This window comes from Miscanthus floridulus, chromosome 3 (genome assembly GCF_019320115.1).
Source record: "Miscanthus floridulus cultivar M001 chromosome 3, ASM1932011v1, whole genome shotgun sequence".
Classification (NCBI taxonomy): domain Eukaryota; kingdom Viridiplantae; phylum Streptophyta; class Magnoliopsida; order Poales; family Poaceae; genus Miscanthus; species Miscanthus floridulus.
The window spans coordinates 12,417,126-12,480,713 of record NC_089582.1 but is presented as its reverse complement, the minus strand read 5'-3'; the positions used below and the strand labels follow the sequence as shown (position 1 = coordinate 12,480,713).

The following is a 63,588-nucleotide window of genomic DNA, read 5'->3' as shown; positions in this document are numbered from 1 at the left end:
GTCATCATGTGGACGGACGATGAGATCTCCACTATTGATCCTCCCCTCTCCCCTCCCGAAACCCGATGCTCCATGCCGCCCCATACCAGGTCAGCACCGCACACTCCGTATGTTGACTTCGAGGGGAGGGGTCAGGACTCGCGTCGCCGCACCCAGGGAGCGATGCGGGGGGCAGTTTTTTTATGAGGAACACGCTATCCCAGTACCTGAGCATCTGCAACGGTGTCTTAAAAAAATACTCCCTAAATACAGGTTTTTTAACCTTTGCAAAATACATTGGAAGACGTAAAAAAGCTACAACTCCAACAATTTTTAAAATCTCACACCTAAAAGATAGAAGGTAATTTTACATCAGGAATTCTAAATTATTTCTAAATTACACTAATCACTTTTATACTTTATTTCTCTACTGTACATTTGCATCAGAAACCCTATCCTACTTTTTTTTTTCTTCCCCACGTCCTTCCACCTCCAGATTGGCACGACGATACGCGCGTGTAACTATACGCGCATATGGGTGGTTTTTTCGAAGTGCCAAAAGTTTGGGAGGTGGGTTTGGAAGTTGTTTTAAAATAAGTTTTTTCCAATCTTGCCAAAATTCCTGGATTGAGAGATTATTTTGGGTACTCTTCTCAATAATTTCTTCCCAAAAGCATGGAGTTTTTCAACTCGTCAAAAAGTATTGGGAGGAATAAATAAGACCATCTCCAACAGTTTCCAATAACCCACTCCTAAAATATAGAAGATAATTTTACATCAGGAATCCTATACTATATCTAAATTATCGTAACCACCTTTATATATTATTTGTCTCTTGTACATTTGCATCAGGAACATTTTTTCTACTCTTTATTCTTTCCCGTCCTTCCACCTTTAGCTTGGCCGAAGTATACGGGCGTTTGGATCGCCGCGGGAGAAGATACGTGCGACCTAGAGTCCGCGCATCTTTACGCGCAAGGGGTGGTTTTCTCCCAAGTACCAAAAGATTGGGAGGTGAGTTTGGGAGTTGTTGAAGATGGATTTTTTTTATTCTTCCTAAAAATCATGAATTGAGAAGGATTACTGGGTACTCTTGGAGATGCTCTCATCTCCAACAGTATCTAAAAAAATACTCCCAAAAAACCTGTTTTCCAACCTTTGCAAGATATATTGGGAGGCATAAGAAAGCTACAACTCTAATAGTTTCTAAAATCTCACGCCTAAAAGATAGAAGGTAATTTTACATCAGGAATCATAAACTATTTCTAAATCACACCGACCACTTTTATACTTTCTTTTCTTTTGTACATTTACATCAGGAACCCTGTCCTACCTTTTTTTTCTTTCCCACGTCCTTCCACCAAGATTGGCGCGGCGATACGTGCGCGTATATATCTGCGCGTGGGGGTGGTTTTTTCCAAGTGCCAAAAGATTGGAGGTGAGCTTGGGAGTTATTGGAGATGAGTTTTTTTTTCAATCTTGCCAAAATTCCTAGATTGGGAGATTGTTTCGGGTACTCTTGGAGATGCTCTACTCCCTTGTTACTTGCTGCCCAATGATCCGCAGATACCATCGGTCTTTGATCTCGTTGCACAACACCATTTAGAAAAGAGTAAAATTCGTTGGTGGTCCCTAAACTTGCACGTTAGTGTCATCTAGGTCCCCATCTCTCTAATTCGATTTATGGGTCCCTATGCTTGTATGACAGTGTTACCTAGCTCCCTAACTCTCAAATTTTGATATTTGAGTCATATAACTTTTATGAAGGTGTTAGCAAAGGTCCTCAAACTTACACATCAACACACAGATGACACTAATGCGGCATGCTAGTTATGTGTTGCCATGCAAGTTTAGGGACCTAGATGACACCGTTATACAAGTTTTGGAATTCAAAAATCAAAATTTGAGAGTTAGGGACCTAGATGACACCGCCGTACAGGTTCATGGACCCGTAAATCAAGTTTTGAGAGTTAGGAACCCAAATGGCAACGTCATACAAGTATAGGGACCGCTGATGCATTTTACCTTTTTAAAAGAAACACAGATGCCAAATATATCGCTACAATGTTCAAATATACAATAGATTCATGTTTTGATCTCAACATTTGTGGGCGCAAAAGACGACCACACACCGACGCTAGATCGCACATACAGCAGATCGCAAAAACACACACTGGACGGTCCGACATTTCTGAGATTGCAAGCATCATGCGATCTACGTCGTGGCTGGAGATCGACGTTAACTGTAGATGGCGAAAACGTGAGCATCGGACGATCCGACAGTTGGCGAGATGTGAACACCAGATGATCTCACTATAGCTTTTCGCCACCCGCGGTTTTGAGCATAGGATGGTCCGGCTGCGTTGGGATGTGAGCGTCGGACTGTCCGGCCAGTTGTTTTGGCCGATGTAACAACAGATGCACATTGGGGTTTAGAAGAGTTTAGAGTAAAAACTAATGGCAAGAAGATAACAATAGTATTGCTGGATCGATTGGATAACCCAATCTTTCATGACGGTTCGACAACATCTATCCCAGAGGTAAAGTTCGAATACATTATGAGAAAACAACTTGAAACAAATATGGAAACAAAAGGGCCTATTTAGATTTCAGCCGCTAAAAATTAGCACTATGTTTGGATGCTAATTAGAAGGACTAAACGAGAACTAATATTAAAACTAATTGCATAAGCGGTGACTAATTGGCGAGACGAATCTATTAATCCTAATTAGGCCTTGATTAGCCTATGTTTACTGTAGCATCATATAAGCTAATCATGGCCTAATAAGGATTAATAAATTCGTCTTGTTAATTAGTCACCGCTTATGCAATTAGTTTGAAATTAGTTCACGTTTGATCCTTGTAATTACTATCTAAACATAGTGCTAATTTTTAGTACTAGCCCAAAGTCTATCTCAGACCTGTTGTGGACGACGCACGCACCAGATAGGTCGACGCTCGCTGTGTGGCTTGCGCATCAGACTGTTCGGTGCTTGCCCTTTTGTGTGGGCCTGCCCTTTTTTGGTGCGAAACAGCATTGAAACACAATGGCTAGGAAAATAGAAAGAGGATGTAGGAGCACAAGGGTTCCTACTAGCATATGCATATGCATATGCATGCACACTACACCACAACCCCAGAATAACGACGCTCCATCGGTATGTATAGGTCGATATAGCGACGTACCATCGGTCGGTATAGATCTATGCCGACATTTACTTGAAGTCGCTAAAAGTGATGTCGGTATAGACCTATGCCGACTGACATGTTTATAGCGACCGACAGCCTGACGCCTTAGGAGCTATAAATACCGACAAATAGTTTGAGGCTATAAATACTTTTAGCAACCAACAGTCCAACTCGACATTTACATAGAGACAATATATATGTTGGTAATCAGCAGTACATAATAACCCAAAAATAATCTGTTATCAATGCGCACACATTCATTACAACATATATTAACCATACATACATGGAACATCAAAAAATATTAGCACAGACCATTGACCATTGATTCATTCCTATATGAGTAGCCCAATGTAAGGTCGGTCAGATTCAACATCATAAGTACAGAATATATTAGAAGCTCGCAAACATGAAGTTTGTGCATGAGCAAGCCATCGACGTCCCTACATCTACCTCATGTGACCAAAAGTCATACATCCACCACTCGTGACCAAAAGCTTAGCTCACTAACACCTAAAGCCACTGCTCAAATTTCAGTAACGGTGAGCTCATACTCATATCTCTAATAGGTTCAAAACAAAACATAGCTTCGATGGGCACTTTTAACTTGTGGACACCATCAGGTGTGCTGCCTAGGACCTTGCAGGACGGCCTGAAATGTAGTATGAATATCCAATTAGCGACATCTTTTACCAAAGTTGGAGAAAGACATCCAATAATATTATTCTAACTAATTGCTAACCCATAATAATACTTAGATGTTTCATTTTTCAATTTTCAGTGCATTATATATATATATAACACCTGGGTGCATTCTATATAGAGAATGCACCCAGGCCAAACCGACTGACGCGCACGCCCATCTGGTCCAGCCCGCACGCGCCCGAGGCCGCCTCGCCCGCACCACCTGGTCCGCACGCGGCACGCTCTAGCAAACCGCCTCCACTCCCTCTGTTCAGTTTCCGTTGCTCTTTTCCTCGCGAGGAACCGCCATCGCTCGCGCTGCGCCGCCGCTCCGCCGAGAGAAAACCGCCCCCATTGCTCCGCCGAGAAAACCGCCCCCACTCGCCCTTCATTTTTGTCGCTGCTCCCCCACCCCGTACTCCCCCCCACCCCCGCGCTCTCCATTTGCCGCTTCACGTGCTGCGGTTTTCCGCTCTCCATTTGCCGCTCTTCGGATTTCTGGACCTAGGGTTCGAGCGTCGCCGTGTTGAGGCGCTCAAATTCGAATCCGCCGCTTTTTATCCCGATGTAAGTCATCCCCCATTCCCTATCCCTACTTAATTTTGAATTGAATTCATTTTAACTGGCTATTACGCTCGTTTGTAATCGGCTTTTTTATGGTTTGTTTGCAATTTAGAGGATCCATGGGGCAATTGCAATTGTAACCATATTAGTACTTAATTTTGTAATTTTTGCGATGACTTGTGTAACTAGCCTATTTGTCCTTATGTTTGCAACTGGTAGGGTGTTGTAGTTGTAAATGGTCGACAATTCATTTGAAATTCAACTAATTTTGTAACTGTTGCTGCAACTCACTTAATCTAAAGGTGCATCTCTAATGTTTTATCGGTTGCAATTGGTTGACAATGCTGGTTTGTTCATTTCTGGGTTCTAATATGTAGAGGATACTATTCGATTTTTGTTTTGTTTTGATCTATGGCTCATGGGCTCAAAATGACACCATTTTTTCATGGGTTCTAATATATGCATGAATTGGGACTTTTTTGTTTTCGATAACCTATAAGTGTTGATGGACATAGTACATACGTCGGACTCAAAACCTTTCATGTTTTGCTCTTGATGACTTGTGTAACTAGCTTCTAACCTTAGTTGTAACTGGGAGGGTGTTCTAGTTGTAATTTGTTGACAATTCATCTGAAACTAAACTAAAATTGTAACTGTTGCTACATCCGGCTTTTTCAATCTTTTTTGAAGGTGCAAGTGTAGTGTTTTATTGGTTGCAAATGGTTAACAGTGCAATTTTATGTTTTATTCTCTTTTTTTTGTGCAACTGGCTTTTTTCTGATGTGTATTTTTTTTCAATGGCAGTGGTTATAATGAATTCGGAAGGGAATGTATCAGGTTCCCAGGGCAGTGACCCTCCCCGGCGTTCCTCCCATGTTGCTTCGCATGAGCAGAATGTATCAGGTGCTCAGGGCAGTGACCCCCCCAATGTTCCCCCCGTTTTGCTCCGCCGGAGCCGAAAAGGATGAATGTATACAAGTCGAAGGGTAGGAAGAAGAGATTAAGGCTCCCCAGTCCACCCCGACCTGATGTTGAGAGTGAAGTGCATGAATGACAGGAAAGAGAGCAAGATCCAGATTTTGATCCTGGCACTGATGGTGACGTAGGGAGTGAACAACATGGAGAGGATGATGCCGAGGCTGGCGGCGATGGTGACACTGGTGCTAATGGTGATGGGGATGCAGTGAATGTAGCCAATAAGAAGAGGCCCCGCAAGCAGCCTCCTACAATTCGTTGCTCTCCTTCAAAATTTCATGAACTTCTCAAAGCTCTCCCTGCTGACCTCAAAGATATAGTAAAGGCAAGGGGTTTTGGTGGATTGTTGGGATTCAAACCAACCTGCCTAGATAGGAAGTTGCTCACCTGGCTTATGTTGAGGCTTAACCCAGAAACAATGAAATTAGAGCTTGGTGGTGGTAAAGTGATTGATGTTAATGGGCACACTGTTTGGTGTCTGTTCCAGATACCCAAAGTTGGCGGTGACCCACCTTATATGTCTGACGCTGAAGCTCGTGTTAGGCGGAATGAGTTGGGAGAACAAATCTGTCCCAGTACATACAAAAGGCTGTGTATCAGGATTGCGGATATTGTGGATGGACTGAAGAGCAAGAAGCTCACGGGGGATTTGGGTCTCAGGGCATTTTTTATGGCTGTATTCCAGTCTCTACTTTTCTCAAACACTGATAGTTGCATCAGGCTTGAGGATGTTATATATACTGAGGATCTGGACAACATTGGCAAGATTAATTGGTGCAAAGCAGTAGTGGACAACCTTAGCAAAGCTGCATGTTTGTATAAAAAGGATTTCGCGGCGAAGGGCGTCCATGCACCTCTCATAGGATGCGGTGTTTTTCTTATGGTAAGTTTTTGTTGCATTTACTGGCTTTTGTGACACTAGTAGTTTTCCCCTGGTTGTGTAGTAGTTTCTCCAAAAACACACATTTTGTTCATGGCAAGAGTTGCAAATGGGGTCATGGCACAGTAGTAATTGTGTTGTAGTTTTGTTGCAATTGGGTCATGTTTCCAGTAGCAATTGGTCTCCTGTTGATCTTTTCTTATCTAGCATTCTTTATATTTTTGACTTGTAATTTTCTGTAGTAGTTTTTGTTGCATTTACTGGCTTGTTACACTAGTAGTATTTTTTTTCTGGCTGTGCATTTAGTTTCTCAAGAGTTGCTAGTGGGGGTCATGGCACCATAGCAACTGTGTAGTAGTTTTTGTTGCAATTGGGTCATGTCTCCAGTAGCATTTGGTCTACTGTTGTTTTATTTTTGTCTATCATCCCTTGTATTTTTTACTAGTATTTTTCTGTAGTAGTTTCTGTTGCATTTTTACTGGCTTGTTACACTAGTAGTAATTCTCTGGCTGTGTAGTAGTTTCTCCAAAACACACATTTTGTTCACGGGGCAAGAATTTGGAACTGGGGTCATGGCACCAGTATCAACGATTTAGTAGTTTTCTGTTGCAATTGGTTCATGTCTCCAGTAGTAATTGAATTGTTCATGTCATCAATAGCAATTGTGTAGTAGTTTTCTGTTGCAATTGGATCATGTCTTCAGTAGTAATTGGTGTCCTGTGTGTGTTTTTGTTTTATCTTTTTTATACATGCAGATGCTATACGTCGATCACTTGTAGCACGGGCTACAGGTAGACTCGTTCGCGCTCCCCCGATGTGCTATTTTGGATAGCAAAATTATCGACAGAATTACAACATTGGATCACAGGGGAGATGTTCCAGAAGATGCTATTGAATATGGCAACCTCAGGGTAAGATGTTGATAATCTGTTTTTTCTTTTTTTTGATTTTTTTCTTTTTTGCATGTTTTTTTTATCCAGTATGTGATTTTACGTTTCGGATAACCAGTTTCATTTTTTTGTTTTTTAAAAACCTGCAGTTGAGAAGCATCACCACCACATGTTATACACCCCCCGCTTTTGTCCTAGCTGCTCCTGCTATTGCTGCCCCTCGCCCTGTTCTTGCTCTTGAGGGAGCTTCTTATGCTACTGGTACCTCAGCGGACGTGGCTGGCACACATCATCCCCCTGGCGGGCATGCTGCCATGGAGCTTCAGCCTCCTGTTCTACACCAATACCCGAGCTTCCATACTGCTTTTGGCCAGAGCATTGCTGATGTAGTTGGAAGAAGTAGGAAGTCAGAGGCGCTTAAGATATTGAAGGCTTTTGATGACAGTACTACCCAGGCCCAGACCTACGCGACCAAGGCTGCTCAGTACATTACTATGGCCAACGATCTAATGGCAAAAAGTCATCACGAGTGCTTCAGTGCTATTCAGAAGCTTCTTGCTGATTCCCATGCTGGTAGGGAAGCTGCTATTGAGCGTAGGAGGGGAAAGAGGAGGAAGATGAGTAAATCTGGAGCATCAGGTAGTTTGTTGCAGTTTTCAACGTATTCACATTGCAATTACTAACATATATATGTGTTGCAATTGTGTGTCATACCATTTTGAAATTTTTATTATCAGTTTGTTTGCAAGACTAAGAAATTTTTGGGTATGCTGCAGCAGCTAAATCAGCTGTTGATGAAGATCAACACAAAGCAGTAGGTGATGAAGATGTTCTAGAAGAAGAAAATGTTGGAGCAAATTCTGGAGGAGGTACTTTTGTTGCATTTTGTCTTTGTTTCATTTTTCAATTACCACATTATCTATGTTGCAATTGGGGGGCAGGGGGGCCAACAAGCTTACGTGGGGTGTCTATTTGTTTGGTATGCAGGAGGAGAGACTAGCGGAGGACATATTCCAGATGTTGAACCACCACTAGGTTCTCTTTTTTTTTGTTGCATTTTTGTCCTTTTGTTTTCATGTTGCAATTACAGCCATTATTTGTGTTGCAATTGGGGTGCAGGTGGGCCAACAAGCTTACATTGGGTGTCTAATTTTTTTGGTATGCAGGAGGAGAAACTAGTGGAGCTGGATTTGGCCAAGATGATTTTCATGAAGAATTCGATGGAGATGGATTTGGCCAAGGATGTGATTCAGACCATGATATTGGCCAAGGACCTGAAGGCGGAGATGGAGATGGTCAAGAAGGTGCTGGAAAAGGACCTGAAGGCGGAGACCGAGATGGCCAAGAAGGTGCTGAAAAAGAATCTGAGAAAGGACCTGAAGGCGGAGACCGAGATGACCAAGAAGGTGCTGACAAAGAATCTGGTGCAGGAGGAGAGGGCAAAAAAGATGCTGGAGAAGGTGGAAATATTGGAGGTAATCCTCGAATACTTATGTTGGAATGGACGAAATCACCATGTAATTTTTTTGTTATTCTTTTTCATATTTTTTTGTAATCACCACTAGTATTTTTCATCCTATGTAGTACTGGGTCATGGCACCAGTAGCAACTGTGCCGTAGTTTCTGTTGCAATTGGGTCATGTCTCCAGTAGCAATTTTTGGTCTCCTGTGTTTTGTCTTTTTGTTTTTTATACATGTAGATGCTATACGTCGATCTCTAGCAGCATGGGTACAGTTATAAGTGTTTTTATCTAGCATCCTTTGTATTTTTGACTAGTATTTTTTCTGTAGTAGTTTTTTGTTGCATTTTTTATTGGCTTTTTTGTTACACTAGTAGTATTTCTTCAAACACACATTTGTTGATGGCAAGAGTTGCAAATGTGGGTCATGGCACCAGTAGCAACTTTTGTAGTAGTTCCTGTTGCAATTGGGGTCATGGCACCAGTAGCAACTGTGCAATAGTTTCTGTTGCAATTGGGGTCATGTCTCCAGTAGAATATGCATTTGCAATGTGGTAGGGTCCTACAACCTTAATTATTCCAGCTTATATTTTTCTTTTTTTCAAAGTTACAGAACCTCATTCTCGAATTCGTGAACCAGTTAACACTGAGTCAAGCAGCGGCAATGTTGATGCCCAGTCATCTCAGATTAGCCCCCCACACACGTCGCCAACACCTAGCAGCAATGTTGATGACCAGGAGAAAGGCATATCAAGTAATTCTTTTATATGAATCTCCCTCTTTTTTTGGCTGTATTCATTATGAGTTTTTTTTCTTTTGTTTTGCCATGTTAATTCTTATATACTTTTCTTTTTCATTTACCCCTAGCACCACTTCCATTGCGTGGTCCTTCGAAGGGGTTGGAGTCCATAATTAATCAGCTGAAAACATCTATGCTTGGTGATCCCTCCACTGACCAGGTGACATGATGATCACTTCATAGTGTAGTAATTCTTGTAGCATCAATATTGTGATTGGATTGTCTTATTGGTTGCAATTTGTATTCCACAGAACATAACCAGTGAGATTGGAGGTGCATCCAGGCAACCACAACCACAGCCTGCCAATCCTGAAGTTGAGACATCGAGAAAGGAGGCATCTAATCACATGGAGGATCCCTTGACAACCTCAAGCACCGGCCGCAAAGTTAGCAAATCTGCTGTAAGCTATTTATGACACAAACACACACAATTATTTTTTATGCAGGCAGCTTTTTTTTTCTCGTGTCTGTTTGCATATATATAGCCTTTTTTCTAATAGTTTGCAGCTCACTATAATTTTCCATTTTTTTCCAAGCCTCTTCGTGGTGGTCATAAGAAAGCGAAAGCTGTTCGGGCACCTGCCGGGAACAAGAGGTCTCTTGCTCGTATGAAGAAAGAGGAGGAAGCGTGCCGCGCTCAACATGAGAAATATATGTGTCAGAAGCGCGATGAAGCAAATGTAGAGATTGCCATGTTGAAGAGCAGTGTCGTTGGTGAGGAAGGGCCCAGCGGAGCTGCATCTGATGCAACTTTTCCAGATGATCCAATTGAAGACATAAATTGCTTAACCCCACCTATCCGGTTGTCTCAAGAGGAACGTGAACAAGGATCATAAGACTTCAATCAGTTCCAAAAGATAATCTTCAAACATGTGGGAGAGCGGTTGAAGAAGAAGCCAAGGAAGTACATATCTCCTTTCCTAATTCCCAACAACCGCCCGAAAGTACCATTGGCAAAGGCTCTAGCTCTGAGGATCAAGATCGCGTCTGATGAGAAGCTAAGAGAGTAATCACCCACATATCATTGTTGCAAACGACTTCCTATCTTCTGATTTTTTGATTTTTTTTGTAACATATTCTGTTTCTGCCCACTACACAGGATGGCTCTGATTGATTTCAGCATCTTTTGCTCTTTTGACGGCAATGATCTACTTACCAGTTTTGCGGATGACAAAGATGGTGACTCTTCTGTTCTAGATTTCACTGTTCATTGTCTCCGTTATGATGATATTGTCCACAAGGAAAATTCAATCGGATATAGGCTGTTCCTCACCATCGGCTTCTATGTGAGTTTTTACTGAACCCCCATACACACTTTTCTTTTTTGCACATTAGCTGCTGTTTTAATCTTCGCATATTTTGTTTTCTCCAGCACCTGGTAAATGGCATTAACAGCGTCTACACAGATGATGGAAAAACTGAGACTCAAGAATTCACTGTATTAAGACAACACCTTGAGAATGAAGTCGAGCATTCTCCTGATTTAACCAGAGCAAAGCTGGTTAGTATCTGATTATTTGATTGGTTTTGCTTTTCTCTCTCTTTTTTAATGATTTTTGGAACTGGCCACAACTGATGCATCATACTCAACTGATGTGTAATTAACCAGCAAAGTAGTCCCACTGCAAATGTTAATTAACCAGGTTGCAATTGTGTCACATCCCATGTTGCAAACGGTGTACAGTAGGTGTAGACAGCAACTATTTTTTGTTTACTCAACTGATGCATCATACTCAACATACGCATCCAGATATTTATTCTAGTATGTGTTGGGAATCATTATTTTGTTTACTGCATCAATCAAATTCACAATCGGATCGATATCCTGGACTCAATTGACTATTTTTGGGCGGACACTAGCCCTGCATCACGCCACGAGCCCATTTTTGAGAAGATCCCCATCATAAGTGCTATATTCCAGAAGGTCAGCAAGAAAAAATTCCCTTAAATTGAGAAATGGAGCAGGCCATTTGTTGAGGTCCCAAAACAAGGCGGGCCAAGTGATTGCATGTTTTTCCTTTGGAAATATATGGAATTTTGGGATGGCGAGAAGCTAAACATTGACATCAATCTAGTGAGCATTTCCTTCTTTTTTTGCCCCCACATTTTCTTTTGTGTTCAAATGTATATATGATCTGCATGTTCTACTATCATTTTCAGCAGTCTCAAATGTTTTTTTTCTTTCTTCTTCACTGTGTTTTTAGTTCAAGGGCATGATATACAGGGTAGAGCTCATGCACTACTTGGTGTTTCATCCACTGAACCAGGCTGACCTACCTGACAAACTGGATGTTTATAGGATTGGCGGAAGGAATATACTTTGGGATGCTGAGCAATGATGAACTTTCACGACATGTTGTTTTTGTTTTGTGTGTCATTGATGTTTATCAGCATCATGCACATTGTGTTTTTTCAGTACGATGATATCTGTGTATGGTTACACTGTTTGAAAACTATGTGTCATAACTTGCAACTCCTCGAGCACTCGTGTTGTAACTGGTTCAAAGACTTGTTGTAAATTGCAACTCCTTGATGACATCTAAATGATGCAGCAAATTTGTTATTAATAACAAGGTTGCATATGTGTCATAACTTGCAATGCTTTTGTGCATATGTTGTACATAATCGTTATATTTCTTCTTATTTATTTAAGCTGTACTATACCGTGTCCCATCGTTTTGCTTACGAATGCATACAACTCGATCAATTAACCAGAAAACTTAGTGGAGGCTAGAATTGGTTGTCATACTAAGATAATTAACCAGGTTGCAATTAACCATGTTGCAATTCGTAATTAACCAGGTTGCAATTGCGTCACATATCATGTTGCAAATGGTGTACAATAGGTGTGCAATTTTGTATTAACCTGAGACTTTTTGCCATCATTCTCATTCTATTTTTTGCTTTTCCCAGAATTGGTTCTTAAACTAAGAATTAACCAGGTTTGTAGTTAATCAGGTTGCAAATGGTAATTAACTAGATTGCAACTGCGTCACACCCATGTTGCAAACGGTGTACAATAGGTGTAGAGAGCAACTATTTTTTGCCAGCATTCTCATTATATTTGATGTTTTCCAGAAACAACAACTAGCAAGTATTCAAAAACAAACAAGCATGTGTTTCAAAGATGTAATCATATAGTTTTTAATTTATACACATGTAACCTATAATTTGTAGAGGTTATAATCTACACATGCCACACTATGTGTTTTTACAGCAAGAAAACACAAAGGACTTTTTTGTTTTTTTTTGGTTCAGCACTTTTTACTCGTTGCAGTTCACACGCGGAGCTCTCCCACCACGGCCTCTGGTTGCTGAACCTCTTCCTCTTCCAGCCCCTCTGCGCGTAGAGCTACTTGGTTGTGTTTTAGCAACTTCAGCAACATCTACATCACTTTCTTCATGCAGATCCCTCACTATCTTTGGCCGCCCTCTTTTCCTTGGAGGCCCAGCATTTGGTTTAGCACTCTTTTCGTGGAGATGCATTTCTGTTGCCTTGCTTCGATCGGGGTTTATCGGACATGTCGTGATGTAATGTGAACCCCGGACCCCACACCCGCTGCATTCCTTGTTACCATAGTTTTTTTGTCATATGTGCTGAACAGGATACCATCACGTGGAGGCTCAACTTCATTTTTCCTTTTCTTCCCTCTGCCTTTTGTGCGTGCTACAGGGGGCTCAATCAGCAACAATCCATCATGCTACAGCGCTGATGATGGCTGCGATCTAGCGCTACCATTATCAGGTTGTGTTGTTGTCACCACTGATCCAATTGCCGACAGTCCACTGCCAAGCGACCCATTAGCTATGGTGTCATCATTAGCAGGGTGTGCTGTTGTCGCCACTGATTCAGTTGCTGACGACCCACTACCTGGTGACCCATTCTCCATGCTTCTTGGAAACATTTCAATTCCTGGGATGATCTTGTCCAGCTGCCTATTTGTCTCTTGACAAGCACGATCTGACCTACTTCCTGCCCTTTCGAGCTTCATCAACTTAGGTAGCAAGTTGGACATCCGGGTCTGTTCATGGCTTGCTGCTGGACCAATTAGCACGCCGTCATGCCTATCCCACGTAACTTCTTGCCTCGCACTACGAGTGTACCTTTTCCGGATGTACTTCTCTGGGATTTTCCTGACCTGCAGGTGGGTGAAGGCTCTTATAATATGCATGCAGAATAGCCCTGTAATTTTTTTTAAAAACAACAGATGCACATGTCAGAAGTTGCAATCATTTGTATGATACATGTTGCAAATGTGTGCCCACAAAGTTGCAGTTGGAGCTTTTAACAAATATTTTTTCAGATCCGCGCATACCTGTGTGTTCCCATTGTTTGCATTCGCATCTATATTCACCATTGTCCTTATCAGCAACCACCCTGAATTCATGTTGTGCCCAGTAGAAGCTCCCTCCCCCTTGTTCAAGCTTCGCCAACCACCCATTACTCATCTGTGGGTCTGGATCAGGGCGAATGACAAATGCTGTGCTGTTATTGTACTGCTTTTTGTACTCTTGGTATACAGGTCTAGTGTACACTCTGCATAGCTGCTCATCAAATTTTGCTTTGCAAGCCCGCACCACCTCAGCCTGCATTTAGCAATCTTTATTTTTTTAGTATGTTTGTCTTTTTTTGCAATTAGAATATGGATTGTGTTGTAACTGGGGAACAATAACCATTGCAAATGCCATGTGATTTTTTTGGTTTTTCTTTTACCTGTGCATAATGTGTCTCTCCTGCGTCCATGTGGTCAGCGTGCTAGAGTGAGTCTAGCATCCTTCTAGCGAACATGTGCAGGCTAGTGCTCTCACTAACATAGCCATCTTTGAGCACCCTGTTCTGGCTCTCCGATCGTTGCGTCGATGTCATCCTACCACAATACATCCCCTTGGAATAAGCAGCTATCCACCTCTCCCTCTTATCCCACAGGGCTCTAATGGCAGGATGATCAGCAATGCCACACTCATCAACTAGCTTCTCCCATTCAACCTCAAATTGCGTCGGGCCCAATGGATAGTTTATCAACGATTCAAGCCTTTCCTTCAAGTTTTTATCCTTGTGCTCGGTGTACAGCTGGTCCAACTCAAACTCCCAAGGCCTTATTATGTGCCAGCGACAGTTTCTGTGTTGAGACTTGAAAAACACCAACTCAATTGCAACTTTCATTGTTGGATCTTCGTCTGATAAAAGACAGAAAACAGGGGGGAAACATGATCAGCAACACACACAGCGGCATTTTGCTGCAGCAACTATACAATTTTTTAAGGTTGCAATCAGTGTTTTTAGAAAAGAAGATAAGGCTCACCCGTCAGGATAACATGAGGTTCCTGTCCACCCATGCAACTCTTGAACGTCTCAAACAACCATTTGAATGATCCAATCAATTCATCACCAATCAGAGCTTGTCCGAAGGTCACGTTCTTGAGGTTATTGTTGGCTCCAACAAACATCGCCAGCGGCATCTTCTTGCTGTTGGTTTTATGTGTCGTATCAAAGGTGATGGCGTCTCCAAAATCTTTGTATTCAGCTCTCTGGCTTGCATGACTCCAGAATATGTTTTTGATCACTCCAGTCTTTGGATATGCATCCACATCCCAGTAGAAATATTCGTTGTTCTCCTTGCATTCTCTAAAGAACTGCATCAGCTTGTTAAGATCATCTTCTCTTTCCTCCCTAGCCTTCGCCGCCTTCCTGTGAACATTTAGAAAATATAGGGCAGTTTTTGTTAGAAAAAGTTGAGTCACAGTTTTTTTGCAATTCAGATATGTGACATCTTGCAATTCAGATATGTGACATGTTGCAATTCAGTGAAAAAAAATTCAGCACGTACATATTCTTTATGTCCTTCTCTGTAAAACCCCACATATGGCGACCATCATACAAATATGCCATCACATTCAATGCTGCCTGATGTGGAACTCCGTTCCTTGTCATTATGTTAAATAAGTCACTCATGCCTTCTGCCATGTTCTTGTGCGCGTGCATGTATCTTGTCATCCTAGGAGACGGCTCAAGTTTGTGGTTGTGGGCTTCCTGCACATGGTCAAAGAACCAGAAATTGTGTTTCCCATCCTTCTTAACTTTCACATAAGCCGGGCAGCCGCATCTTCTCGATCCCTTTTCTGTTTTTGCTTCTTCTTCTTTATTTTTGCTCTCATGTTTCCCTTCCCTGTTGCAGACCCAATGATTCGTCTCCTTGCTTGTTCTCGCTGTCCTCAAACTGAACCCAGCCAGCTTTGCATAATCTTTGTAAAATATGTAAGTATCATTTTTTGTAGAGAATTGCTGCCTCACTCTTAGCACTAACACAGCTGGTATAGTTGATTCCTGACAAAAAGAAAACATACAAAACATGTGTGATATTTTTTTTCAAAATAAAATGATGCAAACTCACTGGAAAATTCTCTGTTGCAATTACTACCATGTCTCTGTTGCAATTTATACCACATCCTAGTTGCAATCAGTTGCATTTTCTTTTTATCAGAACCATGAAAAAGCCAAACACAAGTGATTCAGTTTAAAACTCAAAGCTATGTGTAGCAATTACTACCACATCTCTGCTGCAATTACTACCAAATCTCTGTTGCAATTAGTTGCATTTTTTTCCAGATCCATGGGAAAAGTCAGTGACAGGTTATTCAGTTTAATCCCAAAGCTGTGTCGCAATTACTACGAAAGCCGTGTCGCAATTAGTTACACCCAGCACACAAATCACAGGTGATTCAAGCATTCAACTCACAGGCACAGCATAAGGGAGGTCAAGTGCTTTTTTTTACCGGGTAGAACAGCTGGTTGGCATCTGGAGTCACCATGTCCCCTGGAGCCAATGTCGCCGGCGGCGTGAGTGTCGTCGTATGGTGGAGGGGATCGCTTGTAATTGCTGTTATCGGGGGAAGCATGGGTGTCGACGATGGCGGAGGCTCTCTCCGATGTGCTCGAATCAACGCAGTGACCCTCTCCGATGCCGTCGGTGGATCACGCAGGGCGAGCGGCCCAGCCTCGACGAGCGACGGCGGCGTTGGCCCCATCTCGATGCTGGAGGCGGGACGCGGGGAGGCGGCTCGCACGGCGGCGTAGGGCGAGGAGCGTGGCGGCTAGCGCGGTGGTGCAGGGTGAGGAGCGCGGCGGCTCGCGTGGCGGCGCAGGGCGAGGAGCGCGCTCCCCCTCAAGGCGCTCCGCCGCCGGCGGCGGCGCCTCTACTGCGAGAGAGGGGGGTGTGGGGTGGGATGCGTTTTTTCCTCCTCAGGCGATCCCTTTTTCTATTTCTATTGTATTTCTTACTTGCCGTTCAAGACATCCCGTGCACATGCATATATGTTGCAACCAGAACAGAATCGAGGTTGCAATCACAAGACACGCGGCGTTGCAATTGGCGCTCGATTCGGACGAATCGGATGCGCGCGGCCCATTTTTTGTGGGGAGGCGAGCGGCCCACGTGCTGGCGGCCCATGCGCGGGTGGATGCGGGACCGCCCAGAATGGGTGTGGCCTGTTTTTGTCGGGCGCGGGGGCGGGAGGTGTTTTTGTGGTCTGTGCAATTGCTATATTAATTGCACCTTGTTGCATTTTAGCCTCACCGTATATATATATATATATATATATATATATATATATATATATAGACACACACACACACACACTTCGTTCTACATATATATATATATATATACTTCATTCTACATCCCATTATCCCTTGGAGGTTACTAGTGCCAAAAAAATATATAAATGAAGAGTGGTTGCTGTGTATCAGTTAGGCTAAGCTTTGTTTGCTAAGTGCTAAGTCAATATCTCCACTACAGAGATTTGGTAGACAAGAAGCTTCAATTGCAGATTTTCACATCAGCCAAACATAGTTCAAAAATGTTTGTTTTGATTTCTGACTAAGTGAATAAAACTTTTGAAGTAATGATTTCTGATTAAGTGAATGAAACTTTTGAAGGAATGAAACACAATTCTCAGCTAGTAATTACAGTGTATCAGCATCACAAATAGCAGTTTGGTGAAAGTAAAATTCAGAAAAAAATATACCTGCAGTAGACTGGGATGAATGTGATGCCTTGCTAACCCTCAACTATTAGAAATATCATTAATTAGAAACTTTGTTCACTTATCACATATATGAATAAAAAAACAAAGGCAAGTCTAGTTTATTACTCTATTGTATGGCCACTGAACTGGCATTGGCTTAGCATCAGCCAAAGTCTCAATGTCACCATAAGGGCGAGGCAGCATCCCTTTTAATCACAACCTTCACAACAACTTCACAATATAGCCTTCCAAGAGGTTGGCCTCCTAGTACATTGCTTGGATTTGTTGAAATAACTACTGCCTTAGCCATAGCTTCTGGCTGCAACAAGACATATAATGTTACCTCCTTTCCAACCTGAAATGGTTTATGCACTTGTCAGCAAATATTGAACAATTGTATACAACTGCTAGAACTGAAAGCACCGTTACATTAAGAAAATTACAAGTTCAGTAGGTGAAACACGAGGGGCTTTATTATTCTTTGTTGGGGCTACATTTTTTATGGGACTCGTAGTGCTGCACTCCCGATGAAGATCAATTGATCCTCCACAACACTATGCACAGAGGAAGTAGGAGCACGCTGCGCACATGGGGCAGGAGCAGGCTGGGCATATGTATATGTATGATTACATTTGGCAATTGAGAATTTTTACAATGATTGTCCGACGGCTCACGAGGACCGATCCGACAGCTAAAAAGGCAGAGGAACCAAGAGAAACCAATTTGAGAGGCACTGGGAGGAACTTAGTGTGTATTAAATGGTGGGACCATACGCACCGGGTGCATACTAAAATTGGTGGGATCAACACCCGGCAAAAAGTGGAAAATTTTCTATTTTTGATTTTTTATGTAATTGAGGATAGAATGGTAAATCTATAATAGAAAAATAATGTTTTGGGTACCACAGAGATGATTGAAGTTGTATAGTCTGTCACATATAATTCTCCGTCAGACCAGGCCCGGCCCTCTCTCGTCACTTTGTTCGTGCAGCGGCGGCGAGTGAGGTTGAGGTCGAGGTTGAGGACGAGGGTGGTGGCGGCGGCTGCGAGGGCGAGGGTGAGGGCCGGGCTGCAGCGGACAGGGCTCCTCACCAGTCCCCGACGAGTGGCGGCACCGCATAGATCCGGCGATGGCGGTGGATGAGACGAGATCTAGGTCCGAGGTGGCGAAGCTGGCGGTGGCCTCGCCGTCCCCGGCTCCTGCCCTGCGTGCCGCTTCTCCTCGACTTCGTCCCGCTTGACCCGTTGCGCCACCTCCATCACCACCTCCTCGCCAGCCTCCCGACGAGTGCACTCGCCGACGCCGCGCTCTCCGCCTATGCCCACCTCCGCCTCCCCCACCTCGCCGCACAACTCCTCCACTCCCTTCGCCGCCGTGGGCGCATCCGCCCCTCCCTCCAGGCAGCCAACGCCGTGCTCTCTGCACTTGCACGCAGTCCGTCAACGACACCGTGGGCAAGGTGGAGGAGGACCTAAACGACCTCCCCTACTACACCTACCGCAAGTCATAGTGTAACAATTCCCTGCCCTTTTCAGTTTTTTTCAGGTTTTAGTCTCATGTCATAGGACTGTTGGACAGGATGACATGAGCAGTACAAAAGATGTGAGAAAAGAGCAAGAGCTGACCGAATTACTAATAGAATTTTCAAGTTGCAATGCACTAGATTACTTGTCCACATGATATAGGTACCAGTTAACACAAATTAGGTTATCAGTAACTTTCCAATTTCCAAAGGTGTGGTAAAGCTGTCTTCAGAGAGAGAACATAATGAAATCACCAGTTCCTTTGGATTGTCCTTTTGACTGAAAACTGACCCTTTCTATCCTAGGTTCTACAAGATAGTTACTACATCAGAAAACTATCCAGTTGTGCTATCAACGTATATTATGTCTCTTGTCACTAAAGGTAGGTGCCACTTGAAATTGTTACACTGCAACTGCACTATGAGCAAATCCTATATACTACTACAGACCAAAGCTCCTTGCATCAAAAGCAGACTTTTTAGCACTACTACTACTACTACTACTACTAGGCACTAGCAATCACTGCATTAAATCTGCAATTTCTTATTGATCTGAACCTGCAATTTCTTATTGATCTGAAGTGATGTGAGCCTGTGATGAGTCGAGCCCACTTAGTAATTTGAACCCTCTCACTGGGCTACTGTATATGTCTGATAAGCACTGTCAGTCTGCTATCATGTCCGGTTTTGTAATTATTAGCCTTGTCGATTATCAAATAGCCAAATTAGTAATGGTTTTTTTCAGTGGTGATGTAACTAAAGTTTGGTGCACCATGTGTTAGCTGTTAGTTTCATTTCTCTGATTCATGCATCTCAGAATGCTTACCCGTTACCACCACCAAATTTTACTACTAAATAATGGAACTGTCTTAACATATTTACAGTGAACTTACACATACTGCATTATCAGCTTGTGTACTTTTAGTTATGTCCAATGTTACTGATAATGATTTGGTGGATCATCAGTAAAAATAAAGGAATTGCACTATTTTTTCAGGCTATTGAATTAGAGGCTGAAGCTTATCCATTACAAGATGAGCTGACAGCAAAAATTATTTCCATCAACGTGGAACGAGTCCGACGCTGATAATTTGGCAAGCTGGTTGCATTGACAAGGAGAGTCCAGAAGGTAAAAGTATGGTCATAATGATGCTTTTGCTTGCTGTGATCCTTTTAAAACTTTTTTTTGAATATTCCAATCTATATTTTCACTTAAGGTCAGAGATGAGATAGAGCAGCTGATGGATGACGATGGTGATATGGCTGAAATATATCTCACTGAGAAGATTGAATGCTTGTTTTTGTTTTTGATAGTAGCATGATAAGTTAGCATGGTTATGTTAGGTGCACGACTTAACAAGTTTAATGTTGGCACATACAGAGGCTTTAGGTAAACTCTAGTTGGCTTGAATATCAGATGTCTGTCGGTGGGTGCTTGCCTTCAACTAGAAATACCTTCCATGTTGCTGTAATCATAAGGATTTTCAGATTTCTGTGTGGGAAAAATATTTCCTTTGAACCACTGGATGGAGTACAGTTGTCATGTGTGTGGTCCTTGATTTATGATGAATCTGCATCTGAATGTGATGCAGGCCAGCCCCGCAGGCACCTTTTAAGCACTGGATGAAGTGCATTTGTCAACAAGAAGCTTCTCTCAAGGGACGCCAGATGCATATCTTTATAGTACCCAGAGAAATGACAAGTTACGGAATGACTGAAACTTGTGGGATCATATCTTTAGAGTACCCAGAGAAATAACAAGTTCGTCAATTTGGGTCAACTGGAGCACTTGTCTCGGGAGTTGAAGCAAAAAGTGATGATGTAGAAGATTATATGGCATTTGCTGATTTAGTACTTCATTTAGACTAGTTTTACTATGAAGCCTAGCTGTTGTTATTTCCCTGTTAGTAGTATTGCATGCTTGTATGAGGGACACATTCCATACTTCCAGTTAGACATGTATCATATGGATGTTTGTATGAGGGACATATTTCATGTTCAGTTTTTTCTGAAAGAAACAGGAGACGATTAGTTTCTTCTTTAATTGTGTATGTTTGGTTAATGTCTCTGTGATTGTTTCCTTAATAATATAAGTAAATTCATAGAAAATGCTATCTGCTGATCTGTTAGAGGTGACATCCAAATTGTTTCATGTCCACAGGTCCATCAGATTTGGGAAGCTTCAGGGTATCCAAACTAGCATGTCATTTTATCAGACAACTGCTGGAGAAAAAAATTATCAGACAACTAAACACAGTGTAAGTTTGAACTCTTTACTCACTAGTAGTTTCACACATGAATTGCTGAAGGAAATGTTTGACTAAGTATTTGCGCTTGAACACACATAAATTTAGTTCAGCACATCGTTTAGGTCTGAACACACATCGTTCTAGCCATCTGGAGAAACTAAAGATCAAATATAGCTTACTAAATAGACAACACATAGTAGTTCTAAAAAGGCCTAAAAGGGCTGGTCTGCTGTTTCCCTAGATGCTTGGCCGTTTGAACTCGTTTAGCGATAGATTCGCTACTAAATTCATCTACGACAGTAGGAGGAGTATTGACAACTAATTTCGTTGGCGGTCGTCCTCTTTTCCTATTTTGAGCGCCTACCTGTTCCTTTCGTTCCTTTCCCTCCTTTAGTTCATTTTCCTCCTTTCGTTCCTTTCCCTCCCTTCGTGCTGGCCTCAGGGTTTGGAGTTTTAGTCTCTATTATCTGAACATCGCTTGCATTTTCATCATGTTCGTGCTGGCATTGTTCGTCCGGATTGTTCGCATAGTACTGTTCCTCCTAAGAATCATCAAGAAAAATGTTAGACCCAGCATATTTTATATAGTCTGGTATAAGTTGTTCCAATTGAATCATTTTTAATATGAATTAAAAGTTCAGACCGTGATGGGCCGGACTTTTCCTCTGCATGTAACCCTCTTCTTCCTCGTCCTCAAGAGACGGGATCTGCTTCTCGCGACACTCTTCTTGGCCGCCTTCTTCTTCTTCGGCCCTCTCTCGTCGTCCGCATCCGCGCGACAACCGGCATTCCTCTTGTACCGACTCGCGCCACAGTGTGGATAGCTATGCAAGTTCTCATACTTGCCCCGATATAGGATACAGTGGTTAGGACAACCATGGAACTTTTTAAGCTTCATCGCCACTAGCCGGATTAGCTTCTTCGCTTGGTTGGTATTGGCGAGCACCTTGTTACCCCCTGGGTATGTGTCAACAAGGATACGTAACATGTCGTTAAAGCTAGTGTCGGACCAGCCATGGCGAGCCTTCAGCATCAGCATCTGGAGGTTAAAACGCAGCGCCGTCCAGTGCTTCGGACAATCCTTATAGAGAGGATCAATTGTCTCCTGCTTCATCTCTCTGAAATTCTCCAGCCACCTCGGGCTCCTAAGCATTAACCGAGGCGGTTTCTCTACAGTGCCCGCCTCGGTTAAGGATTAACCGAGGCGGTTGCTGGCCTGGCTGCCCTGCCTTGAATAACCGAGGTGGACAACCAGGCCAACCGCCTCGGAGCCCATTTGGTAAACGTTGTGTAAAAGATTTTGTGTAGTAGTGTGTTTAAAGGTGTTAGACAAGATTCGTCATAATTTCCTTTGGAGAGGCAGGAAGGAGACAAATGGTGGACACTGTTTGATTGCATGGCCCAAGGTTTGTCGTCCGAAGGAATTAGGAGGTTTGGGTATCTTGGACCTACAGAAATTTGGTTGGGCTCTCAGGGTTAGATGGCTGTGGCTGAGTAAAACTGAACCTGATAAGCCATGGGCAACCTTCCCTTTCACAATTCATGGGAATGCCCAAGCTCTTTTTGTCTTGGCTGTGACCACAGAGGTTGGCAATGGGGCAGACACTAAGTTCTGGACTGATAAATGGTTGAATGGGTCTTCTATTGAGCTACTGGCCCCTCGTCTATTTGCATGTGTTCCAAAAAGGCGGGCAAGAAGGCGCACTGTTAGGGAAGCGCTAATGGATAATAGTTGGGTGCAGGATATTCGAGGCCACCATTCTGTTGCAGTCTTGGCTGAATATCTAGATATTTGGGACTTGTTCCAGGAAGTAGTACTTCAACCTGAGGTTAATGATGTTAACAAATGGAAATTTGAGACTTCAGGAGAATTCTCTACCAAATCGGCGTGTGAGGCGTTCTTCCTTGGAGCAATCCTTTTTGAGCCAAGCAAATTGATTTGGAGTAATTGGGCTCCTAGGAATTGTAAATTTTTCCTCTGGTTAGTAGCACATAACCGTTGTTGGACGGCTGATAGACTTCCTCGATATGGTCTGCCCCACCCTGAACATTGCCCATTTTGCGACCAGGAGGATGAAACAATTCAGCACCTCCTGTGTTCATGTGTCTTCTCACTGCAATTTTGGCACCAGCTGCTCCGTCGTTCTGGATTACCAGATGTTGCACCTCAACCAAGTTCGGCAAGGTTCTTTGATTGGTGGCAACAAGCTGGCAGCACTTTCAACAAGGACGTTGGGTAAGGCTTTAACTCGCTGGTCATGCTGGGGGCTTGGATCCTTTGGAAGGAAAGGAACAACATTGTGTTTAATGGTGTCTCGCCCAGGTTGGATCGGGCGCTTCTCCTTGCACAGGATGAGGCAGATCACTGGATGCTGGCAGGCGCCAAGGGTCTCAGAGGTCTCTGGTGGCTGCTGCTAGTCGTGGTGGTTAGCGGCTCCTATAGTTGAGGTTTTGGTCATTTCTTAATATAAACAGGCGTGTTTGTAACAAAAATGTCCTGAGGTGTGTGTGCTGTGAGTTTTGTATTGGCTATTTTGAGCCTTCCTTTTTCTTTATCTTAATGCAATGATACGCAGCTCTCATGCGTATTTCAGAAAAAAAAGCTCTGCTTAGCACAGAACCATACAAGTTCGTTCCTCTTTGTTTGTTTTACTTTCCTGAAAGATTCATCAGTCAGCAGTATGGTTCTGCACTTTGAGTTCCTGTCTGGAATGAAGCAAGACTGCAGCATGTGCTGATGGTGAATCATGGGTTCGTCTTGCTTGTCGTGAAGGATGAACAGTGTTCAGGCCAGGCTTCCATTCTAACTGAAGCCATATTCTATGCTTGGCTGTCAGGGGCTTTGGTCCTCCCTGGCTCCCTACTCGGGAACAAAGCGTGCTCTGTGATGCTGAACTTGGCTGTGTTGGCATCATTATAAAGTGCCTGGTCCAGTTCAATTCAGTTCAGTTTGAGCATGCCAGATTGCCAGTATGCTGTAGCTGTATGCGTGTGTGGTGAATAAATTGAAGAGCTCCTGAAAACATAAAAATGGCTGTTTGGTTCAGTTTCTGTACAAAAGTTTTTTACCCTGCTGCCCTCTACTACCTCACTTCTTCAGGTCATGTCTTTCATATCCAACTATATATATTTTTTACCCTGTGGTCAGCAGCTCGACGTTTGTGTGCTCCGTGGAAGGGCAGGCATGCAAGTATACTATTTTTCACTGACTATATATTTCTGTGATTCAGCCATGAACTTCATAAGACCAAGCATACATGCGAATCTTTGTTTTTAGTTTGAAAGAGAAGTTTCAATCTGCCAGTACCATCTCAGTTGAAAACACTTTCCTTCCTTGTGCTTTATTCTTTGGTATATGCAAAGCATGACTATTATAAAGATCATATGTTCTGAAAACATGGATTTAGGACTATTTTACATTGATATTTCAGAAAAATCAGCATTCCTCGATCTCTTAGGTTTGTTACTTGCTCGCATATCAGGAGTGTACTTTCATTAAGTTTCAGTTCTTCTATTCTATTGCAATTTACAGATGACGTATACCAAAAAAAAGGAAAAAAGAATGTGCTACCTCCAATATGGTACCGTTACATTTTGCTGCACAAAAGTATTGAACGGCAATGGTGATCACTTCATTTCTCCTATTGCTTTGTTTAATTCAAACTTTCGGAGCTGCACAAAAGTTCAGCTTGAGTAACAGTAAGCTGGTGTGCTCTCTGTCTTTAGCTCTGTACGTATAACTGATGTGTGTATCCGTGTGTGGTGAATATTTGAAGAGTTTCTGGATAAGTAACTAAAACTGGATCTCTTGTTCAGTTTCTGCATGCACAGATGTAACTAGTTGGCGTCCATTCAGAGCATAAACCATTTGCCGAAACGCAGCACCTTGGAGAGCAGCATTAACAGTCTTTTTTTTTTTGAAAGCGTGCATTAGCACGTGCTTCATTAAGTGAAAGTGGGAAGTTTTACAAGCTCCAAGGATAGCCACGGCGAGGAGCCGTACACATCTTGGAGGAACACATAACACAAATCACCAACTAGTGGTGGGGAATTAATGTTGTACTAACTAAGTAACTGCAAGGTGGAGGTGGGGCACAGCAAGGTATTAAGCCGCCAAAGCTGTGAGCAACGCTAGGCATCCGTAGCCCGCACTGATCCAGGCGTTTGCCTCATCTAGGATGCAGCAGAGCAGCTCGGGCGGCGTCAAGGACCTGTGGTCGAAGGTGCGGCGGTTCCTTTCCTTCCACAGACACCAGGACACAAGCAGCACAAGCGAGTCGAAACTTCGGTGGAGGGCTTGCGGTAGTGTAGCCCGACCCAGCAGCCACCAGTCGAGTAGGGAAGAATCTTGCTGAGGTGCTGTGGCGAGGGAGCCCAAGGAATGCAGCAAACAAGACCATACCTCGCAGGCGTAGACACAAGAGCAAAGGAGGTGGTCTGTTGTTTCGTCAAGCTGATCGCACAAGGCGCATGCCACGTCCAATTGGAGTCCATGCCGTTTCCTCCGCTCCGCTGTCCACAGCCGACCATGCAAAGTGATCCAAAAGAAGAACTTCACCTTTGGTGGAACCGCCGCACGCCAAAGTTCCTCGGCCCCCGCCATGCCCGTCCAGCCCACAAAGTAAGCCCTGTACGCCGAACGTACGGAGTACTGACCATCAGCTGACCAGCGCCAGAAGCGATCAGATTCCAAAGGCCGCAGCTGAACGTCTTGAGCCTCGCCCATAGCTGAACATACTCGTAAAGAACTAGGGCAGTCTGGGCACCGGTGATGTCACGCACCCAACAGCGATCAGTGAGGGCGTCCTTAACTGAACGCCTGAGTCTCCTCCGTCCGACTGCCTTGAAGAGGTTGGGGGCGAAAGTGGGAATGGCCGCAGCAGGCAGCCGCGCATCAGTCCAGAACTGTGTGGAGGCGCTGTCGCCAATCTCGACAGTGATCGATGAGCAGAACATGGAGGATATCTTTCTTTCCGGAGTAGACGGCAGCAACGTCCAAGAGGAGTCGGGCTTAGTCCGGCGTAGCCATTCCCATCGTAAACGTAGCGCATACCCGAGGATTCTAAGGTCAGGGATCCCCAGGCCTCCATTGCCTTTGGGTACGCACACTATCGGCCAGGCGATCTTGCAGCGTCCACCAGAGACCGACTCGAAGCCAGCCCAGAGGAAAGCACGACATCGTTGGTCAATCTCGCCAATGGCCCACGTCGATAGGCAGTAGCAGATGGAGATGTGCACTGGAATGGCGGATAGGATCGTCTAGGTCAGGGTCGTGTGCCCTGCGTCAGTTAGGAGACCGGCCTTCCAAGTTGGTATGCGGGCTGCTACCGCGTCGACGAGCCGCTGCTCCTCGCAGCTGTTAATCCTGGAGAGCGACAGCGATGCGCCCAGATATCCAGTGGGGAAGTCCAGGATCTTGCAAGGGAACACCTGACGCACCGCGTCAATCTGTGACTGGGAGCATCGGATAGGTGTGATGAAGCACTTGTCGACGTTGGTGACGAGTCCGGACGCTCCCGCGAAGAGGTCCAGGATGCGCCACATGTTGGTGAAGTCATTCACATTTGGGGAGAGGAAGATGACGAGGTCGTCGGCATAAACAAACGCGTGTCGCCGATCCGCCTCGTGAATGTGCGCGTTCCGCACCTCCATGACGATCACAAAAAGCAGGCCGCGGGCGTGGCAGATGCGGTTGCCAGGACGTCCATTGACCAGCACCGTGGTGCTAGCGGTGCGCAATATGGAGGAGATCCAGTCCCGCCAACGGAGTGGGAAACCGACGTGTCGATGTTTCGAGTTGCCACCGACTAGTAAATTTCTAATATTGCGTGTCTGGCTCAGATGGTGTGCCTAAAGGACATGAAGTTTATACTGGTTCGGGCAGAATGTCTCTACGTCCAGTTCCTTGCTGCTGCTCGTGTTAATAGCACTGAAAGTTTGTAGTAGGGGTTACAAACGGGCGAGAGAGGGACAGGTCCCAAGTCTCTGATGGAAAGAATGAATGGGTGTCGAGAGCTCGGTCACTGCTCAGCTGTGTGTTCGGGGTTAGACAGGTTTGTTCGGATCTGGCTTGAACTGATCGATGGTCCGATGAGTTGATGCTCCTTATGAGACGCCCTGCTTTCCTTTTTATAGGCCAAGGGAAAGCACATGTTATAGCGGTGGAAGAGAGGAGAATGAGATGGAGTCGAAGTCCTTTAGGAGTGCCGAGTCCTTCTCCTTCATGCGGGTCCTGCCGACCCTGTAGACGTCAACAAGGACAGCTTCATGTCGTGGCCATGTCCGTCACTCGCGCCATGTGCAGGCGTCGTCTGCCGGTCATGGCACTACACTCCGTCCTGACGGGCGTCATGGTAAACTGACACATCTATCAGTGTTCGTACGGGGGTTAGGCAGAACAGCACCGGTACGCCCGACGCTGTTCCTGATGTGAATCACCAGGTATGGCCCATCACGGCCACTGGTTATATCGGGGCGTGCCGGTCATTTCCCTAGTGTCAGAGCTTTGACCCAAGCCCATACGCTTGGACCTGGAGTGGTTGGCGGCGACATGGGTCTCCATCGGGCGAGACGGAGCCCTCGGCCTCGGGGTCGGGCGAGGCGGAGTCCCCCCAGAGGCTGGGTGAGGCGGAGCGCAAACCCAAGGGTCGGACGAGGTGGAGCCCAAACCCAAGGGTCGATCGAGGCGGAACCCTCCCCCAGAGGTCGGGCAAGGCGGAGCCAACCCTCCGAGGTTGGGCAAGGCGGAACTCGCGGCCTTGGTGTCGGACGAGGCGGAGGCAGCCCTCAGAGGTCGGGCGGGGTAGAGCCCATTGCCTCGGTGTTGGGCGAGGTGGTGCCAGCCCTCAGAGGTCGAGCGAGACGGAGCCCGCCCTCAGAGGTCGGGCGAGGCGGAGCTAGCCCTTAAAGGTCGGACGAGGCGGAGCCCGCAGCCTCGGTGTCGGGCGAGGCGGAGCCAGCCCTCAGAGGTCGGTTGAGGCGGAGCCCGCGGCCTTGGTGTCGGGCGAGGCCGAGCCAGCCCTCAGAGGTCGGACGAGACGAAGCCCGCGCCTCGGTGTCTGGCGAGGTGGAGCCAACCCTCAGAGGTCGGGCGAGTCGGAGCTCGCGGCCTCGGTGTCGGGCGAGGCGGAGCCCGCCCACAGACATCGAGCGAGGCGGAGTCCGCCTTCAGATGCTGGGTGAGGCGGAGCTTGCGCACCTAGGGGTCGGTTGGATTTGTAGTCGCGCTCTTGACTGCTCGGATAAATCAATGTTAATGGTTATTAGCTCATTCTCTTCGGATACCCTGGTATTGATCCCCGACACGGTGTGCTCCAGAACCTCAAGCAGGAACGGCCAGGCCACAGAGTCGAAGGCCTTGGCGAGGTCCATTTTGAGCAGCACCGCTGGCAACGGCGGGCGTGCAGCCATCTGCACGTAAGCTGCACCATCTTGAAATTCTCGTGTATCTGCCGACCTCGGATTAATGCCAATTGGTTGAGCCCAGGCACGGAGCCAGCGGTGGGGCTAGGGGGGCTCCAGCCCCCCCTACTGCTCACGAGCAAGCGAAGCCCCGTAGAGCCATCGTCTGAAATTTCAGCTGTAGATGTACATGTAGGAGGGGCTGAGATTTGCTAAACCTCTTTTCTTGCTAATTGCCGTTATTTAGCCCCTCCTAAGTTTTTTCCTAGCTTCGTCCCTGGTTGAGCCTGACCAACTCATGCATTCTTGGTGCTAGACGCAAGGCCAGGCACTTGGAGAAAAGCTTCCCCATCGAGTGAATCAAGCTGATGGGTCTGTAGTCCTTTAACCCCGCGTTTGCATCTTATGCAGCAGCAGCATGACAGCTTCGTTAAGGTGGTGAAAGCTTCTAAAGTCCATGTCCCATAGCGCCTGGAAGGTGCGAACGACATCGCGCCCAACGATCCCCCAGGCTGCCCTGTAGAAGGAGCCGTTCAGCCCATCGGGGCCAGGGGCGCGGTTAGACAGTGTTTCCTTGACTGCCGTGGAGAACGGAGCGGCTCGGTCAGCAAGGTCCAGCTGGGGAAGCCCAAGTTGGGGTAGGTCAATGCGATGCGCCCGGTTGAAGGCAGTCCCTAGCAGATCATTATAGTATGAAAAGACGATGTTCTCCTTTGCTTCCTCTTCAGAGAACGTTTGCCCGTTATGGTTGATGGCGAAGAGGTAGTTCTTGCGACGACGATGGCAGGCCTGTAGGTGGAAGTACCGCGTGCATGCGTCGCCCTCGCTGAGCTGCTTGGTTCTGGCGCGTTGCCGCGCCATGGTCCGGCCCAGGGAGGCCAGGCCGAGGACGGCATGTTTCAGCTCCTTCCGTAGATCCATCTCCTCGGCAGAGAGTTGCCTAGTCTCCTGTGCCGTGTCCAGCTCGTAGATCACCGCCCTCGCCGCCGCCAGCTGCAGGCGGATGTTGCCGATCCTTGTTGCGCGCCAGCTTCTTAACGCCTTAGCGACAGCACGTATTTTTTGGTCTAAGACCCTGCACGGATCAAATGCCGCGATGTGGCCATCCCAGGCGATGCGGACCACATCCTGGAAGCCATCGATCTTCGTCCAATAATCGTCGAACCGAAATCGAGGGCGTGCCCAGGGCTCGGAGTTGAGCACGAGCAGGAGAGGCGCGTGGTCCGAAGAATCACTGGAGAGGCAGCGTACGTAGGTGGTAGCAAGAATATTGCTCGAGCCAATCCACTGTATGTAGCAAATACGCGGTCCCGGCGAGCCAATGCCGCGGCCGCTGCCGGATGCGCTCCTGGAGGAGGTGCTCCACCGCTTGCCGCCGCACAAGCCCGCGGAGCTCGTCCGCGCCGCTCTCGTCTCTAGGCACTGGTGCCGGATGAGCTTCTACACTTGTGGGGTTCTGCCTATCTGTAGTCATGTTTATCCATAGCTCTCATTTGTCTGTTTATGACATTGTCGGTGCTAAGCTTATGGACAATTATCTTAATGAGTTTGTGCAAGTGTTGCTGTTAACTGATGTTGTATAATTTACTATTGTTGAGGAATAAATGTTGATTAAGGAAAAATTTGATTACTCAATCAGATGATGATATTCTCATCAAAATTTGTAAATTGTTGCAGCATTGAAGGCAGCCTGTTCAGGTGGCTAGCTCAAGTGCATGACAAACCTAAGGCGTTCATGTCGGAGCTTCTCTGGCAAGGAAAGACTGGGTAGTAGTAATGGTAAATACTAGTATGAGATCTATGGTAGGACCACACCGTTTGCATCAGTCAGACCTTAATTAGTTGGATTTCAAGGTTTTTGTTTTTTAAGTAGGGAGTTTTTTAACGGCCCCAGGTCATATAGAGCTTCAATATAAACCTGTCATGTGTTGTCCCCTGGACTGTCCTACTTGAATCTGTGATGTGCTGTAGTATTCCTGTTTTGTAATGAAATCTGAAAAAACGTGTGTGTGCATTCTGTTCCTTTTAAACACATCTAGGACCAAGAGAATGACCGTTACTAAACGAAAGCATTGCAATTTCATATGCTGAATGTCATCCGTACATAAATTTCTGCTGGCTCAACATCTTGTGGCTTATAATTGTTTGGATGTAACCAGAAATTACTAGCTTATTGTTGGGATGGTGCATCAAGCTAGGCATTTTTATTTGACGGCTTCCTCCACGCTGGAGGCTGACATCTCTGTACCTGCAGCCTGGCTGGTAAAGCTCTGCTTTTAACAGATCCGGATGCAAAAATCCTTCAGTCTTTGCTTGTGCTCATTCACTTGCCTGAAGGCGTCGTTCATCGGTTTGGTTCGTTCGTAGTCTTGCTCGTCAGAGTGCGGGTCACAAAGCATGGACGAGAACAATGTTCAGGCTTCCGTTTTGACTTGCTGATCTTTGGTTCAGTTTGTGTACACACGAATCTTATTTGGAGAAGAGGAGTTATTACACGAGGAGCAGAGGGCCGATCTCTATCCTATTTGTTGATGGGCCTACAACGCCAGAGGGAGCCCATCTACATTCAGAGGTGGGGACCCATCTGGAAGAGTCCAAGTCCAAAGCTCCGTCCTCACAATCCAGCGGCGGCCCCTAGCTCCTTCGCCCCCGCCGGCGCCGCCGGGTTCGCATCGCAGCCCGACCGAGCAAAAGCACCATGCCGCCGCCGCTGCCGGATGAGCTCGTGGAGGAGGTGCTCCTCCGCTTCCCGCCAGAGAACCCCGCGGGGCTCGTCCGCGCCGCGCTCGTCTGCAGGCGCTGGCGCCGCCTCGTATCCGACCCCGGCTTCCGCCGCCGCTTCCGCAAGTTCCACCGCAGGCCCCCGATGCTGGGGATGCTCTGCAACGCCTACGACTACCTCAAAAAGTTCCACTTTGCCCGATTCATTCCCATGACCGGCTCCTGCTCCCGGCGCACCGACTTCGAGGGCTTGCGCGTGCTGGATGCCCGCCACGGCCGTGTTCTCGTCAGGAGAGGCAGAGGCAGCGTCCTTGCCGTCTGGAACTCCATCACGAATGAGGTGCGGGAGCTTCCCTTTCCGCAGGAGTCAAACCACTGGACCGCTGCAGTCCTCTGCTCCGCTGCTGCCAGCGCCTGCGACCACCTTGATTGCCACCATCTACCCTACCTTGTTGTTTTCGTGTGCTCCAAATATGACCGCGAAACTTTTGTCTACACCTACTCATCCGATGCTGCTGCCTGGAGTGAACCAGTCTGCACTCAGCAACGTTACCTCGTCAAATCCTGGATGGGCAGTGCGCTTGTGGGGAACGCTCTCTACTTTGGAAATCTGATCAGAGGCACGGCTCTCAAGTACAATTGGGAATTGCGTCGGACGTCGTCGATTCGACTACCATCTCTATCGCCTGATTCTCTGCTTACAACCACGGAGGATGGTGGACTGGGACTCGTCACTAGACATGTCTCCAAACTGTACGTGTGGTCAAGGAAGGATACTCATGAAGTAGATAATAATGCTATATGGGAAAGAAGAGTCATTGAGCTTAACACGGTGTTCCCTGTTAATGTCATCGTCAAAACACTTTATCTGGTTGGCTCTGCGGATGGTATTGGTATCATTTTCATGAGGAGGGGCGATGAGGTATATGCAATTGATCTAAAGACCTGTAAGGTGAAGAAGGTATTCGAGGGCAGAAGCACCCACTCTGTTGTTGCGTACATGAGCTTCTGCACTCCAGGTACATGTTGCTTAATTTTAGCTTTTACAATGTTCAGAACGAGAAATAATTTAGTTGCTAAAATGGCGATAGGCTTCTGCATAACTTATTTTTGGAACTGCAATATCACAACCTTGTACTACCGAATTGGGTTGATCCTACCTAAATCTTTTGTTGTGGGCAATCTTTGAAACTGATTAGATATAATAAATTATTGATGTTTGCTTGGTGGGAAATAAGTGTTATCTAGGGCAAGCTTAATTCCTCAATGAGCTGGTGTAATCCTTATTTTTTTCATTGCTGCAGCATTGGGAGGCACTTGTACAAGTGAGGGACCAAGTGCGAGTTGCTCAAGTGCATGATAAACTTAAGGTGCATCAATGAGATCTATGGTTGCGCAGCAGTTTGTGCATCAATGAGATTGGTGGCCTTAATTCGTTGGCCTTTTATAGTTGTTTCTATGAAATTTTTTAGCTTGATGATTGGCATCAATGTATCAGTCTTATATGCAAGCTGTGAACTCCTACATTATCCTACTTGCTCTGTGGCTATATATATACTCCAGTATTCCTGCTTGTGATAAAATTCTGAAATGTGCTTATTGAATAATGCAAATTATGAAATCAAAGCATTGCAATTTCAAATGTTGGATGCCTGCACATCATTCTGAAAAATGAATCCGAGGTTCAGTTCCAGTGAATGGAACATGTGCCCAAGTAGCAGCAGGTGTTGATGGTGAATCATGCTTTGTCGTTGCTTGGCGAATGCAATCCTGAAGCATGCATGAGCAGTGTTCAGGGTTTTCAGTTCTGTGCGTGCCTTGCAGTGCTGCTCTGCTCTCCTCTTGGGAATGAAGTTGGTTCTGCTAAAAAATGGTTCTGAGGTTCAGTTCAAGTGAGCAAGCATCCGGGAGGGAGTGTCCTTCAGTTCAGATTTAGTTTACAAGAGCTCAATATCCAACGCTCTTCCTCCCCTCCGTCCGACCGTCTTCGTCACTGTCTGTGCGAGCGGCAAAACCCTAACAGGAATGCTATACAACACATGTGTGTTTCTTAGTTTGTTGGCACATGGATTTTGTGTCCGTTGGATCGTCTCGCGCGCGTCTGCTGGACGTTGGATGTGGTCTGTTGTCTTTGCCTCTGATCTGGATGTCGGCGTTAGTTTTGATTTTTTTTGGAGTCACGTCCGCGTCCGTCCCCCACCTCCCCACCCCCACCCCATTTCCATTCATTTCCATTTCGTTTTGGCTTCTTCCAGGCGACGCGCCGCTCTCGTTGGGCGGCCGACCGGCGAGCTTTCCCTCCCACTCTCCTAGTGACCCAGTCCCAGATCTGCCGCTCCTCTGTCTCCTCCTGCTCCCTGGCAACCTCCCACCATGCGTGGAGCACCGGTATTTGGATGCGAGCGGACGATGGGATGCGCCGACTGCCGACTGCATGGGATCTGAATCTGGCGCTGCTGGCCTCACGCCCTTCGATGCGCTCCTAGAGGAGGGGGGAGCAGGGGGAGGGGTTGGGCTGCTACTGCAGTGAGCCGACCCCGCCGCCGCCACAGCTCCTGCAGGCATCGCCGGTGGATGCGGACGAGACTATGGAGGACAAGGATTGCTGCATCTTCAGCCAGTGTTTCTTTTGGTACGTTCCGGACCGACCTCTGTGTTTGTTTGCTGAGTGACACTGTCTGGTCTCAGATTAACCTCTGTTTTTAGCACCCCAGACTACATCACGCCGAAGACGCCGCAGGTGGCCAACGAGTTCGACGAGGATGAGGTGGAGAGCTTGAGGTTTTTTTCCCCTTTTTGAGTGTGGGTATTTGTCATTCCAGTGATAGTGTGATGAGTTGAGTTCAGCTCCATTTCACCTAAATGTTTGCCTGGTTTTGTTTTTGTGCAGGAGAAGTCAGCGAACCATCGAAGCAAGGTGTATAGAACGGTATGTGAGACTTCCACCCATCGAACTGATTACCAATTAATTGGAATGTTGAAACCGTTTCTGCCACAGTATCCAATGATCTAACTGTAATCAGTAACTATTTTAAACTGAATCAACTCATTGATCGACTGTTGCAGATTGTTGTCCCAAAGGTCTGGATGGAATCCATGTTTGTCCTGTTAGTCCTTGTTAATTAGGGTTTGGATCATGAGTGATTGTAGTAGATGGATCATGAGTGATTGTAGTAGTTAGTCTTTTTGAATGATGGATAAGTTTTTGGGTTTTTGTAGCTGATGAACTCTGTTCGATATTGTGGCATACTTCGAACATTTTCCATCTTCTATGTATTTGTATTTTAGTTAATTTTTGTTAGTGGAGGTTTGCTCAGGTGTGCCATTGTTATCATGGTCTTGCTTAACTGTAAATCTCAATTGATTTTTAGTTATTTTTTGGTTAAGATGCAGTAGGCAATTTGCTTTATGCCAAATTGAGCTTGGTTCCTACAGTTTCAATGTCTCAGATGATGTTTTTTTTGTGATCTATTTAATTTAATTGGTTTAACAGTAGCTATATTTTTCCTTATATACGAGTTATAGTCAGTGTCAATATTGTTTTGTCTTCTCTGTTTATCTGTATTAGCTCGTAGCTATCATGCTCAGTTGTAATTGCTCGTAGTTTACAGTAGAGTTCAACTGTACTTACAGTTGTTGATTTAGTTTAATTCATAGTTATCTTTGATGTAATTTTGCTAAATTGTTTGCTTTTTTTCTGAAATGATGAGGTCTAGCTGCATGTGTACTAGGAGGCAAAGTTGTAGTTTTATCTGTTGTAGCTGCATCTTTTGTAATTTTGTTTATGCAATATGGTGGTGTTGAACTATTTTCCTCCTCGATTTGTCTTTTTTCTACTAGTTGATCTAAATGGCTGCTGCTAAGACTGGATAAATACATAAACATCAACTAAGGACATTTGTATGCACCTTCTGTAAAATTGAAATTTGAATACATGGACTGCCTCTTTCAATGATCCTTTTTTGTGATAAAAAAATATTACATAACTTAATTTAAGCTTCCTACAGCTTGGTCCTTACATAATTTAATTGTCCATCTTAAAAATTGTGCATCTGTCAGTTCTTGAAGTCCTTATGCACCTGCATAGGGACATATTGCCTTAGTTGGTCTCATGGGATGTTAGATGAGCATTAATCAGGTTCTGTAGCTAGCTCTGTCTCTCTCCGCCTCTCTGAAATTGCCACTTCTTTATGCAGAGAGGTTGCAAAAGATCTACTGAAGTACCAACCAGATGTAATTATCAGTGTACACCCTTTAATGCAACATGTGCCCCTCCGAATTCTAAGATCCAAAGGTCTCTTGGATAAGATCCCATTCACAACTGTTATCACGGATCAAAGCACCTGTCACCCAACATGGTATGCTGGCCTCAGTGTTCTGCATAACTCAAATGCTTCTTTGTAGTTTCCTATCAAAATGTGAGACATACACTCTTACAATGAAATAGTTATCCTACTGTTGCCCTTTAGGTTCCATAAGCTTGTCACTAGATGTTACTGTCCATCAACTGAGGTGGAAAAGAGAGCACTAAAAGCTGGTCTAAAGCCCTCACAGATTAAAGTCTATGGCCTCCCTGTTCGACCCTCTTTTGTCAAACCTATTCGACCGAAGGTACAAAATTTCTTCAGCTAATTGCAGTGTATCATTGTCCTACTGATTTTTATGAATCTTTTCCGTCTTCCAGAACTTACTGATTGTAGTATCTATTGTTAACCTTTTTAATAGGATGAACTGCGAAGAGAGTTAGGCATGGATGAAGATCTGCCTGCTGTTTTATTTATGGGTGGGGGTGAAGGGATGGGTCCTATTGAGGCCACTGCTAAAGCGCTTGGTGATTCTCTGTATGATGAAAACCTAGGGGAACCCACTGGTCAAATACTTGTAATTTGTGGGTGTAATAAGAAGCTGGCCAATCGATTGCAGTCGATAAATTGGAAAGTTCCTGGAAGCTGATTTGTAATATCCAATAAGTTTAACATTACAACTGCCTTACCAGTTCCTTGATGTTGCTTTTTCCTCAGCAAAAGAATTTTTCTTCAACCCTTTCAACTACATAGATAGCTTAAATGAACTTAAGCCAAGGTACATTGTTTCTTGGCTAGTAGCAGTTGTGTATTTTTGAACTTCGAATACATGAGACTAAATACTGCAGCAATAACATCGTATGGATATCTTAAAAAAGAAGTCTCTAACTAAAAGCGGCTCTTATATTTCACACCTCTTGCACATACAGATTTCTTCATAAATCCTTATTTTTTAAAAAAAATAGGTGAAAGGCTTTGTTACAAAGATGGAAGAATGTATGGGTGCTTGTGATTGTATCATTACAAAGGTATGCTTTATATTAGCCTCTCATGTTCAAATCATGCAGCTTGTTTTCGAATATGTGATACATGTACATAATTTGTGGTGATGTTGTGATACATGATTTCTGTTGAACTTCAAGCAGGACCTGGTACAATTGCAGAGGCGATGATCCGTGGCTTACCAATTATTCTAAATGGTTTTATTGCTGGACAGGTATTTTTCTTTAGCAACTCATTGTAGAGACTGTTTTATTCCATTATTAGTTCTCATGGTGCTGCATCTTGCTCTCCTCAAATATGATCTGTCTGAAGAACATTGAAATTACCCCTAGATTATTGCCTCATTGACCATTTCTTTGTTAAATATCTAGGAGACACAGTCAGTAAAAGCCACACAAATAGAAGATTGTTGTACTGTCATAGATTTATATACTATATACCATGAGCTCAAGCTTAGCTCTAAATCATGGCTAGGTTTGTTTAGATGTTTACGTATCCAAAATTTACTTGTCTATGTAAGATTATCATCTATGTAAGCCACACATTGTATCTGTTGTAGCTCCTTGATATAGCACTTGGTATACCACTGAACTATGTGATCCTAATTTTCTACTACATAGTTGTTGAAGTGCTCTGCAAACAAATTAAACATTTAGTTACATAATTGCAATCAACAATAATGTAAATTGCAAGTATCGGACACCGCAATTGTAGTTCTGAGCATATGCAATATGGTGGTGTTGAACCATTTTCCTCCTTGATTTGTCTTTTTTCTACTAGTTGATCTAAATGGCTGCTGCTAAGACTGGATAAATACATAAACATCAACAAAGGACATTTGTATGCACCTTCTGTAAAATTGAAATTTGAATACATGGACTGCCTCTTTCAATGATCCTTTTTTGTGATAAAAAAATATTACATAACTTAATTTAAGCTTCCTACAGCTTGGTCCTTACATAATTTAATTGTCCATCTTAAAAATTATGCATCTGTCAGTTCTTGAAGTCCTTATGCACCTGCATAGGGACATATTGCCTCAGTTGGTCTCATGGGATGTTAGATGAGCATTAATCAACACCACATTTTTGTCCTTGTCCTTTCATTGAAAAAAGTTGTTTATTGTGATTTGTGCCAACACATTTCAGATATTTGTGTTTGTGTTTCTATATAAGAAATTGTAGTCTGTTAATTGTGATCTGTGCCAGCACACAGCACATTTTTGTCCTGTCCTTTCATAGAAAAAATGTTTTTTGTGATCAGGTTTCGTGACTCCATGCATGCATCTCCTCAGTCCCTCCTCTTTTTTCATGGCTGAAAAGAGAACAATCTCGTCGATGCCAGCAGAAGGTGGTGCTCTGGATCCCCACCATTACCAACGATAGGACGAAGCAGAAGGCCATGGAGGCCATCATGGACATCTACGGTAAGCAACTAATCTAAACTAATAACCACGTTGTTCCTTCCTTGCTTATTTGTTTTGTCAGTTTAATTAATTTGGATGGAAAAAAAGAGCTATAAAATATGATATGATGGATCTCTGCAGCTGAAACTAGATAGATATGTACTCTAGGATCTGGATGCTTGCTTTAATTTCAGCTTTTCTGCTATTATTATTCAGAAACATACATAGCTTTACGGCCAACTTCTGGTAGCTGAATTATTCTTGTGATCATATCATATATATATATGAAAGCTAGCACAGTCAGGTCAAATTGTTAGGTCGGTGGCCGAAATAGAATCGGATTGTGATGCCTGATTATAGTTCAGAGTTGTCTTTGTGCATAGGTGCATGACACCGCCTTGTTTTGTTTACACAGTTTGTTGCAGTATATGGGTGCATTTGGCACAGCTCCAGTGCCGTAGCTAGAGCCCTCGGCCGAAGCCACTTTTCATTGCTTTGTTTCTGTACTAAAAAATGACTCTGGATCCGTGCTTAGATGGTTAGAAGCCCGCCTTGTGAGGGCTCAGCACAAACCCAATTGCTGTCTATAGAATCAGATTTGTCTTTATGCTAACATAGTCCAAAGTTTTGTGGTGAACTGGTCAGTCTCCCTAACAGTAAAAATTCAAATGGTAGTGAAAATGGCACAGTTAGCATACTTCCAGTCTAGTTCAATTGAGAGGAAGATGGCACTGATTATGGTGGTGAAAACTAAGAGTGCAATGTGAAGCTAAACTCTTAATATTATCTATGTAACAGTATAATAGTGTAACTATATTAGCACGCTCTATTTGGTGGCGTTGTGATGGTTCCTTTTATCCAAGTATCATGGACGGGATAGGTAACAAAAATAGAGTATTCCTCAGAGATACTGTTAATTGTGATTTGTGGCAACACACCTCATTTTTGTCCTTGTCCTTTCATAGAAAAAAATGTTTCTTGTGATTTGTGCTAACATGCCTTTTCATCTGTTTATTGTGATTTGTGCCTGCCCACATCAAGTTTTTGTCCTTGTCCTTTCATAGAAAAAAAATTGTCTCTTGTGATTTGTGCTAACTCACCTTTTCCTTTGTTTATCATGGTTTGTGCCAACACATTTCATTTCTGTTTATTGTGGTTTGTGATTTGTGCCAGCACATACATTGTCCTTGTCTTTCCATAGAAAAAAAATTGTTATTTGTGATTTGTGCCAACACATTTCATTTTTGTTTATTGTGATTTGTGCTAGCGCGGACAACATTTTTTGTCCTTGTCCTTCCATAGAATGATTTGTAATATCCAATAAGTTTAACATTACAACTGCCTTACCAGTTCCTTGATGTTGCTTTTTCCTCAGCAAAAGAATTTTTCTTCAACCCTTTCAACTGCATAGATAGCTTAAATGAACTTAAGCTAAGGTACATTGTTTCTTGGCTAGTAGCAGTTGTGTATTTTTGAATTTCGAATACATGAGACTAAATACTGCAGCAATAACATCGTATAGATATCTTAAAAGAAGTCTCTAACTAAAAGCGGCTCTTATATTTCACACCTCTTGCACATACAGATTTCTTCATAAATCCTTTTTTTTAAAAAAAAATAGGTGAAAGGTTTTGTTACAAAGATGGAAGAATGTATGGGTGCTTGTGATTTTATCATTACAAAGGTATGCTTTATATTAGCCTCTCATGTTCAAATCATGCAGCTTGTTTTCGAATATGTGATACATGTACATAATTTGTGGTGATGTTGTGATACATGATTTCTGTTGAACTTCAGGCAGGACCTGGTACAATTGCAGAGGCGATGATCTGTGGCTTACCAATTATTCTAAATGGTTTTATTGCTGGACAGGTATTTTTCTTTAGCAACTCATTGTAGAGACTGTTTTATTCCATTATTAGTTCTCATGGTGCTGCATCTTGCTCTCCTCAAATATGATCTGTCTGAAGAACATTGAAATTACCCCTGGATTATTGACTCATTGACCATTTCTTTGTTAAATGTCTAGGAGACGCAGTCAGTAAAAGCCACACAAATAGAAGATTGTTGTACTGTCATAGATTTATATACTATATACCATAAGCTCAAGCTTAGCTCTAAATCATGGCTAGGTTTGTTTAGATGTTTACGTATCCAAAATTTACTTGTCTATGTAAGATTATCATCTATGTAAGCCACACATTGTATCTGTTGTAGCTCCTTGATATAGCACTTGGTATACCACTGAACTATGTGATCCTAATTTTCTACTACATATTTGTCTATGTAGAAGCACCATTTTGTTGATTGCACATTTATTAGTAGTAAATTGCACACTTCAACTACTGCAATTATGGTGTGTAACATGTGCAATATCTGGTCTTTATAAATAACTTTGTCACTATTTTAGTTAACTTAGAGCATGCAATTGTTCTTGCTTTAGGGCATCGATATTCTTCTATATGGACTATTTGGGACTAGAAATGGGTCTTCTGTTTCAGTGTAAGCATCAGACACTACATTTTTATGGAGTGCATATAATTTCTATTTTAATACAACCCTTCTCTTTAAGGAATAGATCTTTCGGCTTGATACGACAATTGTTTCCTTAACTGCAGTGAAAATGCTGAATGGTAGTGCATATATCAGCTGGTTTCATGATATTCTTCTCTATTCTGGGTAAGTTTACTTGTCATGGGGCTAATATTTGATTCTTTACCAGATCTTTGGGACTAAAAAAATTGTTAGTTGTGATTTGTCCCGACACATTTTTGAAATTTGCTAGTACAGGATGATTGAGTCCTGCACTGATGAAATGTAATAGTTTAATTTATTTTTCTTTGTTTCTGACATGTGCTATAATTTGGTAGGTTGATCGAGTCCTGTACTCATCAGGCGTATACCCTCACAATTATGGTTTCATTCCGAGGACTCTTTGTGAAGACAATGACCCAATGGAAGTGTTGGTTCTGAGGCAGGTTAGTCTTCCTTCTTCCACTTGTCTTTGTCTTGTGGGGGCATTTGTGAAGAATGTATTCACTCTTTGGATTACAAGGTCCTTGTTTCTGTTCAAGGATAGCTAACATTAGTTCTTTCGTAGACACATTCTCAGACAGTCAAACTGACTAGCTGCTCTATAGTTGAGTCAATTGCAGTTATTTGTGAACGAATTTTGTGATATCATACGAGGAGTGTCATGACCTTGTGATGATTTATCTCATGCAGGAGCCTGTTATTCCTGGTTCATTCCTCTCCGAGGAAGAGCAATTGGCCTTATGCCCATGATTGACCAGGTATTTCATGTTAGACACTATTTGAGGTAGAGGGAAAAGAACAACCCTGCTTTTACTTCGTTTCTAACTATGGGTATCTATTGGGCGTTGTTAGGGTGAAAAAGATGACAAGATAATAGCAGACTGCTGATGATCCTGAATACTGTCACTACAACTATATCAGTGAGCTGTCTCCTCACCGCCTACAAGAGATCAAGCGGTTTTTTGAAGAATGTATCCTGCTTAATTCATCTACTGTCGTCTTACTACACATGCTCAATTATATTTGGGACAATCATATCTACAGGTATAAGCTTCCTTAGCGATATATCCTAGACAACAAAAATGAGAACAAAGAGGTTGTTGTCGATGCATTCTTGCCTACGACCACAGCTCGAGAGGCCATTTAGTACTCCATGTAAGCTCAGCACTTTCCCTACTAATTTTCCATTAGTACTTAGGGAATCCTCACGACTTATTGATTTGTACTAATTAAACTATGGTCTTTTCATTGGTGATGTGATCATTCTTAGGGCCCGCATTGATAAGCTGGTTGGATTAGTGGTGTAGATGTCGTCCAAGCTATTTAGTTACCTAGTGATTTATTGAGGTGGATTATGTATTTATATACATATACAGTATAATTGCAATAACAATATATAGTATTTGCACTATTTGAAATGTGCAATTTTTGTATTCTTGTTTTGTAATATTTGAAGATGATATTCATTGTGCATTTTTTCACCGAGAACTACTCTTTGCTGATATTGGGCCTCTCTGCCTTCTTAGTTAGTGGGCCTCTCTGACACGTCTTTATTGGGCTGAACGACAGTTGTGGGCCTTGTTTGCCTGATGGAATTTGTGTGTTGCATTCTCTTAAAACACACGTTTTTTCCAGTGTTTCAATTCGTGTGTTTCTTAGGCATCTAACAACCATGTGCTAACTAGTCCAAAAACACGTGGTTTTTCCTATGTTGAAATCTGTGTGTTTTACATACAGCCAACAACCATGTGTTGGCTTATGTTAAAACACACGTGTGTACAGTAGACAGACTCAACCCTAAACTCCGCCGCTCGCCGGCCCAGCCAGACTCGGAGCCCGGCCGAGCAAAAGCGCCATGCCGCGGCCACTGCCGGATGAGAGGGGCTCCTCCGCCTACCGCCGCACGAGGCCGCGAACCTTGTCCGCGACGCGCTCGTCTACAGACGCTGGCGCTGCCTCGTCACCGACCCCGGTTTCATCGCCGCTTCCGCGAGTTCCACCGCAGCCCCCCGATGATGGGGATGCTTTGCAACCGCGCCGACGTCGACGTGGCCCGCTTCGTGCCGACGCCCGCCTCCTGCTCCCCGGAGGCTGACCGTGGGCACTGGCGAGCGCTGGACGCACGCCACGGCCGTGTCCTCCTCCATGGGAAGGGCAACGTCCTCGTGGTCTGGGACCCCATCACAGACGAGGAGCGGATGCTGCCCTTTCCGCTGCAGTATTCTGCCTTGTCGAGCTGGACCGCGGCAGTTCTCTGCGCTGCCGCTGGCGCCGGCGCCTGCGCCTGCGACCACCTTGATTGCCGCTGCCGACCCTTTGTGGTGGTTTTGGTGGGTTCTGTCTTCTATGGCCCTGATGCAGGGCACACCTTCATCTGCACCTACGCATCCAAAAGTGCTACCTGGACTGAGCCAATCTACACTGAGCAACCTGGATACCTCGTCGTTTCCATGGGAAGTGCACTCGTGGGGAAGGCGCTCTACTTTGGCCTTGTTTGCTTGTTTTATGAGCCGTACTTTTTCAGCGAATGAACAGTGCTTCTCTCTCACAATAAATTAGCCAACAGAATTTTTGGGAAGCAGAGTTCTCAAGTACAATTTGGAATTGCATGAAATATCATGGATTATGCTACCATCTTCATTACCCCGTCCCCGTGGTTGCCAGTCATCTGTGCTCATAGCAACCGAGAACAGTGAACTGGGGCTCGCCACTACACAGGCGTCCACATGCATTGGGGGGGGGGGGGGGGGGGTCGTCTTCTTCTGGATCATTTCTCTGGGTTGCTAGCAATGGGATCCAGACAATCCAACCCAGGCTTGCAACTCCGGATTCGTTTCCCCTTTAGTTTCTTTCATGAGCGACACCGACGCAAGATGGCAAATCTATGTGCTTTCATAGCTAGGCATCATGATAATACCATCATATGTGCCCATGGGTGGCATTTAGGGCTTGTTTGGATGCCAGGGCAAATTAGCCCACCTTGTGAAAATGGATTAAACCTGAGCGAGGTTGACCAAGATCGATGGCGATGAGGATTGAGGAGAATCGTCCCACTATACCATGCTTCATATTGTATTTTCTGTTTCTAACTCTTATCTATATCTTTTATAAAGCTAATCCCTACTATAAGTTAATCTCAAGATGCAAGACATCCACACCATCCTGAGCTAACTATCCACATCATCTCCCACTAATAACAATGTCATTCCACTAATTTTTAACCTTTTAATTGCAAGCTATGCACACACATCATCTCCACTCAGTTTCATTCCAAATTCTTTGGAATTCCCGCGGCAACGCACGGGGCATCTTCTAGTATTAATATATGACTGCTACCCAGATGTTTATTTGAGCTTTTCTTTCTTTGTGTGTGTGCGCGCGCGTATTTCAAGCAAGTTATAACAATGCCATCATAGACCACAAATTTTAATTCCCTGATAAACTATGTTTAATTTCGCTTGCTCTGTTGATACTAATTTTTTGGCTCCATGTGGATGACAGGAGATCAGGGCAAGGTGCTAATTTCTCTGGCCGGCCGGCCTGGAATAAATAACTTAAAATGATTGCCACTTGACTACACGCCGCCAGCTGGCACCTTCCACGAAGATTACATAAATCTCGTCCCTTCTCTTCTCTCGCGTTTATTTTTTCTATACAAGCAGCAGCCAGCAGAATCATTGAAGTAACGTGTTCATCCCCGAAATCAATCTTGTAAGTCACGTTCCTTTTCACTTTCCTTTCGCGTCTTTACTGCTGGTTACCTGATTTTTTTTCTCTCAACAAACCCACAGGTGAGCGTGACTTCCTACTCATCTCCAACACAATTTTGCAGCCAGCTCTTGGTTGACACATCAGGCACACAAAAAGGTAATCAGATACTAATTAAGACATATAACCAAACATCCCATCGTGTTGTATTTGTTTCCTGTCTTGCAGTTGTTATCACTTTTTTGCTTTGTATTCTTTGCTTTAACCATTGCATTGCCATGTAGAAACTTCATTTGTCATGTTCATTATCCTCTCCTGTTTTGGGGAGGAAATATTCATCTAAAGTAAGCTTCAGAGACAGCACTTTGTTTTTCTAAGATAAAAAAATGTGACAAATACTTGCCGTAGTGCCTGCTTTATTATACCTTTTACTAACATTAAAAACTGACCATAAGATATTTTACTTCTCTGATGCTTAATACATCCACTGTTTGTCCAGGACAGGGGAGGAAACAAAAACCTTCAGAGTCAAGTCAACATGAACATAATCAACATACCAAAAACCATTGGAGTCATTAGCGGCCTCAATGAGTGCGCCAGTTTGTTCCAGTGGGTTACATCGGCCATTTCATCTCTAAAACCCCAGCTAAATGAAACACAAAAGGAAAAACTTAATGGAGATGTAACGCACTTGCAGGGTGACCTTCAATGCCTTAGTGATACTCTACCAGCAATGTACAACATCATTTATCGGGCAGAGTGGAGGATCCATGATCATTATGTGGCTGACCTCCTTTCAAGACTCAAAGATGCAGTGTATGATGCAGAAGACCTTCTAGATGAGTTCAGATGGTACAAGACAAAGGTTTCAGTTGAGGGCAATGCAATCTCAGTTGAACCAATCATTGACTTCTTTCACAGCGTCACTCAAGGTAGCTTCAACAAGGTGACTGATATCCAGAAGAGGCTCAATAATCTTTCCAGACAGCTCGAGAAAGTGGGCTTACTTCAAACAATTCCACGGTTTGACAAATCATTCAGGTCCGAGACCACTGCTCTCTTGACGGAAGCAAAGATGTTTGGCCGTGATGAGGAAAATAAGAAGCTGATCAGGTTGCTTGGTGTGCCAACAAATAATAGCTCGGGTCCTTCTGGACGCAAGAGAACAAGAACGGGGTCTGTTCGTCATCAAGCAACCAAGTTTGTGTTACCAATTATAGTAATGGAGCAACAGTAGCGAGTATTCGAGTTTTGCCAATTGTTCGAATTGGGGGTGTTGGAAAAACCACCTTGGCTCAAGATATTTGCAACAATGCAAATGTGAAACCATGGAACCATTTCCCTTAGAGGGTTTGAATGAAGATGTCTTTCGGGAGTTCTTTAAACTTTGTGTGTTTGGATCTGATAGCTCCAACAATGATCCAGAGTTGGAACGGATTGGTGAGAGAATACTCCCAAAGTTGAGAGGCTCTCCTTTAGCTGCAAAAACACTTGGACGATTGTTAGGAATGAGCCTTGACCAAACACATTGGGATAGGATTCTTAACAGTCAGTTGTGGGAGCTTCAACAAAAGGAGACTGACATTTTGCCAGCTCTTCGTTTGAGCTACATGTATTTACCATTCTATTTAAGGAGATGCTTCTCATTTTGTGCTGTGTACCCAAATGATTACAATTTCAAAAAGGAAGATTTAGTTGAAATTTGGATGGCAGAAGGCTTCGTGGAACATCAACCTAACGTTCTCCTTCAACATACTGGTGATCAGTACTTTGAAGAACTTGCGCATCTATCATTTTTTCAGAAACATCCACATGCTTATGGTAAATATGTAATACATGATTTGATTCATGACATGGCACGACTGGTTTCAAAGGATGAGTGCTGTGTGATAAAAGACACCAAAGATTTTCCAAGGATCCCTCAGAATGTCCGCCATCTGATGGTGCTCAAAGGCAGAGATGTTAAGTGTTCTGACTTATTGAACATTTGCAAGCATAAAAAGCTGCGCACCCTACTTTGCGACCTGTCTTTAAAAAGTAAAGCCAGCTTTGGTATGCTAATCAATCTGCAGAAATTTGAATCGGTGAAATGTCAATTTCATCATACGACGACAACAATAATGGTGCAAATTCACAGGAGGCACTCTGCAATGATCCATATTGCACCTGCCCTAATAACAAGAACAAGGGGCCTCCGCCGTCACCCCGCCACCACCATCACCAATAATGGGAGGCTACTGTGGAGAAGGTGCAACACAATTTGCTATGTGGCCACACTACTAGGACGACCCTATCTTATTCACATGGCACATCCATGTGTTTGTTGTTTGGCTTAATTACCTAAGGCATGTTAGGTTTAGTCGAAGGAACTATGTACCCTTGTTTGGTACATGTTCTCACATGCTATTTCTTGTGCTTATGGTTCGCTTCAATTACCTAAGGCATAATAGGTTTAGTTCAGGACCTCTGTACCCTAGTTTGGTACATGTTCTCACATGCCATTTTATGTGTTTTGTATGTTGAATTATATAATGCTCTACTTTGTTAGATTTTATTTACAGCATGTGATCATATTTCACTATGTCCACAATATTAAACTGAATATTATGACCATAAATAATGAAAACAACTACATAATAAAAAGTCCAATACTATAACACATTAAACAACACAATAATACTAGAAGTACGTGCCGACAAACTAAATAACGCAGTACATGACCTAAGCATGCCTATACTTAAATGCATTACATGACAACATAATGAAAAGTCCAACAGTATACAACATTGTTCATGAATAAACCATAGAACTAGCAAGTAATGGACACTACTGAGTGCAACGATGCCACTTTCCCTTCCTCGATGCATCGGAATTCTCCTCCATCGTTGCTTTGGCTCGGCGTGCACGCTCAAGCTTCTTCTCCATCTCCTCCCTGTACGCAGCAACACGCCTTCTTTCCTCCTCTTCCTTATGCTCCTTTTTTGCAGCCTCCTCTCCACGTCTCTTCTCCATCATCTTCTTGTCCTCTGTCTCCCAGCGCAACAGTTTCTACATCCATTCCTTGTCTTCAGGCTTGATCTTAGTGTCGATCCACTGCTCAAAATCACAGAGCGGTGGAGGGGTCTGCAAAAAATGCAATTGTTACAAAACAAAAAAAATTATGCAAGATGTCATGACACAAACTTCAATTCCTCACCATCTTGTTAATATGGCGCTGACGAAGTATAGGCTCAAACGTAAAATTAAAACACATCCAATACCTCTGTCTATACGTTTCCTCTTTATCTGACTTGGCTACCTTGCAAGGATCGCCGCAAAAGTACATGGGCACTGGAACACCACTAGGCAGAGGCAATGGGTCGAAGGCATTTCCGGTCATCTGGCCATAACTATAATTTAGCCATTTTCATTCTAAGAACCGAAAGCAATTAACATTAAACCCTACACCTAAGGTTTTTCATTTGATCCACAACAACGAACCCATATCATAACAACGTGCGCTGAGGTTACCTTGGTTTGGTAGCTTTTTCATGCCTTTGCATTCTACGATTGTATAATATAAATATTAAAATTGCATGAAACCCTAAATAACGACGATTCTTAAGTTGAAAAATTCGACTAATATATACCGAATCGATTTGAAAAAAAACTAGGAGGGAGCGATGATACCTTGCTCTCGAAGATCTACGGATCAAATCAAAGTTTCCAAGGTTCAATATGCCGATTCATGAGGTAGGACGAAGTGGGGAGAGAAAAAACCCGAGAGGGAGGAGAAAGAAGAGGAAGAAGGCTCGGACAGAAAGGTTGGGCGCCGAGTTAAAACACCACCTCGGTGCCATAGATCTTGGCGCCGTTCTCGGCGTCAATAACCACGGCGCCAAGCTCGACGCCAAGGTGGCTGCCAAGTCACCGCCACGTCTGCGTCGAGCCCAAGACCTAGACGTCAAAATCTATGGCGCCGAGACATGTAAGCTCGGCGCCACCAACGATGGTGCCGAGTTAAGAGTCTAGATTTTGAAAGCATATCTTCAGAGATATATTTGTGATTTTTTTTAAAAAAAAGGGTTAAAAAACAAAAAATCGGGGCTCGTGCATGCCTTATACCGCTGGTTGAAAACGTATAGCCTGTTCGGCAGGACTGAAAAATAAGTCAAAATACTGTTCCGGTTGATTGTTGTGAGAGAAAAATACTATTCTATCTGGCCAGCCAAAATACAGTACTTTTTGTGAGTGGGCTGGCCAGCCAGCCAAACACTTTGTAAGTGGCCAGAGCACACTAGTGTGGCTCGTCGTCAGACACTCAAACAGATGCCAGAACGTCCGCGTGAAAGCAGGTCGCGCGCTTCGCTTATAGCGCAATGGGTCGCGCGTTATTTGCGCCCTTTGCCAATTTATGCCCTTTTCGGCTTACTCCATATTCGATTTGTTCAGCTTTTTTTTTCAGCCAGAATAGTGTTTTCTTTTTTTAGTCGAAACAGTATTTTTCTCTCAAGACAATTTAGTCAGAACAATATTTTTCAACCAATTTCAGCTAAAATTCACCCAGACCTTACAAACTTTGTGCCGGGCTCTTCGCATGCGGTAGTTGTGGCTGCAGAAGAAGACAGAAGCAGACAGGCCGCCTTGGGCTCTCTTTGATATCCACGTACACCCCAATGTTTGAGCCTTATTTGTCATTTCAATCATTTCTCAGAAAAAAAATTGTCATTTCAATCTCGACAGTGGTCGGCGATGGTAAATCGACCATGTTTGGACCGATAGATGCACTAGCTAGTACATAATTTTTTTTACTAATGGTCAAAAAAGTTATTTAGAACCAGTTTAAAAAATTACTACTATACCATCGACCGTAAAAAGAAGTGATTTTCAAGCATGGTTTTAAAGTTTCTAGAAATCATTTTTCAAGGATAGATTTTTAGTTTTTTTTAAAAAAAATCATTCAGAACTTGTAAAAAATAGGGAAAATAATTTTGTCCTACTAAGAGGCCTACAGGACTGATCACTATCACAAGATTTAATTTCAATTCATTTCACACAACTGTAGCCACGGAAGCTCACTACCTTTAGCCTTGCACGTCCACCTCCTACCACCACACCACACTTTCACTTGTGACTATACTTATGACGCAATTCTTTTGTATTAATAGGTACAAATCGTGTAATCAATATTTTGACTTGTAAATAATCTTAAATAGGAAAATTTTCAACTACAAAGTTTATTTAAATCTCGTTGAGAATTACAACTTTGATATAGAGCGTGTCTCTATCAAGGTCATTTAAAAAATTCAAAAATTTGAAATTCAAAATATAAGAACTTAATTTATATATCTGGAACCTAAATGATCTCAAACAAAAATAATTATAACTACAAAGTTTTAGATCTCGTCGAGCTCTACAATTTTGATATAAATTTTATCTTTATCCAATTTCATTTGAAAATATATGAATTTATTTGTATCGTAGCTATTTTGAAGGATGGTTGACTTAGTCAACCCCCTTGAAAATCGATTTCTAGAGACGGTGGACTTAACAAAACCGCTCCTAGAAATCACCCATTCTTTAAAGACGATTGACGTAAGCAGCTGTCCTCGAAAATCTTATTTTCAGAGGCGGTTGCTTTAAGCTAATCGTCCCTAAAAATAGTTATATTTTCATGAAAATATATTTCCAGGGGTGGTTTGTAAGTGACAGTGCTCCTAATTTACAGGCAGTTTCTTATGACGCTGGTCTTTGTTAGAAATAGAAGCCGTGTTCAAAAATCATTTATGTACTAATGATGGCTCCACGGAAAGCCGATCAAGGAGACAAGGACGTAGCACCAGCACTAGTACCATTCATTGACAAAAGAGCTCTCTCAAGTCGGACAGTCCAGGAGGCGCTACATAACCCAATATGAATTAGGGACATTCCGGGTGCCTTATTTGTTCCGGTAATCATAGAGTACCTTCAGCTGTGGCCCAGGGCTAAACACAGTAATTTTACATATAAGTTAACATCGTTAGACTAACGGAAGAGTCAAGAAAGAAAACGATTTTCGTTTTGGGGCCAATTAGGGAAGTTCAAAACAAGAAGGGTCAAGAAAGGAAACATAATTTTTTTAGGGCCAATGAACTAATTTTCTCTTAAAATAACACTCTAGTTTACTGATATTTATTTTACTTACCCATTTTTATTGCACACGTTCTAGTGAGATGAACACATGGTCCAGGATAGATACTCAGTTTGGGCCCCCGTATACAAGATTCTAGGCATCAGTTGAGAAAAGTTTAATAAAAAATAGTTAGGCATCATTTGAGAAAAGCTTAATAAAAATGGCGTTTTTGGTTATGCATGTCTTTGAACTCTCATAATTGGGAAAAACTACTCTAATTAGCGAGGCATTGCAGTTTAGGAACTTAAAGTGGCAACAACAGGTAATAAATGCAATGAAATTGACTCCATTTGAATCTTGGAATTGAATTCATTTCAATAATAATTTAGACACATATTAATTAAGTTAATATGGTTGTATATGGATTGTATTTGTATATTATTGTTAGTTATACGAGAGAGATACTTATGTGTTGTATTTCTATCATAGGTCGGGGAGCGAATTGAAGAGCGTGTCAAAAGATTTAAAGTAGAAACATACAACATGTTCGTTTCGTCGTAAACGATCGTGGATTATTTACTGCCGGCTGGTTTGGTGTGAGAGAAAAATACTGTTCCAGCTTATAATCCACGATCGTATACGAGCAAGCGAACATGCTGATAATATGCTGATCTATAGAATAAATTTCCATCACACCCTATGAATTTAAGATAGACTTATATATAAATTATGGATAGTGGTGAAATATCAAATTCTAAGCTAAATAATTTAGTTTATTAAGTAGATTTTAATTTCTCCGGATAAAAGGATCGAAACGATCTGTAAATAATGATTAATTTTCAAAGCATGGAAGGCACGTCAAGTGAAGTGTTTTTACCATAACGATTCTGAGATGACAGCTCTAGCAAGAACAGGTGCTCTTCTATTTCTTGCAACAGTAACAAGAAGCTGGCGAAACAGGGGAGTCCGCCCCGGCAGCCGGCGCCGAGCTAGCCGGGTCCGTCGACTTCCCCGGCGTCAATCCGGCGGTGCCGGAGAGAGCGGGGACCCCGGATCTCGCTGTACGGTGAATATACTAGGTTCCTCACGAAGTTGGTACAAGTGTCACTTAGGTCCCCGAACTTTCAAAGTAATATCTGTAGGTCCCTAAAGTTGGCAGAGGGTGTCATCTAGGTCTCAAACTTTTAAAGTGATCACCGGAGGTCCCTAAACTTGGCAGAAGGTGTCATCCAGGTCCCAAACTTTCACAGTGATCACCGCAGGTCCCTAAACTTGGCAGAGGGTGTCATCCAGGTCCCAAAAACTATAGTGATTCGGCATAGAATTTTAAAAAAAGAAATCTAAATTTTGGTAATGTAGCTACATTCTGCAGAAAATTCTAAAAATTGTATCTTTTTAATACGATCTCGCACGAAGATGATTTTTATATAAAAGTTGTAGCTCTCGACGGGATCTACAACTTTCTAGTTTTGAGTTTTTTAATTTGAGGTCGCTAATACACTAAAAAAAATTAAATAAATTTTCAGCAGTATATTAATCGCGTACGAACGCTTGTCGCCTTGAAAAAAAACAAATCTTCTTTATATGTCATCTGATAGAGATAATTTCTATATAAAAATTGTAGCGCTCGATGAAACCTACAACTTTCTAATTTTGAGTTTTTCAATTTGAAGTCGGTAAGATGCTAAAAAAGTTAAAATGCTGATTTCAGTTCATGTATAGTGGTTTTGCATTTTAAATTTTTTTGAACATCTTAAAGACTTCAAATTGGAAAACTCAAAATTAAAAAGTTGTAGGTTTCATCGAGCGCTACAATTTTTATATAGAAATTATCTCTATCAGATGACATATAAAGAAGATTTGTTTTTTTTCAAGGCGACAAGCGTTCGTACGCGATTAATATACTGCTGAAAATTTATTTAATTTTTTTGAGTGTATTAGCGACCTCAAATTAAAAAACTCAAAACTAGAAAGTTGTAGATCCCGTCGAGAGCTACAACTTTTATATAAAAATCATCTTCGTGCGAGATCGTATTAAAAAGATACAATTTTTAGAATTTTCTACCGAATGTAGCTACATTACCAAAATTTAGATTTCTTTTTTTAAAATTATGTGCCGAATCGCTACAGTATTTGGGACCTGGATGACATCCTCTGCTAAGTTTAGGGACCTGCGGTGATCACTATAAAAGTTTGGGACCTGGATGACACCCTCTGCTAAGTTTAGGGACCTCCGGTGATCATTTTGAAAGTTTAGGACCTAGATGACACCCTCTGCCAACTTTAAAGACCTACAGATATAACTTTGAAAGTTCGAGTACACAAGTGACACCTTGCGACGACTTCGTGGACCGCTGGTGAATTTTTCTCTTCCTAGTTACTAGTTGAGGACTAGTTTACCCATGGCGGTAGATCCGTCCGTTCCAGTCTGGGGAGTTGTTCTGCTCCGAGATCCCTCACCATCCGACCTGCCGGTGATGCGTTTCTCGGCGAGCTTTACGGTGCGGAAGTGCTCTACGGCATCAGCGCGGTGTGGATTCTGTACCTCGGATGTGATCCTGGACTGGTGACGACCGCGGCGGCAGCGACGTCATCGGTGCAGTCAGATTCGGCGTCAACCTCACACTAGACTTGGTTGGAGGTTTGCTTATTTCCCTTCCTATTTGTGAATTGGGTGGAGATTTGGTTACCATTTCTAGTGGGCAATGGGATCCAATCCAAATGCTCGCAAAGTTCCCGTGTATCCTTTGATGACAGTAGCAACGTCACATCAGGGGCAGGTGGAAAGAATACACACGGGAAGACCGCGCAGTTGACTAAGGTCGCGTTCGCTTTTCCAGGAAATGACGCAGTTCCCGGAATGATTCCTGTCGTGATTTTGCCTTAACCGAATGGGGCCTAAGGCACTTCCATCCAGGAAGCTTTACATAACGCCTCCGCCATCCAGATAGCGTTCAGACACAAATCCATCTAGCCACTAATCATCTCTGTTCTCCTCTTCTTTTGGCAAAAGCAGCAGATAGATGCTTGAAAGCTCACAGACAGCAAGTGTTGTAGGAGAACCGTTGAAGTAACCTCTAAGCTGTAAGCTGACAACTCTCTTGCTTTGGAATTTCCACTTTCCCTTTCTGTCTTTACCAGTTCTCTGATTTTTTCTCCCAACAAATTAAACCACAGGTGAGCATGCCCTCCTAGCAAGTGATGAATCAGGTCTGCTACTGATCGAGCACAGTTCGCACTTTGCAGTCAACACTTGATTGACACCAAGCACACAAAAAGGTAATCAAACAAGACATCACTAAACACCAGTGTTGTATTTGTTTGCTATTTTACATTTTTATTACTTTATTTTCTGTTATAAGGTGCATCTCTGCCTTCCTTTCGTCTTTACTAGTTATCTGGTTTTTTTTCTCCCAACAAACCACTACAGAGGTGAGGTGAGCGTACCCTCAGCTCCTGCTAACGAGTCATACTAAATCAGATCTGCTACTCATCGATCTCCAACACAGTTCGCAGGCAGCACTTGGTTGACATCATCAGGCACATAAGAAAGGTAATCAAATAGACATAACCATATTAGCATCAGTCATACATCCCCTCATGTTATATTTGTATGCAATTTTACAGTTGTTATTATTACCTAGTTTTCAGTTAAAGGTAGGTGCATGCACAACTGTTTCGCCAAGTATTATCTGCTTTAACCATTGCACGGCTCTGGTTGTTATCAATTTGTACACGGGTAGTTTGGATTGCTGAGGCATATACTGCTCTGGTTGCCTAATCATTAGCAAAAGGATTTTCAGAGGACGGGAATGGATTCAACCCCTTCTGTCTTCTGTCAATCCCCTTTGTTGAAGCAGATCCTACCTCTGACCTGTTCCGTTTTCGTATTTTCTGTCTATGCATCTCAATAAGGGGTCAGTCCATCTCTCCTAAAATTTGTTTTCCCTTTTTGTTCTCTTGCAAGCAATTTCTCTTTGCTTGCTCTTGCATTTTTCATGGTTGCTCATCACTTGCTCTGTTTTCGTGCTATGGGGCCATGGGGGAGTTTAGAACTCTTCTCAATAATTATTATACATCTGGACACTGCATAAACTTTTTTTTTCTATCTGGTAACCGTGTGAATACTCTTTTTATTATATTTTATTGTTACACTTGTACATAGGATTTTTTTTTACTTTCTTTAGTACATAAATGTCATTTATCTATTAGTTGCCATTTTTATTCTCTACAAAAATTCTCTGTTTATTCCCTCAACCCCTCATTCGTTTGATACTCTTATATTGATTCATTCAGAACAGTTCGTATCAGTTTGCTAGCCCACAAGAGCGTTTGTTTCTTGTCCTGCTGTATGATTTTGAGAGAGATTGTTTCGCAAGTTGGGGGCCATTGTTTTTCCTATAAAAGTGCTTGAGTAATCAGGAATGGACAGTGGAGCTACTGACCATGAAGTATTGGAGAAAAAATTGGAGAAAAAGCTGCAGGATCCAACTGCAGAACCAATGTCCTTGCCACTGGAATTTTTGAAATTCATCACATGCGATTTTTCCACTGAACGAGAACTTGGCAGGGGTGCATATGGAGTAGTATACAAGGTATGACCATTCCTCTTCCACTCCAATTTTCAATGGATGGCAACAATAACAGATAATGAATGGTTCACCTACATGCTATGAAGGGAGTTCTCCAGAGCGGCAAAGTTATTGCTGTAAAGAAGATTTTTGATGTACATCTATTGGACTTGGACAATAGCAATAATAATAAGCAATTCGAGAATGAGATCACTTGTCTTATGGGGATCAGGCACCAAAATGTCGTACAACTTGTAGGTTACTGTGTCCAAACTAGGTCAGAAGCGATGAAGCTACCGAGTGGGGAACATGTTTTGGTTCAAACACCTGCATGTTTGCTCTGCTTTGAATTTGAATGTAAGGGAAGCCTTGACAAGCATGTTTCTGGTATGTTGAAATACAATACCAACTTACCAAGATCTTTCCTTTGCAAAGTTTACTTGATTAGAACACACACAACTGTGCAACTATATCAATAGCCACACAATTAAATTATAATCAAGATAAAAATATATCACCCATCCACACAGAAGTAGTGGTTCTCTGGTACCATAACAGTATCTGCTATATATATGCACATTTATTTATGATTGTTGATCTATTTCTACAGATGACTTTTCGGCCCTTGATTGGTATATGAGATATGAGATAATTAGGGGAGTTTGCAGAGGTTTGCATTATCTTCATCATGAATGTAATATTGTTCATCTGGACCTTAAACCTCAAAACATACTGATGGATGCCATGATGATGCCAAAAATTACGGATTTTGGTTTGTCAAGGCTTTTGGGTGAAGAAAAATCCAAAACTGTCACTAAAAAGCTTGCAGGAACGATGTAAGCTAGCTATGCTTCTTGCCAGAGCTTCAATTTTTTTTTACTATTTTCTATAACTGATTATGTGAAATTCTTCTGCAGTGGATATATGGCTAAAGAATACATAGACAAGGGAATTATCTCCACTAAGGCAGATATATTCAGTTTGGGGGTCATCTTAATAGAGATAATCACAGGTCGGAGGGACTATCCCAATATCAGCGAGAGAATTGGAACATCTAACAATATCAGCGAGAGAACTGAAACATCTCTCAAGCACTTTACAGAAGAAGTAAGGTTATTCAGTATTACGTAACATGATTTTCCACCTTATGCAAATGTTTTTTTTTTGTGATAAATTACTTATGCAAATGTTTAGGTGGTTGGATGTTGGAGGAAAAGATTAGAAATAACACCCATGCATATGTCACTGGAAATGCATATCCAACAAGTGGAACAATGCATCTCTATAGCCCTGAAGTGCCTAGCACCTGACTCGAATAAAAGGCCTACCTCACTGGACATAGTTCAAAGTCTAAATGCTGAAGAACCAAAATGTAGTTCTCTTGGAAAACCCCCCATTGTTGCTCAGAAGGTATGATCTCTCAATGTGCACTGTGCTTCTCCACACTTAGTTTCATATGTGTCCAAATAAATATGGATGTCTGAACAAAATAATTACTCATGCTTCATTTTTATGATCATAATTAGCATCCTTGTTATAGTTGTGTAGTGCAATTATTTGTTTCTGTTGTTATAAATTAACCCTCACAGCGACAATCTATTCACTAATTTCCATGCACGGAAGCATTGATTGGATTTACCAAGATGAACATGCAAGATCTATCACATACGACACCAGAGGCTTGCTATTTGTTGATGAGGTTCAACCAAAACCTACATCCTCGAGGCAAGACTATGGAAGCTCCTCCCCAATGCAGCATTGGTCCCTCCCTCTAGGATCTTGACTATATGCCGCCTCCCTCCAATGAGCTTGTCTTTATGTCATCATAGTTACAACAACATGCTTGCTCTTATATTTATTAATTGACCTCTACCCTATACCGCCAAAAATAATTCAAATTCCTAAATGCTCTACACATGTAAGTCCTAAATGCTCTACAAATGTCTAACGACACACACACGCACGTGTATACATATATATATATATATATATATATATGTGTGTGTGTGTGTGTATGTGTGCGTGCGTGCATGTGCATGTGCCTGTGCGCGTGTGCGTGCGTGTGTGTGTGTGCACATGCGCTAGTCCAGGCCGGTATAATAGGTAACTTGAGTTTTATCTTACCTATGGCCCCTAATTTGGACACGTGGAATGCTTGCAATTTATAGCCCTGACCCAGATGACACCATATATTGGTTGTCCTTATGCCGTTGAAACTATATATGCCGTTGAAACTATAAGGGAGAAGGTTTTCTCAATCTGTTCTAGGACACCTCCCGTATAGTTTAGAATCTTGTTTTCTCAATCCCATATGGGGCATTGAGTTTTCTCAATCAGGTGGAATTGCTCTTAGAAATTACGCTACTTAACCAACTATTCTTTTTTTTTTTGAGGAATCAGTATATTCTCTAATTCAACTATTTCACTTTCATGTCAAAACTTCATTTGATATATTCATTATTGTCTCTTGATTTGGCAAGGAAATATTCATCTAAATAAGCTTTTTAGGGACAACATTTTCTTTTTCTAGGATAAAAAAAATGTGACAAATACTTGCTGCATTGAATGCCTTATTATTGTATTAAAATGTGACCTTTTATACTTCTCTAATGCTCAATACATCCACTATTTGTTCAGGATAGAAGACAAAACAAAAATCTTCAGAGCCGAGCCAATATGAGCATAATCAACATATGGAACACCATTGGAGTCATCATCGGCGTCAATGAGTGTGCCAATTTATTCCAGTTGGTTACATCAGCCATTTCATCTCTGAAATCTCAGTCTAGTGAAACACAAAAGGAAAGGCTCCAAGGAGATGTACATCAGTTGCATAGTGACCTTCAATGCCTTACCGATACTCTACCAGCAATGTACAACCTCATTAATCGAGCTGAGTGGAGGATCCATGATTATTATGTGGCTGAACTCCTTACAAGACTCAAAGACACAGTATATGATGCAGAAGACCTTCTAGATGAGTTCAAATGGTATGAGACAAAGGTTTCAGTAGATGGCAATGCGATATTAGTGGAACCAGAAGACATTCTAGATGAGTTCAGATGGTACGAGACAAAGGTTTCAGTAGATGGCAATGCAATGTCAGTGGAACCAGAAGACCTTCTAGATGAGTTCAGATGGTACGACAATGTGATGTCAGTGGAACCAGAAGGCCTTCTAGATGAGTTCAGATGGTACGAGAAGGTTTCAGTAGATGGCAATGCGATGTCAGTGGAACCAGTCATTGACTTCTTTCAGAGTGACACTCAAGGTAGCTTCAACAACGTGACTGATATCCAGAAGAGGCTCAATCATCTTTCCAAACAGCTTGAGAAAATGGGCTTGCTGCTTAATCATCTTCCCAAACAGCTTGAGAAAATGGGCTTGCTTCAAGCAGTTCCACGGTTTGAGAAATCATTTAGGCCCGAGACCACCTCTTTGCCCACTGAGGCAAAGATTTTTGGCCGTGATGTGGAAAAGAACAAGTTGATGAGGTTGATTGGTGTACCAACAAATAATTGCCCAGGTCCTTCTAGGCACAAGAGACAGGGAAGTGGAGTCAGTGCATCAGCAAGCAACCAAATTAGTGCTACCATTGATAGTAATGAACCAACAATAACAAGTGTTCCAGTTTTGCCAATTGTTGGAATTGGGGATGTTGGAAAAACCACATTGGCTCAAGATATTTCACAATGTCAGAAAATCAAATCACGTCTGTGATGACTGCAATCCACAAACGCGTATAGACAAAATGCGTCTGTGACAAGGAGTCATCACGGACATGTTTTGTCTAGACGGGTCTGTATGAGCGGTTATCACAGCCACGTTTTTACTATGCGCATCTGAGGGGTTATCAGTTATCACGTACAAATATATTCCATATACAACTATATTAGCTTAATTAATATGTGTCTAAATTATAATTTATCAGAATGAATTCAATTCCAAGGATCCAAAAATGGGGAGAATTTATTTTTCACTTTTTCTGTTATATATGCCTAATCTATTGTATGAGTTTGAGTTCGGGACGTGTTGACGGCCCAATCTAACTAACTGTAGTTGTACTATTTTATTTTGCCCAGTTTGGGCTTTATCTGCTTTTAATATACGCCATGTTCATTTGGCTTATAAGCCGTACTTTTTCAATCAACGAACAGTATTTTTCTCTCACAACAAATCAGCTAACAGTACTCTCAGCCATGTCTTATCAGCCAAACGACAACTCTCTTACCTGATTTGTTTTTTAAAAAAATAAGTAGGGAAGAATGTAAACATAATTGAACCCTCTGTTAACCTTTTTTTTATACTATGTGACTTAATGCATTATTTTACCATTTTATTGGTATAATTGCAATATGAGAGCATCACACACTTCCTTCAAAAGTTTATGGTTTTGATCTAAAACGTTCACAGTGATTTGCTTTACTAATTTCCTGGAGAGGGACAACAGGACAAGAGGTTGAGTAGCCTGTAGCCCGTATCTCTATTTTTGTTTACAGGAGACTAGATTATTATATCGACTTGAAATAATAATCTTCATTGAATAAAATTATTTCTTTATATAAAAAATATTCAGACCTATGGACCAGCAAGTCTTTCTATGATACGCCTAGCTGTTATTATGGACCCAAAAAAACTCTAGCGGAGACTACACCACGAGGATTTAAACATAGTTTGCCTACTTCATTAGAGGCTCGTCCGATGTGCACACAGATTTGCCTAATTTATTGCGCCTTCCAACTTGTCAACTATTTTTGTCCCAAATAAAATACAATTCTTTCATTTTCAGTCAAATTATTTAAAATGTGATTAAGTTTATAGTTGAATTTTTTATACTACGTTAGAAATGTATTCTTTTTTTCGGATGGAGGGATATGTCCGAACAACCGATACAAACTTTCAAATTAACGGGACCATTTGTGTAAACTGATAAATCACGAGTCTTTTACCTGTGTACCATTATAAAAGTTTGTACTGACCTACAAGTCATTAAAAAGTTCGAACGGTCACAGTGCCACTTGTCGAAACATTTTTATCGTTCACGCCATTCCATCCACTTTTGCGTGCTGGGAAAAGTCAGAAATGCCCTCACCTCGCTGACCAAATGCCATCTAATGGAGGCAGCTGCGATGTGCAAAGTTTAACCGGGGGTTATCGAGAAGATTCACAAGACACATGATATAATGAAATTGATAAGATAGATAGGGAAGGGCTAAACTACAAAGAGACCTTCAACCTTTTTTTTTGCAAAGGGAAGGGGGACTTACATTAAATCTTGGCACAATACATCCCCAAATTACACATGAAAAAATCTAAAATAAAAATACATAACGTTCTACCTAGATTCTTCTATCGTCTTCTTCCCCAATGGTTTCCCTCGAACGTCGGAGCCAAAGTGTAGTCCTTATGCCGAATCTAATGACCAATCCCAAAACATTGGACATGCTATAAGATCCAATGCTTCAGAACCAGTCCAAAACGTATCTAAATCGCTGAAAGAATATCGGCAGTTGTATTGTCGGGTACGGCATAGGCTGCAGAATCATCACATGGAGACCTTGAATTCCTCTCCGCGACCATCGACGATGAGATCGATGACCTGGAGTCTCACTGTCCTCGTAGGGGGCTCCTAGAAGCACCTCTCCCCTTGCAGATAAAGACAACAAATTGGCCGGCTGTCGATGAAATCGACGCTTGCAACGGCGATCTCGTCGTGGCAATAACCGAAGTCACTGCAGGAAACACGGTGCCGACCGAAAATTATCTGATTTCGCCGAAGGATTTATTGGACGAAACCCTAATCAACTAGATAGAAAAACTACGGGAAAAAGGATGGGTCTCCCTCTTTCTGGTCTCCGGCGGACGCGTCGGAGAGGAAGAAGGAGAGGGGCCTAGATGTGGCAGCGGCTGAGCGAGGAGCGGAGGCTCTATACCAGGCGTTATATTGACTAAGGAGAGCAGGCCTCCGTGAGATCTTAAACCTTCGGCCATGGCCGACTGTGCACATGCGCTAGGGAGAGGACGCTTCGACCAGGGTGGGGTGGGCTCGGCTTTGACGGCCGGTGGTGCTTGGGCGTGCTGGGCCTGCGTTGGAGGGACTCGCCCCCAAGGGAGCCTGCCCGGGACATTGCCCAAGCGGCCACGATGGTGGCAAGCTTGCATTGCAGGAAGGTGGCAGCGCGACGGCACTACGGTGCCTTTCCCGGCGCGTGGACGGGGTGGACTTGCGTGCGACCGCGTGGGATGCGGGGGCGAGGTCAATGGCGGTCGAGGAGTGTGGGAGAGGGCGAGCGCGCCACACCCCTTGTCTGCTCGGGCGGTGCCCATGGCGCAGTCAGCGGAGTTTGCCGGCGGCACAGAGCTCAGCTCGGCGTGGGCGCAGTTCGTAGGACCACTAGACGGCTCTGGTGACGACGTTTGGGGGCGCGAGGATGGCCGGTGGGGTGGCGAATGACGCCGGCGCATAGCTCTGCCAGGTAGCCATGGGTGCTGCTCCGCACTCCACGCACGAGAGCAGGGAGGAAGAGAGAGCAGAGCATGTGGTCGTGTGGGCTTCGTCGTCGTTGTTGTACGGGCTCAACACCGAGGCGCCCTACACCGAGGAGCACCGCACGGACAGCCCCATAGGCGCGGGGATCCTAGGTTCACGTAGCAGGCCCATGGATGGATCGAGCTGCGGGGAGCAGGAAGAAGGAAGAAGGGCATTTTGAATATTTTTTTGGTCGGTCCCACACGTTAGAACTGTCAAACGGAAGGCGGACGAAATAATATGAAGGAAAAAAATCCTATTAATAACACTTATGATCACTCGAAATTTTCAGTAACAAACTTTTATAACGGCACATAGGTAAAACACTCATAAATCATGAATATGCATTCCCCTGTCTGTCCGTACCAGAGCGGGAAGGGAACAGGGGAGTCCGGCCCGGAGCCGAGCTAGCCAGGTCCGCCGACCTCTCCGGCGTCACCCCGCCGGCGCCAGGAGAGCGGGAACCCCGGATCTCGCTGTCCAGTGAACATACTACAGGCTGCTAGTAGCTCCTACTAGTTGAGGACTAGTTTACCCATGGCGGTATGGCAGAACAGGGGAGTTGTTCTGCTCCGAGACCCCTCGCCATCTGACCCGCCGGTGATGCGTTTCTCCACGAGCTTTACGGTGCGGAAGAGCTCTACGGCATCGGCGCGGTGTGCGTTCTGTATCCTCAAAGATGTCCTGGACTGGAGACGACCGCGACGGCGGCGACGACGTCATCGGTGCCGTCAGATTCGGCGTCAACCTCACTCTTTGTTGGAGGTTTGTTTATTTCTCTACCTAGCCCGTTCCTCTGTTCCGCACTTCCGCAGCCAGTCAGCCGGGTGCCGGGCGTCCGCCTGCTGTCGGCTGACCGGCTGACCCTGGGATAGCCAGTGGGCGCGCTTGCCGATGCTGGTGCGGGAACAAGGCGAATCTTGTCGCCGTGTGGGATGACATGTCGGGAGCCTTAAGGTGGCATCAGCGGTGGCGGCGGCAATACCACCACGGGAGCTAGGCAGTTCGCCGTGTTTTAGGCGGAGCTGGGCGGATCATAGGAAGACGGCGAGCGGAGGAGAAGCTGCTGCTGTTGGTTGGTGCGCTTATAGGCGAATCTGACATACATCAGGCAGGTGAGCGTATTGTCTTGCAGGGAGCAGCAGGAGCACTTGGACGGCACGGCGGAGGCGGGTTGCCATTGCTGATGTCCGACACCTGTTCGATGGATTGCGTCAGTAGGGGAAATTGAATCCCAGGTACATCTCGACATAAGTGCTTCATAGTAAAGTAGCGGATAGTAGTAGAAGCGTGGAAAAGAGGAGTAGTGTGCTGATACATGGCTCAGAAGCTAAGTCTTCTAAGCATCATACGGTAATGACAGAGCAAATGGGGTTCAGTAGAGGTTTGGTGGTGTCAGGGAGCCTTAAATGGCGACACTCTGCACCATATCTTTCGACCTTAGAATAGTTCATCGGAGCTGAAAAACCATGGAGGGGATCGAGATTCTAGGCACTTGAAGATGAGGACAATGGTGAGAGTGATGACGATGTTATCAAAAAGGAGGGGGAAGATCCGGATGAAGAAGCTTATAAAAGAGAATTCATCCGTGATGCAACACGAGTCGGGTTTTCAGTAGATGATTTGATAAGAGCTGAGTCTCTGTTAACGGAGAATTTTCATTCTCCAAAATTTGCTTCAGTTGATAGGGGGCCTGGGCATGTTAGCCATCCCCGGCCGCTGGCATCTAGAATTACGGAGGCGGTGGCTGATCTGCGCTTCCAGAGAACCGAGAAATCATGGAAGGGACCGCTGCCTAAACCACGGTCCCCACAAAATCGGCAGATAGGAGACATCTTGGTCAAGGATCTTAGACAATCCAAATCTCCTAGGATATCAATATCTTTAAGAGATTTGTGTGCAGAGGAGGGTGGATGCGTTAACTCTGGCCTAGGAGAAAGGAACGGAGGGGGGACAGGATCGGTTGAGAGATGGGGGTGGCCATTGGGCCGTCCAAAGGTGTGTGAGCTAGGTAAGCATGTGGCCAGCAAATTATTCAATGTTGGTTCACACCCAGTGTTTAAACCAACGAGGGGTTTATGTCTCCTGTTTAATGCCGGGGGGAT

General features: G+C 43.6%; 5 protein-coding genes and 1 pseudogene across 5 annotated transcripts; 3 read left to right on the top strand and 3 right to left on the bottom strand.

Moving 5' to 3' along the window:
- Window positions 1–13,121: 13,121 nt before the first annotated feature.
- On the bottom strand, window positions 13,122–16,446 carry LOC136543174 (protein FAR1-RELATED SEQUENCE 5-like). Its single transcript, XM_066535705.1, has 6 exons — window positions 16,195–16,446; window positions 15,249–15,745; window positions 14,724–15,109; window positions 14,234–14,598; window positions 13,737–14,007; window positions 13,122–13,603 (listed from the first exon to the last, which is right to left on the bottom strand). Exons 1-6 carry the CDS (start codon window positions 16,444–16,446, stop codon window positions 13,122–13,124), a joined length of 2,253 nt encoding a protein of 750 aa, XP_066391802.1.
- A 10,029-nt stretch (window positions 16,447–26,475) lies between these two features.
- On the bottom strand, window positions 26,476–28,626 carry LOC136543173 (uncharacterized). Its single transcript, XM_066535704.1, has 2 exons — window positions 28,501–28,626; window positions 26,476–27,066 (listed from the first exon to the last, which is right to left on the bottom strand). Exons 1-2 carry the CDS (start codon window positions 28,624–28,626, stop codon window positions 26,476–26,478), a joined length of 717 nt encoding a protein of 238 aa, XP_066391801.1.
- Window positions 28,627–29,001: 375 nt separating this feature from the next.
- Window positions 29,002–30,091, bottom strand: LOC136543172 (uncharacterized). The gene is made up of 2 exons (XM_066535702.1): window positions 29,922–30,091; window positions 29,002–29,851 (listed from the first exon to the last, which is right to left on the bottom strand). The coding sequence occupies exons 1-2, from the start codon at window positions 30,089–30,091 to the stop codon at window positions 29,002–29,004; spliced, it is 1,020 nt and encodes a 339-aa protein (XP_066391799.1).
- Window positions 30,092–31,265: 1,174 nt separating this feature from the next.
- Window positions 31,266–32,922, top strand: LOC136544988 (uncharacterized). The gene is made up of 2 exons (XM_066537046.1): window positions 31,266–32,357; window positions 32,643–32,922. The coding sequence occupies exons 1-2, from the start codon at window positions 31,316–31,318 to the stop codon at window positions 32,696–32,698; spliced, it is 1,098 nt and encodes a 365-aa protein (XP_066393143.1). The 5' UTR covers window positions 31,266–31,315; the 3' UTR covers window positions 32,699–32,922.
- A 1,004-nt stretch (window positions 32,923–33,926) lies between these two features.
- On the top strand, window positions 33,927–40,686 carry LOC136543171 (probable monogalactosyldiacylglycerol synthase 1, chloroplastic; annotated as a pseudogene).
- Window positions 40,687–54,807: 14,121 nt separating this feature from the next.
- Window positions 54,808–55,977, top strand: LOC136544986 (cysteine-rich receptor-like protein kinase 29; the record flags this gene model as incomplete). The annotated part of the gene is made up of 4 exons (XM_066537044.1): window positions 54,808–54,978; window positions 55,062–55,341; window positions 55,565–55,790; window positions 55,872–55,977. Coding segments are annotated over exons 1-4 (783 nt in total), but the record flags the coding sequence as incomplete, so codon positions are not given.
- Between the last annotated feature and the right edge of the window lie 7,611 nt (window positions 55,978–63,588).

Excerpts from the sequence above, each read along its gene's own strand:
- LOC136543174 (XM_066535705.1), bottom strand. The coding sequence starts at position 16,446 with ATGGGGCCAACGCCGCCGTCGCTCGTCGAGGCTGGGCCGCTCGCCCTG. Across the intron at positions 14,599-14,723 it reads ACCTCATGTTATCCTGACGG|ACGAAGATCCAACAATGAAA; the intron begins GTGAGCCTTATC and ends GTCTTTTATCAG. Across the intron at positions 13,604-13,736 it reads CAAACAATGGGAACACACAG|GGCTATTCTGCATGCATATT; the intron begins GTATGCGCGGAT and ends AAAAAATTACAG.
- LOC136543173 (XM_066535704.1), bottom strand. The coding sequence starts at position 28,626 with ATGGCTGCACGCCCGCCGTTGCCAGCGGTGCTGCTCAAAATGGACCTC. Across the intron at positions 27,067-28,500 it reads TGTCGGGGATCAATACCAGG|GCACACCATCTGAGCCAGAC; the intron begins GTATCCGAAGAG and ends CATGTCCTTTAG.
- LOC136543172 (XM_066535702.1), bottom strand. The coding sequence starts at position 30,091 with ATGACTACAGATAGGCAGAACCCCACAAGTGTAGAAGCTCATCCGGCA. Across the intron at positions 29,852-29,921 it reads CATTGGCTCGCCGGGACCGC|TGATTCTTCGGACCACGCGC; the intron begins GTATTTGCTACA and ends CTGCCTCTCCAG.
- LOC136544988 (XM_066537046.1), top strand. The coding sequence starts at position 31,316 with ATGCCGCCGCCGCTGCCGGATGAGCTCGTGGAGGAGGTGCTCCTCCGC. Across the intron at positions 32,358-32,642 it reads CATGAGCTTCTGCACTCCAG|CATTGGGAGGCACTTGTACA; the intron begins GTACATGTTGCT and ends TCATTGCTGCAG.